The 72,089-nt window shown below is 37.0% G+C and overlaps 4 protein-coding genes and 1 non-coding gene across 9 annotated transcripts; 4 read left to right on the forward strand and 1 right to left on the reverse strand.

Annotated features, from left to right (window-relative positions):
- The first annotated feature begins 2,615 nt into the window (after positions 1–2,615).
- LOC114262145 (uncharacterized) lies at positions 2,616–8,586 on the forward strand. Of its 4 annotated transcripts, XM_082884295.1 has the most exons (3): positions 2,617–2,845; positions 6,275–8,385; positions 8,435–8,586. In XM_082884295.1, the coding sequence occupies exon 2, from the start codon at positions 6,287–6,289 to the stop codon at positions 8,375–8,377; it is 2,091 nt and encodes a 696-aa protein (XP_082740421.1). In that variant the 5' UTR covers positions 2,617–2,845; positions 6,275–6,286; the 3' UTR covers positions 8,378–8,385; positions 8,435–8,586. The 4 variants fall into 4 exon arrangements, with proteins under 4 accessions (XP_082740424.1, XP_082740423.1, XP_082740421.1 ...); XM_082884298.1 differs by having other exon boundaries at positions 2,616–2,845; positions 6,233–8,586; XM_082884297.1 differs by having other exon boundaries at positions 2,616–2,845; positions 6,253–8,586.
- A 15,851-nt stretch (positions 8,587–24,437) lies between these two features.
- On the forward strand, positions 24,438–25,080 carry LOC145798335 (putative cyclin-D6-1). The gene is made up of 3 exons (XM_082885859.1): positions 24,438–24,641; positions 24,739–24,828; positions 24,916–25,080. Exons 1-3 carry the CDS (start codon positions 24,486–24,488, stop codon positions 25,078–25,080), a joined length of 411 nt encoding a protein of 136 aa, XP_082741985.1. The 5' UTR covers positions 24,438–24,485.
- Positions 25,002–27,405, forward strand: LOC114262163 (uncharacterized). Its single transcript, XM_028202523.2, has 3 exons — positions 25,002–25,295; positions 25,519–25,649; positions 25,923–27,405. The coding sequence occupies exons 1-3, from the start codon at positions 25,133–25,135 to the stop codon at positions 27,273–27,275; spliced, it is 1,647 nt and encodes a 548-aa protein (XP_028058324.2). The 5' UTR covers positions 25,002–25,132; the 3' UTR covers positions 27,276–27,405.
- Positions 27,406–49,430: 22,025 nt separating this feature from the next.
- TRNAS-AGA (transfer RNA serine (anticodon AGA)) lies at positions 49,431–49,512 on the reverse strand. Its single transcript has one exon. It is a non-coding gene; the product is annotated as a tRNA-Ser (tRNA).
- A 3,146-nt stretch (positions 49,513–52,658) lies between these two features.
- Positions 52,659–56,469, forward strand: LOC114262146 (universal stress protein PHOS32). Of its 2 annotated transcripts, none has more exons than XM_028202508.2 (3): positions 52,659–53,563; positions 55,943–55,989; positions 56,193–56,469. In XM_028202508.2, exons 1-2 carry the CDS (start codon positions 52,861–52,863, stop codon positions 55,948–55,950), a joined length of 711 nt encoding a protein of 236 aa, XP_028058309.2. In that variant the 5' UTR covers positions 52,659–52,860; the 3' UTR covers positions 55,951–55,989; positions 56,193–56,469. The 2 variants fall into 2 exon arrangements, with proteins under 2 accessions (XP_028058309.2, XP_082740425.1); XM_082884299.1 differs by having other exon boundaries at positions 52,667–53,563; positions 56,254–56,469.
- Positions 56,470–72,089: the final 15,620 nt, after the last annotated feature.

Below are 72,089 nucleotides of genomic sequence, written 5' to 3' on the forward strand. Positions count from 1 at the left end.
GTTGGTTCGGGTCATGACAAATTCACTAATAATGACAAGGAAAGAAAGAGTGAGAGTCGATGAGATACTCATAGCAACAATATTTTAGGTAGAGAGAGAGAGAGAATCGTAGATCCAGAAACATAGTTGGAGTGTCATGCTTTTTTGTTGGTGATAATGTTTGAGAATGGCAACGCAACAACAGAATACATAAAAATGACGATCGATGAACTGATCAATTACTATTCGAATATTGACTAAATTGATAATAATGATTAGGCTTTTACTAATTGATTGGGAACTATGAATAAGTTAGGAATTAATTGGTTTAGCGTGGCTTATGAAAATTAATTAATTATTGAATCAATTATGTTTATTATATCAAGAATCCCTTCCATCAATTGTACAATCAATTGTGATATTTGAATCTCCCTTATATTCTAATGGATTGTACAATCAATTGTGATTGTTCAAAACTTGGCTACTAATCGATTGTATAATCAATTGTGGTCTTTGAATCCAATCGATTTTGCAATCAATTATGATTTTCCATTTACTCTAATATGCCATATCAATTTATTACACAATTAGTTGTGTTTGAAATTTTAAAAGTTACGATGTTTTGTTAATATTGTTATGATTTTCGAGACAAAATTACAATCAACGTGCTATGTTATGATTCATTAGTAAAAGTTATGATATTTTGTTAATGTAGTTATGATTGTGGGAAAAAAGTTACAGTCATTGTGTTATGGTTATGATTCATTAGTAAAAGTTATGATTTGTACTACTAAAAGTTATGACTTGTTTTGGTGAATCATAAATAAAAAAATGTTCAGTGTGTTTGGTTTGAGTTTTCTAGATTAAGTTTTTTGAAAACTGATTTTTTTGATTTTCGTATTTTTTTTTTTAGTGAATATTTTAAAAATTTTAAACATTTTTTTACTTTTTTAGATGCACCTTATTTAGATGTATCTAAAAAGAAAAAAAAATGTGAAAAAATATTTTAAAAAATTAAGAAATACATAAAAATACAAAAAAAAATGTACTGAATTCTTGTATTTTTTTATATTTTTGGTATTTAGTGAATTTTTAAAAGCTTTTTTTTACAATTTTTTTACTTTTTAAGTGTATTTATGTTAGGTGTGTCTACTAAAAAAATTCAATAAAAACAAAAAACACGGAAACTAAGAAAGTAGAATTTTCTGAAAACTGTTTTAGGCACCGTTTGGGAAGGTGGGTTGGAGGCTTTTTTGGCTATTTTAGCCACAAAAAACAAAATAGGCTATTTTAGTCATAACAAACAAAACATCACATCCAACCCATAATCATTACATTCTTCTCTCACAAAAAAACTCAAAAAAGCCAAAAAGCCAAAAAGCCCTTCCCAAACCAAGCTTTTAAGCCCAGGCTAAAATAGCCAAAAAAGCCAAAAAGCCAAAAAGCCAACACACTTCCCAAACGGAGGCTTAAGAAAATGGGAACCAAGCAAGATAGTTACGATTCAAATGTTACGATAATTTATTGGAAATAATTACATTTGTTATGAGTCATTGTCATATTGTTATGATTGATAGTATCTTTATTATGACACCATAATGTATATTATGACATTGTTATGATTCATTGTAGTAATTGTTATGATTTTTAAAAAAAAAGTTATGATTTTTGCATGTAACCTATTAAATGACTTGTTTAACAAGTTACTTTTTATGACGTGATACAATGTGAATCACATAATAAATGCATATCATATGCTCTTTTAGAATGTGCACATTGTAAACTTTTCTAAAAAATTATGGTAGTTTGGTTTACTTTTCAAATCATGATTTTGTTTTTCAAATTATGATTTAGATGAAATATGTTAACAAAACATATTTTTAAAATACAATTTAAAATTACTTTTAAAATTTTTTATTATTATCATTAATCAATCAATCAATTACTTTTTTTCCTCTCATCTCACACATCTTATACATCAATCAATTTAAATAAAAATTTAAAAAAATGACAAATCATCTGAAAATTATTTTTAAAAGGACCGTGCTAGGGAGCTCCCCCGAATCCCCCTAATTTCTATTTTTTTTTCAGAAGCAGAGAAGGAGAAGAGAAAGAAGGAGGATGAGGAGGAAGGAGGAAGGAGGAAGGAGGAGGAGTGGACTGGAGGGGACCATAACAGTGGGAGGAGGCGGAGGCGGGCCGGAGGCGACGGCGGAGCTGCTGCTGCGACGATCGGACCTGGGCGACGGGCTGGGCGACGGCGGCGACAGGCTGGGCGATCAGCGGCGACGGGCTGGGCGACGATCTCTTTCCCTCTTCTTCTCTCTTTCTCTTTCTCTCTCTCTCCCTCTTCTGCGTTGCAGGTCGAAAATGGAAGAAGGAAAAAAAAAAAAAAAAAAAAAAAAAAAAAAAGAATACCAAAATGACGTCGTTTTGGCCATTAGAGAGATTCAGGAGAAAGAATTTCGAGAGACAAATCATTTTCCTTTTTAAAAATCATAATAAAATAAAATAAAATAAAAAATTTAAATCATGATCTAAAAATTTAAAATGAAAAACACAACTCTCAAGGCAAATCATTATTTTAAAACTAAACACTCATGATTTTTTAGTCTTTTTTTTTATAATTATCAAATGACCTAAAAACGTTGACGTGCGTATACTAGACGAAATGACGAAAGGGGTCTCATTCAGTGAGTTGCCATTGCCAAGAACCTTCTTGTTCTCTCTCTACCACTCACTTCTAGCAGAATATAACTAACTGTGTGAGATTACACGAGGAATTCGCTAAAGCAACGAAGCAGAGAGAGACTGAGAGAAGAAAGAGGAGAGAGAGACAGAGAAGGAGAAAGAAGAGCAGAACAAGGTAATTTGATTCCCATTTCCATTTGTATGTCTCTTTCTTGATGATGAATGTGTGATTTGAGATATACACACACACACATATGATTTGAGATATACACACATATATAATTTGCATTATTGGGTTACCTAAAAGCTCGGCTGAGCAACGCCACTGATCCTTCGACGCATAAATAATAAATTCCGAGTCAATCTATCTGACTCACCCTAAGACTTTCCAAGAAACTTGGATTTATTACCGCCATTAGGGTTGGTTTGGAAGGTGAGTTGGGTTTTTGATTTTTGACTATTTTAATCTGTAGTTAAAAATATTCGAAAAAGGCTTTTTTGACTTTTTGAGATAAAAAGAGTATATAATAATGTGTTATTTTATATTATTAAATTAAAATTTTATTTATTTATTTTTTTTTTGGCTGTTAAAATAGCCCAACCCTGCTTCCCAAACAAAGCCTTATTTCTACAACTTTCTTTTCTGCTGTTTTATCGTGTAATTCTTGCATTACTTTTTACAATTTTTTTTTTACAGTTTTGATAATTGTTATATGATTGTGCACAAGGATGGATCTAAAGGTGTAGATGGGGCGACTGCACTCTAAAATTAAAAAGTATCATATATTATATTAAAAAATTTAAAATAATTAAAAATTATAAGGATTTGCTCCTGAATCCATCCCTCATTGTACATTTCTTACTCCGGCTGTTTAGTTTTTCTTCTTTTTTTATTTTTTTATTTTTATGGATAACCAAATAAAATTCTCTTTTTTCTCTTAAATTGTTGATCTATTTTTACTATTTCAAGATATCTCAAAAATTTGTTTGTATGTTTAATTTATTTATTTTTGAATAATTTTGAAGAATTTATCAATAAGAACTAATGAAGATCTTTTAATTTGTTAAAAAAAAAAAAATTTATCAAAATATATTATTTATTGACTCGATTAAATGGCATTAATGCTGAAGATGGGGTAACAATTTGGGACAAAAGGAGTACTTTTATTTTATTTTATGGATAACCAAATAATTTTTCTAATTTTACTTTTACAATTATCTATTCATTTTATTTTTCTGGGTAAAACTACACAAACATGACTGTTTAAAGTATATTACTTATTTTATTTTGGTCCCCAATCTTCAATTTGTCTCATTTGCATCCTTAATTCAATATAGTCTCATCCCTTGTTAAATTTCACAAATGCTAAATGTGAGACTGAGGTAAGCATATTAAATATATTTTTTACACAACAGTTAAGGATGGGACTACATTGAATCAATGAATGAAATATAGGGATGCAATTGATACAAATTTAGAAGTATTAGTGATATGAATGTTTTTTTAAAGTGGTGGTGGAGGTATGGAGTTGAAGATAAAGCCTTGTGGAAGGAAGTAGTTTGCAGCAAATATGGGAGATCTGGAGGTGGGTGGTGGCCTAATGTGGGGGGAGCAGGCAATGTGTCTCCCATATGGCAGGGTATTATAAGTATTGCTCAGGATTACCCTCAAATGCTTGATTTTTACTTGGATAATGCAAAATTAAAGGTTGGGAATGGGGAAAGAATTCATTTCTGGACTGATAAGTGGTGTAATAATAGTAGGCTCGGTGAGGAGTTCCCAAGACTGTTTAGTCTATCAGAGGAGGAGGGTTCTCTGTTGCAGTACAGTCAGAGCAGAGGGAGTTCAGTGGAATGGAATCCGGTGTTTAGAAGAGGGCTGCGAGCTTGGGAGGAGGAAGAGGTTAACAGATTGCATGAGTGGTTGAATGTAGTACCTATAATCAGAGGGCATATGGATGACTGCTTGAGGTGGGATTTAGATCCATCAGGGCAGTTTTCAGTGGCATCAGTATGGAGATGGTTTCAAGTAGCCATGGGACCAAATCTGTGTATTACTAAAGGGCTGTGGCAGAATATGGCACCTCAGGTTAGCTTGGAAGGGAAGAGTGAAAACCTCAGATTTTCTGCATAGAATTGGGGTGTTGGATGATAATGCTAGCACACTGTTTGTCTTTTGCAGAGGGAAAACTGAAAATGTAAACCATGTTCTCTTACATTGCCCACTGATATGGAGAGTTTGGTCTGGAATTTTGAGGTGTTGGGATATGTGTTGGGTAATTCCTGGTTCTATTGAAGCCTTGCTACAATGGTGGGCAGGTGTTTCTTTTAAGAAAAAGGAACCGAGTGTTTGGAAGATTGTGCCATTAGTATTACTGCGGTCAATTTGGAAATTGAGGAATCATATTATGTTTAATGGTGGTCATCCTAATTTTGCTGACTTGGAGGATATTGTGAAGACAAGGATAGCTTTTTGGGTTAAGAGTAGTCTAGTAGGATTGCAGTACACAGTGCATGATTTTGTTTTCAATCTTAAACAGGTCAGATTTTGTTTGGGTGGGAGTAGTTAGGTGATTGGTTTATTGTATTAGTTTTGTGTGTTTTGTATTGTTTGGTTGGTCACTCACCAACTTGGTGGTGTGCTAGCATATGATTGTTCTTGCTTGGTGGTACCAACATAGTTGGGATTGCAAAGTTTAGCTATGATGCTTTTGCTCTCACTTTCTTTATTGATGTGTATCACTTGTATTGTTCATGTTTTTTCATCAATAAAGTTCCCTTTTGCCGATCAAAAAAAAAAAATTGATACAAATTGAATATTAAGAAACAAAATTAAATAAGTAGTGTACTTTAGGAATCATTTGTGTAATTCACCTATTCCACTTCATTTTCTTTTTCTATTTTTAACTTTCACTTTCTTTTTCCTTCACAAATCTACCATCCAAACACAACAATAATGTGATTTTAAAAAATTAGTCACCCTCGCCCTACCGATGTTGGCATAAGCAACAACATCAATAGCATGGTTCTAAATAACAATATCTGTATCAGTGATACGGTTATATATCGAATAATATTGGATAACACTACATTAGCCGATGTATCGATATGATATCAATATCAAAAGTCCAAAACCTCGATTCATATCGGTTAATACAGGTACAATACGTATTTAAAACCACCTCATTTTCTTGTAATGTAGAAAACCAAATTTATGAGCATTTTCAATCTATAATACCGTGTATTCCTTTCTTCTCAACTGATACAACACGTATTTTTCTTATGAGTTCAACTCTCCCTAGGGGGAGTTGAATTAAGGGGGCAAACACTTGGTACTTTGCAAAGGGTGGGAATCTAACAACTGACAATTGACTTTTACCGATTAAAAAAAAAAAGCCTATGTTCTATACATTTATGCATTTGCATTTGTACATTCTCAATTCCAAGCAGTAACCCCATATTAGCTACAAAGGATTCTCTCTCTCTCCCTCTCCAAATCATAATTTACCTTTCATTTCTTAAGTACCTCAGGTTATGTGTATTGTGATAGAATAGTCTGCAGAATTTTTTTCCCCCATACAGCTAATCAGGATCAACTTCACAGGAACAAAGTATCATGGCTTGGCATCCATACAAATTAAAGAGGAAATGGGATGAATGGAATCTCCGTGTAACTGTTCTTGTCAGTCTCTTCTTTCAGATAGTGTTGATTTTCCGTGCACCATCACGAAAACGTACAGGAGGAAGAATTGTAACCTTGACGATCTGGGCAGCGTATCTTCTTGCGGATTGGATTGCAGCCTTTGCTGTTGGACTCATCTCCAATGGCCAAGGTAATGGCTGTGACGTGCATCCCTTAAACGAAGACCTTGCTGCCTTTTGGGCTCCGTTTCTTTTGCTTCACCTTGGTGGCCCGGATACAATCACCGCCTTCTCACTTGAAGATAATGAGCTTTGGATTCGACACTTGCTTGGCCTTCTCATCCAGCTTGCTGCAGTAGCTTATGTCTTCTCACAATCAATCCCTAATAAACTTTGGATCCCGACAGTCCTCATGATTTTCGCTGGATTGGTTAAGTATGTTGAGCGCACACGTGCTTTATATATGGCCTGCTTGGGTAATTTTAAGGCTTCTATGCTTCCACCGCCTGACGCTGGACCAAACTATGCTCAACTCATGGAGGAATACTCATCAAATAAAGAGGCCCAGGTCCCAGTTAGGATTGTAATCACAAAAGAACCCGAGAAAGGATCCAGGAACACAGATGAAGAGAAAAACTTGCAGACTGAAAAGATCGAGGAGATTGACGTGGTGAAAGAGGGGTACAATTTCTTTAACACTTTCAAGGGGCTCATTGTTGACCACATGTTTAGCTTCCACGAGCGCCGTGTGAGTCGAAAGTTCTTTTTTGAAAGGAATCCGATAGATGCTTTCAGTGTAATGGAGGTGGAGCTCAATTTCATGTATGATGTGCTCTTCACTAAGACTGGCGCGGTGCATGGTAAGATAGGGTACTCTTTTCGCGTCATTTGCTCTGTTTTGATAGTGGTTTCCTTTTGCCTCTTTGCATCATTTCATAAACATGGATTCCACCAGTTTGACATCGCTGTCACCTACACTCTGCTTGTTGGTGCTGTTGTCTTGGACCTCATAGCACACGTCAAGCTCATCTTCTCCGACTGGACTGTGGTTAAGCTTAATAATTCCATTAAGCTCAAGTGTTCCAAGGCGGCCACAAAAATTGTTTATGCAATCCGGAAAGGACTTTCATTTGATAAAAAATGGCGGTGGTCTAAATCTGTCTCGCAGCTCAGTTTGATAAATTACTGCCTGAACAAACGGTTCAAATGGATTGACACAGCAGCTGACCATATCGGACTCAAAGATTTCCTTGATGAGTTGCGATACAAAGAATACAAATCTGTGGAGAAGGATAAACTAAGAGAAATCATTTTTGAGCAGTTGAAGGACAAGGCTGCCAAAGCAGAAGATTCAAAAATTGCCAAGGAGATATTTTCAGCAAGGGGTAATTGGGTTCTCTCGCAACACTTGTGTCCTCACGCCGAAATCTTAGCGAGTGTGAGTGAGGAAGTTGAATATGATGAAAGCCTTTTGCTGTGGCATGTTGCTACTGAACTCTGCTATTTTACTGGAGAGACTGACCCAAATTGCGATGAAGATACTAAAAATAAGCGTGAAATTTGTAAGATCCTCTCAGAATATATGTTGTATCTTCTGGTGATGAGGCCCACAATGATGTCAGCAGTATTGGGTATAGGACAAATCAGATTTCAGGACACTTGTGCGGAAGCCAAAAAGTTCTTTCAAAAGGGGCAATCGAGTACCTCATTATTAAAGCGAAGAGGGAAAGAAGTGTGTGATGCGTTACTTGGGGTAGATACTGTTGTTAAACCCATTAAAGTGAAGGGGGATAGAAGCAAATCATTGTTATTTGATGCTTGCATGCTTGCAAAGGATTTGAACAAGTTGAAATTTGAGAACAGGTGGAAGATAATGAGTGAAGTGTGGGTGGAATTGTTGTCCTATGCCGCGAGTCATATCAGACCAAATGGTCATGCCCAGCAGCTCAGCAAAGGTGGGGAGCTTATTACTTTTGTTTGGTTACTGATGGCACATTTTGGTTTGGGAGATCAGTTCCGGATTGAGGCTGGACATGCTAGAGCCAAACTTATTGTGAACAAGTGATTGAGAAAGTTTAAAAAAAAAAAAAAAAAAACTGAGCAATAATGATAAATTTCATAGGTTATTTGTATGATTTTCATATTCTCTGATCTTTTTCAGTGTGTTTAAGTTGAATAGTAACTGTATTCTCATTGAGAAGTGAATTTATTTTGTAATTGTTAAGCATATTACTATCGATCTTGTTAAAATAAAAAGTCTATTGTTGTAAGGTATCTTTTACTTTTTACTGTACACTCAGATTTACTATAAGAGACCTATTATGGAGGTGGAGGGCTGAGCTCGTTTGGCCAAGTTTTGGAGCCGGAGATTTGGAAGTGTTTATTATATTATTCAGCTACAGTTGTGGTGTGAGAGTCTGATAGTGTTATGAAGTGATTGAGTTGGGAAGTTCAAAGCTCTATGATGCTTTATTATGCATAGTCTATTTGTTTTCCTTCTTTTTGTAGACCCCCCATATATCTTTATGTTATTTGTGTTTAATTTATTTCTCTTTATTGTTTTTGGTGATTAGAATCATTCAATTTCAATATAACACTAACATTGCTCATTTAACTTGGCTAATTTTAAAAAGTTATATATTATTATAAAAATGTATGTTGTAAAAAATATAAAACAATTTTCAACTTTGGTAACTAATCATTAACAGAAACACTTCTATTATTACCAATGGAAAGAAAACCCACCCAAAAATGCCTCCAGATAAGAAATGGATACTAATCTCAGATAGGGGTCGTGTTCTTTAACGTCTTCCTTTTGTGACTAACGACCTAACCGCAAGAAATAACTACTAGATACCCGCTTCTTAGAGAGAGAACCAAGTCGAGACTTTTAGAGAGAGAACAGACTTCCCCCATGTCCCTCTCCATATATATACACTACCTGAGACGCTTGTAGTTCTCTGTTACTCCAAATCTTTCGAAGAATAAAATGGAATATGATCCGAATCACCGATCAGAGCAACGAAATGATCGAGCTTTCCAGAAGCTCTTCAATGACAAATCGCAATTCATGGCTGCTCAAGGTTACTTTGACGATGCCGACAAGGCCAGACTCAGAGGTGTTCTTGTTACTATCATCGACAAGGTATGTATATACCACCGCAAAATCTATCTCCATATTCATATGTTTTTTTGTTGAATCATCGATCTTTGATGCATTTGCTTCATCGATCTTTGCATGAAATATATTAATTTTTAGTGCACCAAATATATGTTGGAGGTCACCCCATGTGAAAGGGGTGATCCTTATTTCTTCTTCTAGATAGTTCAACAATGAAGGCTGGCTCAAGTCAAGGAGCAGGCAAAAATGAAGAAAGAATGAGCTTCCTCTTGCCATTTCTGACTTCCACCTGGTGGAAGTCTTGGTGGGTTTGTCCTTCTCTCTTTCTCATCCTTGTGTATAAATAGAGACGGGAGGGAAATGATGTATTGTATCAGAAATTTGAGAGAGAGAGCTGTGAGTTGAGTGAGAGTTTTATCTTCTCCTCTGTTTTTGTATTGTGCTCCATTTTAGTGAAACTCTCATTTCTGTCCGTGGCCGTAAGCATTGGGCCGAACCACGTAAATATTGTATTCTCTGTGTGTGAGATTATTTTCTAGGTGTGTTTGATCCTAACAATATATTCTTCAGTCCTCCCCCTACATGGAAAAGAGTGGTCTTGGGAATTTTTTTTAAAAAACGTATATATTTGTACCTGCTTTCTGTTTTTATTTCATAGCATAATGTTGTGAAATTTATTTCAGGTCATGTACGAAGTACAGGTTGAGGCATCGATATCCTCGTGGAGAATCTTATCTGGATGTAATCCAAAGGTGAAGTCTTACTTTTAAATAAATAATAATAAGGTATCAATTTGTTTCTAACTATTCCAGTAAAATTAACTGTATTACTAATTGTAAGCTAGAGCCTGTTATCATTGAGCCTGAACGACAGCGTGCCCCTGTTGTGGTGATATCTCACCAGGTCATGCATAATGTCACGTTGCTTCTCTTTTTTATTAGGACATGAGGTCAGGATATGTGAACTAATTTTGTTGTTTCCTTTCATTTTTTGTTATTTTTGTAGGCGGTATTGAGAGCATTATATTCTTATTTTGCTGATAGGCCTTTGAAAGAAGTTCCACATAATGAGGTAACTCCGGAATATTAGAGAACTAAAGAATTTTCTTGAATATCTATTATTTAGCTGCATTTTTCTCCACACTTTTATGAGGATATTTTAGTTCCATTTCCAATTACACCATTGAGCAAATTGCTTGGGATTTGGATTTTGAGTTGTTGATTGGGCAATTAAATATATTAATTCTTACTAAATTAGTGATGCAATATTCAGATGCCACTTCACACAATTATAGAGATACAAATGGGGCTTACTGGTGTCCAAGAGAAAAGATGCAAACTCGTGGATTGAGCTTTTCTTTGGACTGTAAGTTGCAAACTCAAATTGCCATGACAATGCTCCTTTGTTTTTATATAACTTCAATAACAAGGTGTAACAATGACAGGTATGTGTAACTTGTATGGAGCTTCGGATACTGAATGCTCTAGAATGGAAAATGCGATCCTTGAATGCGATATGCTTCATCGATTACTTCTACCCTTTCTTTAAACTTGGACATCCACAACCAATTCAGGGCTTCACTCGTCCACACATTGCACAGGCCATTATCACAGTTCAACGGGATAAATTTACTATGATTACTATTTTATTCAAGTTAGTTGATAATTTGTTTGGTTTCCAAGAAAAGCAAAGACATTGAAAATTATGATGGATATATATTTGGGTTCAACTAAACAAGAATTGTGAAATCAAAAATTTAAAATTTTCCTTTTCATTTTCTTGCCAACTAATCAATGATTTGTTCTCTGTAATTTGATTACAGATATCAGTTTCACAAGCCTCAAGCGGTCAATAATTACAGCATCGTTAATTCTGAGTGCTTCATTGCAGGCTTTTCCCGCGCAATTCCTTCAACGAACAAAAGCGGTCCTCCATTGCCACTACATCGATAAGGTAATAGAGTAATCGACAATATAAATTCTATTGCCACTACAAAAGCGGTCGTCACTTGCCACTTGTTTGGCTGATGAGAAAACAAAGAGCGGAAGAAAGAAAATAAAATTTAAAAAAAAAACTGTGAATTTTGTTGTAATGTATACCAATTAATTTAACAAACACAGAATTCTCTTAAGAACTCATGATTTATAAATTTAATTTTCCTTGGGTTTCTCAGCAGCCAATCAGATAAATTAAAATACGATTTTTTTTTTTTTGAAACGTCTAAATTGCATATTAATTGTGGGTATTGTGGTGGTTAGGATGCCTTGTTGCTGATCATTCTCTCTCTAAAATGCGAGGCTCTCTACCCTAGGGCAGCTTTCTTGGGTTTATCCCAGATTTTCTTCCTTTTCAAGACTTTTCTTCGGCCCTAGAAATCTCCTTTTCCCTTTTCTTGAAGACTCCCCCTCCTTCCAGTTTTATTTCCTTTCTTGTGTATCTTGTCTCTAAGCTGCTTACTCCTTTTCACCTCTCTCTTTCCTCATATTTCTTTCTGCTCTGGGTGCTCGGGGATGGACGGAATGTCACAAAACCACCACGGTTTGGATTCGATTTCTCTTGCAGATAGTGATGAAATCAGTGAAGCAGTGTCTCATCGGTGTTTAATCGGAAAGATCCTAGCTCCTAAGCAACTCAACAAGCAAGCTGTCTTAACCATCATTCATGGTGCTTGGAAGGCGAGAGCCCCTTTTTCGGTTTCACCATGGAACGACAACTTATTCCTGTTCCATTTTGATGATGTTGAGGACCGTAGATGGGTTTTACAAGAGGCACCATGGTCCATTATGGGAAACCTAATGATTTTACAGCCCCTGTAGAAGGGCACACCGGCGACAGATATGGAATTCAAATGGAGCCCTTTCTGGGTTCAGATTCATAGCCTTCCGCTGGAGAAAATGACAAAAACTAATGGTGAGATTATTGGGAGAAGGATTGGTCGACTTCTCAGAGTTGAAGCTCATTGTGAGGGTCTGCTATTGTACAGAAGTTTTCTTCGCGTCAGGGTGGAAATCGATGTTACCCAGCCTCTTCCCCGAGGGTTTCGGCTACACCACGACTACCCTGACCAAGCAAATACTCCTGAGACTTGGATAAATTTTATGTTTGAGAAATTATCAAACTATTGTTTTGACTGTGGGCGAATAGGCCATGACAGACGAGTGTGCAAATTTGTAACCAAAGAGGTAGGATCTACATCTGGCTATGGCTCAGAGTTGCGCACTGGAATAGCTCGGAGCACAGGGCTGCCAGCGGAACATTACCGTAAACAAGTCGATAATATGGAGGCCAGAATCCAGCCGTTGCTAAATCGTTCCAAAGAGCTCCCTCTACAGACGGCAACTATGGCGGTGTGTGAGATAGGGCGGGTGAAAAATGTTGGGAAAACAACAAACATTTCAGCACAAGGTACGACTGAACAGTTGGCAGAACATGCCCCTAAGGGTGTAGCGGCGATCGTGGGGGTATTGAAGGCCACAAAGGATAAGGAGGATATTCTTCCTCTCTCTCCAAGTTGTAGTCAGTTTGTTGAGCTGGGTCCTCTTAAGGCTTTGGTTTTAGGGCCAGGAATTGGGAGTACGACGGTTGGGGAGGGGGAGGTTAATTCACTTGGCCCCCAGGCTTCTGCTGGGCCCCACTATTTCATAACTGAGCCGCAAGAAAATTCAGTGAACTCAGCCCTTGGGCCAAAGTTAGCTTCTCACGTTCCTAGCCCACTTGGTATTAAAGAGTTAAGCCCCTTCTCTAGCCCACCTCGCTTGGACCTTAAGAATTTAGTTTTGGATGAGTGCATGTCCACTGTTTTTAACAATCTGTCTTTGAAACGCAAGGCCTATCAGGATGTTGTTTTAGGTAGATAGACTAAATTGCTCAAAGGGACTAAGATTCAAAACACACCAGGTAACGCTGCGACCTCCACTATGACACCACCTCGCAAATCCCATACAACTCGTAATTCCACTAGCAGAGGTAGAGGTAAAAAGGGAGAAGGCAAGGGAAAACCAGTTGAGGTTAGTGACTTATTTGATGTTACAGTAGTTATAGATCCTACATTTCTGGATGGGACAGAGGGAAGGTCTGTGCTGGGATTTTCTGCTTTGGAGATTGATGATATTTGCACACAAGTACCTAGCACGTATCCATCTGAAACTGTTAATACAGAAGTTGAATGGGCTTTGGTGGCTAGCCCCAAACAGCCACTTTCGCCATGCTGATTATAAGCTAGAACTGTCAGGGGTTGGGGCGACCTCTGATAGTTCAGATCCTCAGAGGGTTGGTTGCAACCCATCGTCCCAAAGTGGTGTTCCTCATGGAGACGAAAAATAAATCGGTATTCTTGAATCGGATACGCAGACGACTTCAGTTTACCCACAAGTTTTATGTAGAACCAGAGGGCCTTTCAGGGGGATTATCTCTATAGTGGATGGCAGACTTGCAACTGGATGTAAGATTCAAATCGAGTCATATGATCAAGGCAATCATTTCTTCGTCCACATTTTCTACTAGTTGGGCTGCTACTTTTCTGTATGCTCCTCCTAACCGTGCTCACCGTCGGGTTTTTTGGGAACAATTTCAGTGCATAGCAGGACAAAATGAGTATCCTTGGGTTTGTATCGGCGATTTCAACGAAATTAGGCTGATAGAAGAAAAAGAGGGTGGGGCTGAATGTCGCATGAGTTAGCTTCAGTTTTTTTCAAAATTACTGTCTGACTGTGCCTTAATGGATTTGGAGTTCAAAGGGGCACCCTTTACTTGGACAAATAATCAAAGAGGGGAAGGTAATGTCCGGGAACGTCTGGATAGGGCAGTTGCTACTGTTGATTGGAGGGCCTTATTTCCATATGCTCAAGTCTTTCATGAAATTCAATTCGGATCTGATCATTGTCCTTTGGTTCTAAATTGTTGTGTTCCTCTAAAGAAAATCCCCAGGATGTTTAAATTTGAATCAATGTGGTCCACCAGTCCCTCCTGTGTGGATGTGATAAATCTGAAATGGGGCGTCAGCCAGGGTGGTTCTCCTATGTTTCAATTAGTCAAAAAACCTCAAGCTTGTCGGGATGGGCTCAGAGTTTGGAGCAAGGAACATTTTGGGAATAATAAAATTCAGATCACCCGTCTCTAGTCGGAGTTGGCTGCTCTTCAAATCCTACCTGTTTCCAATGATATTTTGAATATTCAGAGTATAATTAAATCTGATTTGGAACTGTTGCTAGCTTGGGAAGAAATGTATTTACATCAACGGTCGCATGTTCGATGGCTAAATTATGGGGATAAGAACTCCAGTTTTTTCCACGCGTCCATGATTCAACGGAGGCAAAGAAATCAAATTCTTCAGCTTCAATCCGAGGATGGGTCTTGGTTAAATAATGATATGGAGATTGATCATCATATGCAGGATTACTTCACACACCTCTTTACCAGTGTTGGGAATCGGAACATGGGGGAAGCTTTATTAGTGGTTGAGCCGTTAGTCACAGCAGATATGAACCGTGTTTTGATAGCTCCGGTGTGTGATGCCGAAATTCGAACAGCAGTGTTTCAATTGGGTGCACTCAAAGCTCCTGGGCCTGATGGATTTCCAGGTTTTTTCTACCAAACTTATTGGCAGGAAGTTGGTGAGCATGTTTGTTTAGCCGTGAAGAGCTTTTTCCTGGGAGGTCATTTGCTAAAAGAATTAAACCAGACAAATCTGGTTCTAATCCCAAAAGTGGCCCACCCAGTCAATATCACGCAATTTCGGCCCATTAGTCTTTGTAATTTCAGTATAAAAATCATGACCAAGATTCTTGCAAATCGATTGAAGAATATTCTTAAGGACCTCATCTCTCCAAATCAATCTGTCTTTGTTCCCGGGCGCTTGATTCAAGATAATATCCTTGTGGCTCATGAGGCCTTTCATTCTTTGAAGCTTAAGAAGAGTGGAAAGTTGGGAAATATGGCAATCAAACTCGATTTCAACAAAGCCTATGACCGCATCGAGTGGGACTTTTTATATGAAGTTTTACAGAAATTGGGTTTCCATCCTACTTGGATCCAATGGATTATGGAATGTGTGACTACGGTAACTTTCTCTATTGTTGTAAATGGTGAAAAAAGAGCCTCCTTCATTCCAACACGTGGGCTACGACAAGGGGACCCCCTGTCCCCTTATTTATTTATTTTGGTTGCGGATGTGTTCTCCAATCTCATTTCTCGCAGTCTCTGGGCCCAACAGATTACCGGCTTGAAGATCACACGACATTGCCCCACTCTCTCCCACTTATTTTTTGCCGATGATATTCTCATTTTTCTAAAAGCGGAGACCTCAGAATGTTAGCATGTGCTGAATCTTATTCGGATTTATTGCGAAGCATCGGGACAAGTGGTTAATTTCGATAAGTCAAGTATGCAATTCTCTTCTAATACTCCTCCAGCCATTTGTAGTTCAATTTGTAACCTTTCAAGTCTCAAAAGGTCTCAACCTGATGCAAGATATCTTGGTTTGCCTTCCTTTTGGGGGCGATCAAAAGCGGAAGCTTTTGAGTATATCCTTGAAAAGGTTTTCTCTAAATTGCATTGTTGGAAGCAAAAATTGTGGTCCAAGCTATCCCTGCTTATGCAATGGCTTGTTTTGCCTTTCCAAAGAAGTTTTGTGCTAAATTAAATTCCTACGTCAGCAATTTCTGGTGGGGGGGAGATCCAGAGGGAAAAGGGGTCCATTGGATTGGCTAGGGAATCATGGGTATGTCAAAACTAGATGGTGGGCTGGGTTTCCGAGATCTCAATACTTTTAATCTGGCTCTTTTGGCTCGGCAATGGTGGCGCTTGATGAAATATCCTCACTGATTTTGTGCGCGAATTTTGAACGGCATCTATTTCCCCCACTCAAATTTTATGCAAGCTACAAAAGGTCGTCGGGTGTCATGGGCTTGGGAAAGTATTCTTCAAGGTCGGAACATTCTACAGCAAGGTGTTCGTTGGCAAGTGAATAGTGGTTTTGATGTCCAATTTTGGGAAGACAGATGGATTCCTTCAATTCCAGGTTTTAAAGTGACCTCCCCAAAACCTGAAAGCACTGATATTCAGAAGGTATTGGATGCTATAGATCCCCTATCCAAGAGATGGAAGGAAAGCTCTCTTCGGTGTTGTATTTCTGAAGCAGAAATTGAGGCCATAAGCTCCATTCCTATCACCTTAGAAGCAAAAGCAAATTCTCTTATTTGGCATTTTGAACTGAACGACAAATATTTGGTGAAGTCGGGTTATAATGTGGCAAGGCCAGAGGCGTGTAGTAAGTGTAGACACCCCATTTTTGACCGACCTTAAGACTCAGACGTCACCAGTTGAGCACTCGGTGATTTTGCATATCGTGCTCGTTCAGAAGTTGCAGAGTCCTGGCTGCGAGCCCTGCCTCCGGACTTCCGAACCCTCTTCTGTGCCTTGCCTCGGTTTGCGAACCAGACTCGGTTTTCTCTGTTTCTTTTCCTGAGGGGAGGGAGAGGTCCTGTAGACCATCTCTTAGTGGCCGTGGGCTACATTTTGTGGCCGCGGGCCATTTTGCCCATTTCGGAGTCCGGTTCCCGATTTTCGGAGCCGTCAGGCCGTGTGCCTCGGTTCGGGACCGCTTAACCATCTCCTATCACTCCAATTTTTGGCATGCCTCCTATTTACTCCCTTCTGAGGGACACTGGGGTCTGAGAAACCCACTTCGTGGCCGAATGCCACTTTCAGTGCTTAACAGCCCATTTTCGGGACCCCGAACTGCGTGTTTTGGCCCCCGAGCATTCGTTTTGCATCGGTTTTTGTTCATTTTTGGCAGGTACCTCTGTTTTATCACCACGAAGGCCGTAGAAGGGTGGGAGGCCAGCAATTATCTTGGCAACCAGTTACGTTCCATTTCCGCCCTCCGACACCCGTTTTTCGCACTTCCGGGCCAATGTTGAACACCTTGGAGCCATTTTCTTCAAACCCAAACCACATATTTGTGATGTACACACATGGGAGGACCCTAAAAGTTCATGGCTGGCCACTAATGTTTCTTGACCCTTTTGAACCCCTCTTTCCGAGCCAATGTTGAACACCCTTGGGCCACTTTCTTGAACTTTGAACCACATATTTGTGTTGTACACACATGGGAGGAACCTAAAAGTTCATGGCCGGCCATTAATTCTATTTGAACCTTTTGAACCCCTCCTCAAAATGGCTTGTTCTCTCTCCTGTTTTAGAGTTTCCAAATTCGAACCACAGGATTGTGAAGAGGGGACCTGGGAGGCCACCAATATGTGGTGGCCGGCCACTAAAGTCACTTGGCCTTTTTGACCCCTAGCCGGCCGGCTAGGGGTGGTGGCCGGCCGGCCACCTGCAACAAAAATACCTGGCCGGCCTGCTTCCTCACTGTGTGTACTTTACAGCTGTACAGCTGTTTTCCCCAGAAAATATCTATATCCGGGGGATATTTTGTGGGGGAACAAGAGCCTCAATTCCCTCCACTTTGGCCTAAGGTTTTCTCTCCCTCTCTTGCATAGATTGCTGGCCTTCCAACTCAAGCAAGAGGGTTAGAAGGATTGGTTGGAGCATATACATACATATCACCCCATTTCCTTCAAGTTTTGGGCTCCATTTCTTCATCATCTTCAAGCTCTACCACCACCCCTCCATTCCAGCAGCAAGGGGAGGAATTCCAGCAGCTTAAAGTCATCAAAGTTGGTCCAAGAAGCAACAAAAGCATTGGTCTTCAAGGGTGAGTAGCATTTCCCCCTTTTTGGTCCATTTCTTGCACCTTTTGTAAGCCATACATGCTTATTGATTTGAGCTCCAACAAAAACTGAAAAGGTCATTTTTTTGAGCTCATTTTCTTGTTTCATTAAGGGCTCAACCCGGTTTGAGCCCTCCATATTGCACTTGCTTCAATATCCTCCTTGAATGCCATTTTCTTGCATGCTTTGGCAGCCTATCATGCTTCTGTTTTTGGTCTTTTTACAGGCCTAGAAATAGTCTTATTTTGACCTTCTTGACATGTTTCATTAAGGGTCTTTGGCCGTTTGTGGAATATTTTGTATACTTTGTGTTATAGCCTCTTTTGAGCCTCATTTTGCATTGCATTTCTAGCATGTTTGTATACTGTTTTGGAGTTTTTACAGTTCTGTAAATAGTCATATTTTTGGTCCCTCTTCAATGTTCTAGAAGGGAATTTTTCAGTTTGGGCTTTGCATATACCACTTGCCTCTTTGGCCACCTTTTGGCCCTTTTTCTTGCATGGGAGTGCAGCCATACCTGTGTTTGTTTTTGGGGTTTTTACAGTTCTGGGAAACATCATATTTTGGGCCCCTCTTCAACTTTGTTGAAGGGCCCTAACCTATTTGGAGTTAGCAGCTATGAGTTGCTTCATAATCTCATGTTTAGGGCCATTTTTGCATGCCATTGTTGCCCTATCCTTGCTTGCTGTTTAGCCATGATTTGTACTGGTAAAATGCTTATCTTGGGGCTGCCTTGCTTCTGTCTTTTCATTCCATGTACGAATTATGCATGCTTTGTATAGCTGTAGTTCATTCTATGTGCCTAATTTTGCATTTCGGGAGAGATTCCACGCATCGGGTGTGTTTTCGCCTCATTTCGGGACTGTTTTCCCCCACTTTTCATTGCTGAAATCCATTAACATGTTTGCATGCCATTTTAGTCATATTGCATTGCATATGCCATTGCCTCGGTTTGCGTGCCCATGTGCACGCATTTCGAGGCACTTCATTTTCATCCATCGGCCTCTTATGTGAGTGCGGCTGAGGCTCTCTCATGTTAGTATAAGTCCATGTTGCATTCTATATGCCATTTTAGTCATATTGCATTGCATATGCCATTGCCTCGGTTTGCGTGCCCGTGTGCACGCATTTCGAGGCACTTCATTTTCATCCATCGGCCTCTTATGTGAGTGCGGCTGAGGTTCTCTCATGTTAGTATAAGTCCATGTTGCATTCTATATGCCATTTTAGTCATATTGCATTGCATATGCCATTGCCTCGGTTTGCGTGCCCGTGTGCACGCATTTTGAGGCACTTCATTTTCATCTATCGGCCTCTTATGTGAGTGCGGCTGAGGCTCTCTCATGTTAGTATAAGTCCATGTTGCATTCTATATGCCATTTTAGTCATATTGCATTGCATATGCCATTGCCTCGTGTGCACGCATTTCGAGGCACTTCATTTTCATCTATCGGCCTCTTATGTGAGTGCAGCTGAGACTCTCTCATGTTAGTATAAGTCCATGTTGCATTCTATATGCCATTTTTGCCATATTGCATTGCATATTCCATTGCCTCGGTTTGTGTGCCCGTGTGCACGCATTTCGAGGCACTTCTTTTTCATCATCCGGCCTCTTATATGAGTGTGGCTGAGGCTCTCTCATATTGGTGTAAGCCCATTATTGCATTGCATATGCCATTGCCTCGATTTGCGTGCCCGTGTGCACGCGTTTCGAGGCACTTCATTTTCATCCATCGGCCTCTTATGTGAGTGTGGCTGAGGCTCTCTCATGTTAGTGTAAGCCCATATCATATTTCCATGTCATTTGCATTGCGTATGTCATTTTCTCGGTTTGCGTGCCGGTGTGCACGCATTTCGAGGCATCTCATTTTTACAGCATAGTGCATACTAGGTTGTATCTTAGATCGCATTCAGTCATTTTTCTCGGTTTGCGTGCCCGTGTGCACGCATTTCGAGATATCTCATTTTCATAGCATTGTGCATGCTAGGCTGCATCTTAGTTGCATTCATGCATATCATGCATATTGCATCGTGTTCGGGATAGGAGTTAGCCCGGGCACGGGAAACGAGGTATGTTCCGTACTCCGAGTAACGGAACGTATCTCAATTCCCCAGTCACCGACACTCCGGATCATCCATGATGGAGTTAGGTCTTGTTGTGTTTTCATGTGCATTCATCACATATTAAATTGTGCAATTCGACTCCTCTGCCATCATGCATCGATATGCGTGATTGGTGGCACGAGGATCGAGGCATGCATATATCTGTGAAAATACATTGCTATGCCCCTTTCCTGCTATCTGTTGCAGCAAAATGAAGAATCAGCAACTTCCGGAGTTTGGCACGCTTTCCAAGAATAACTGCTAAACAGAGGCTGATTGGGGCATCCCGGTGATTTCCGCGCAAGGCAGCCCAAATGTACATCATCCATCAGAAGCAAGGCAGTCCCTGGCTTGCATGCCAGTTTTACAGTTTTCTTAGTTAATTTGTTAATTAATTAGGAATTTGTATATTATTCGGACTGTAATATTTGGACTGTAATATTCTTTTATTTGGGACTGTATTATTTATTCGGACCCTCTGCGCGAGGGCATAATTGTAATAAGTGTGCGTGAGTGTGATGTATGTCTTCCAACCCCACGTCTTTCTTCCCTTTTATTTATCTGCTTATGATGGTTAGATTAGGGCATATTTCAATTAGCATACAGTATGACAGCATGTTTGCATCATTCATCTGTATTGCATGCACCGGGCTCGGCGCATCATACTAACTGCATTGTACTTTCAATTCCAAATTGAATACATGATAGTTGTAGCATTTCATATGCCATCTTAGAATAGCCGAGCTTGCTATAGTTTGCATTTTTGCATGTGTTGCATTAGGCATTTCTGTATACTTAGGGTCATGCATGATTTCTAATGTAGTCTCTTTTTTGGCTTGGAGTACCCGGTGAGCTTTATGCTTTAGCATCCTTGCATGCGTGTGAGTGAATGCCATAATAGCATGCTTACCATGAGGCTATTTGCTTGTGTGATATAACTGCCTGAATGCCTGTGGGTGAAGGTTGGGTTGTTTAAATTGGAACAAATCATTGACTGTGAGTTTTAAGCCCACTAGATAGTGGCAAAACCATCTTTTCTAAGCCCACCCAAGGGTGGCAAAATCTGTATTTTAAGCCTACTTGCGAGTAGCAAACCATCTTTCAAAAACAAACATGAAATGTTTTGTTTCAATTCGGGCGACCCAGTCTATACTTATATGCTGTGTGCATCACATAGTAACCTAGGCTAATAACCGGAATAAGGACACACAAAGTTTTCAAAAATTGATATCATGGTTAGTAGAGGCCGATCTTTGATCGGGCGAGCGGGGGTGCTCACGAAGTGACCTTCCCCAATGGTACCCAAGTTCCCGAGCCGAGGCAACTTTGGTGATGACGGACACGTGGCCTTTGGCACCGAGTCAGGGTTTCCTAAATTTCCCATTAAAAAAAAAACATTTAGGTGGCGACTCTGTATCTGGCAAAGCAGTCCATGTTTGGCACTTCTTTCAAAAAATCTGTTTTTCTCAAAACGATTTGCCGAATTTGGACTCTTTGGTTCAGACTTAGAACCGTGACAAATTTGAGAGTCCTGAGCTGTAGTGACCCCAATATGAACAGAACGGGAGCTCGTTCCTCCCGGGGCGTTCGGGGACGTCTACAGTAAGCTCTCTCAACCTCCTCAGTCTTCTTTTCACCCTTCAAGAAAGTTGTGGAAATTGATTTGGGCCCTCAAAATCCCTCCAAAGCTAAGACACTTTTGGTGGCGTGTGTGCAAGAATGTGCTCACAACAAAGGAGAATCTTTTTCGCAGGAAATATGCGGGGACTTGGCTTTGCCTAATCTGTCAAAAATACCCTGAGACAATTGAACATCTTTTATTCGGTTGTGAATGGGTTAGAGCTGTCCGGTTTGGCAGTGACCTAAAATTTAATATTGAAGGTGGTCCAAACCTCTCGGTCCTCAAATGGTCGAGTGATTTGTTGGACAATTTTGAGTCATCAAAGGAGTGGAACAGTTTTTTCAGTCTAATTGTTTGGATCGGGTGGTTTATTTGGAAAGACCGAAACAATTTTGTTTTCAAACATATTGAGATAGCGCCCTTCTCGACTTTGTTTAGAGCTCGAACGGCAAAATTGGAGTTCGATAAGGCAGCTTGTAGAGATGATATGCCAATTCAAAATGAGGGGGGCTCTTTGCAGAGAAATATAATTTGGCAAGCCCCAAATCCGGGGACTTACAAGATCAACTATGATGTGGCAATTAAAAAAGGCTCTTCAGAAGCTTCTGTTGCTATTCTGTTGAGAGATTCAGGAGGTAGATTGATAGATGGTCTTACTCAATCTTGGAGAGTTTCATCTTCCCTTCAAGGAGAAGCTTTAGCTTGCAAGTGTGCTTGTCAATTGGCACAAGCCCGCAACCTGAATATGGTGGAGATCGAAGGGGATAACAAGATTGTAATCTTCTTGTGTGTTTCTGAAACTGATCCGCCTTGGAATTGTAATGTGATAATCGGTGACATCAAGAGCTTGGCTGCGCATGGAAATTTGGCCTTCAGTTGGAAGCCTCGAACAGCAAATCAAGCAGCTCATTGGGTGGCCCAAGCTTCTCTTCACGGAGTACTTCCACTTGATTGGGTTCCAAATCCACTTTATGCTCTAGCTTTGCTGCTGCAAGAGCATTGAGTTTTGTTGCTTTCTGCTTGTTTGTCTTTGTTTATCTATTTTCCTAGTTCAAAAAAAAAAAGGATGCCTTGTTGCTGTGCATGGAAGCGATTGGAATTGAGGTCCTTGAAGATGTTAAGGAAATGAAGGAATTGAAATGAAGGAATTGACTAAAATTGAGGAAGCAATAAAATAAGAGGAATCAAAGAAAATCGACCTATCAAACAAAACGGAGAAAGGGGAGGAAATTAAGAACAAATCAAAGGTTAAAGAAAATGAGGAACCTGAACTGAAGAAGCCAGAAGCACAGGAGAGTAGGAAAGCAGCGAGCGAAGAAGACGATGAGATCAACAAAGAAGAGGAGGATGAGATTATTGTGATGAATTTTGAACTCAACTGGCCAGTTGCTCAACTTGAGGGAGACCTGATCATCCCCGACCCGAAACCCAACCCGAGAACTACTTGCTAATTGGATTTTATGCAATGTGTGACCTCCCTTTTGATCTTTTCATATGTAAGCTAAAAACTACTTTCCTTTAATGTAGCAGTTGATCAGTAATGCATGAAATAAAAGAATTTTTTTATATGATATTTCATAAAATTTTATTAATTAGTAATTAACTTGTAATTGGACATAAGATAAAGTTAAATCATTATAATAATTGAAGTACTAAAAATGGTAGTTTTTTTAATAGCGCCAAATGAGGTAATTTGGCTAAAACTAATGTCAAAAAAAAAAAAATCAATTGAGCTGACTAATACTATTTATGGAATTATGATTTTCTCTATTATATTTCTATAATGAAGAATTTTGATTTTATCATTCAACGGTGAATATAATAATATTTTTTCAAACAAAACACGAAATTTGAAAACTTGCCCAAAACGAACTCCCGCATGAAATCAAAAATCACACTTTAATAATTTTGTTTTAAGAGTTTTGTTAATAAATGAACAAAGTTAACAACACACTTTAAATTGAATGGTCCGATCAACTCTTTTTTTTTTTTTTTTCTACATGAATAATATACTCAACGACAACTCTTATAAAATGGACAGTCTGAATTATCGAGATAGACCTAAAATGAGCTCACGGAAGACAAATTACACTATAAATAGAGTAGACAAAAGTCTTTCTTTTAAAATTGTCATTGCCATATCATTTAACTTTTCAAATATAAAATTATGAATAGATTTTCTATTATATATATATATATATATATATATATATCCCTTATAAATTTTACTATTAACTAATAACAAGACACTTCTGCTATCACAATTTATAGAAAGAAAACACACCCAAATGCATCCAGATAGGAAAAAAGGAAGGATATTATTAACAACTAATGAATAACCATATATCGGGTACGGGTACGGGTCGGGTTATTTGAAATATGGAATAGAGTCAACTCGCTTGACCAACGCCACGCCATACATCACGTAACAGCTAGAGAGCAAAGAGCTTCATCATCCAATCACCGACTTCCTTTATGATTAACGGCCTAACCGTAACAACTCATATATATAAATAATATAAATAAACCCTGAGAGACCCCTATAGTTCTCTTCAGTTTCTATCTCTCTCACTCCAAAGCCTCTGGAAAAAAAAAAATGGATTACGATCCAACGCACCCATTTCTTCAACGAAATGATGAAGCTTTCAAGAAGTTCTTCAATGTCGAATCTGAATTCATGGCTGCTCAAGGTTACTCTGATAACGCGGAAAAGGCCATTACCCGAAGCATCGTCCTTACTCTCATCGAAATGGTACTCTATATATATATATATATATCTCTCTCTTTACATTCATATGCTTTTTTGTTAAATCATCGATTGTTGATGCATTTCTTGGTATGAATTACAGCTCTCAAAAGGTACCGATTATGATGCATTTGTTCCCTACCTCGCTGTGAATTACCTTGATCGATTCTTGTCGAGGAAAAGCCATTTACCAGTTAAAATCTATGACTTCAATCTTTTTGATTTGATTTTTGATATGTTTTTCGATTAATTTTGAATCGATTTTCAATTCTTGGTCTAGGCTCTAGAAAGAAATCCTCGCAAGAACACAAAGCTCTTTGCAATTTGTTGTTTTACACTTGCTTCGAAGATGAGGAACAGGGACTTCTCTGTTCCTAATTTCTTGGTAAATACTAAATTTCTCTCTCTCTCTTTCTCTCTGTCTCTAATGTTAGGTTTATGTTGAATAGGCTAAACGCAAACTTACGACCAGTGTCAATCCGCTCTTGTTTTTGGTGATGGAGCTTCGTATACTCACCACACTGGAATGGCGAATGCGATCCTTGACTGCGATAAACTTCATGGTATACTTCTATCCTTTCTTCAAACTGAGGCATCCGCAGCCAATTCGAGGCTTCACTCGTCGAGACATTTCACAGTCCATTTTGAGCGTTCAAGGGGGTAAATTTACCTACAAGACTATTTTCTACTTATAATTTGTTTGGTTACCAAGAAAATAAATTAAAGCAAAGATAGTCATATATTTTGGCTCGATTACGGTAGAACCATGATACTAGAATTTTTACATTTTACATTTTCCTTTTTCAATTTCTTTCTTTTTCTTGACAACTAAACAGAGTTTCAAACAACAACTAATCAGTTCTTCTTTGTAATTTGATTGTAGATATTAAATTCACACAGTTCAAGCCATCAATAATCGCCGCATCAGCAGTTCTCAGTGCTTCATTTGAGGCGTTTCCAGCGCAAATCCTTCAACGTGCAGAGGCATTCCTCCGTTGCCAGTACATTGATAAGGTAATAGAATAGTCGGCAGCAGAATTCTATCACTCGCCATGTGCTTGGCTGATGAGAAAACAGAGGAAATGAAAAGAAAAAAAACTCCAACTTGTGTATTTTGTTACAGAATATAGTAAAGAATTTATAGTTCTTAATTTTAATTTTCTTTCTTTGCATTCATTTTCCATCAGTTTCTCTGCAGCCAATTGGTGAAATTAAAATATGAAGTTATGTTTTTTTTCGGTTGTATGTGTCTGAATTGAATTTTATTTTTGGGTAATGTGGTTGTAGGATGCCTTGTTGCTGTGCATGGAAGCGATGGGAATTGAGGTCCAGGCTATGGAGGGACTCAAGGAAGCAGTAAAACTTGATGAAGCAAACAAAATTGAAGAAGAGGAAGCAAGTAAAATGAGGGAAGCAAAAAGAATGGAGGAAATCAAGGCACTTAGGGAACAAGGGAAAAAATTTGCAGAAGATATGAAAATTGTGGAAGCCAAGAAAAAAGAGGAAGCAAGGAAAAAAGAGGAAGCCAAGAAGGAAAAGAAAGAGGAGGATAAGAACATGGGGAAGAGAGTAGAGTATGCGAAAAAAATTGTGGAAGACAGGAAAGCAGACAAAGCGAAGGGTGTTAAAGAAGACACAGGCACGGCGAAGAGATTTATTGAAGATTTATTAATTAAGGAAGCACATAAAATGGTGAAAGCTGCAAAAATAGAAGAAGAAAGGAAAATTGAGGAAGCCAAGAAAGAAGAGGAAGCAAAGAAAATTGAGGAAGCCAGGAAAAGAGAAGAAGCAAAGAAAATTGAAGAAGCAATCAAGAAAAGAGATGAAGCAAGGAAAATTGAGGAAGCCAAGTTGAAGAGAGCAGGAGTAACAATACTTTCGCAAGGAAGGAAAATAGACGAAGCCAAGAAAAGTGAGGAAGAAGCAAGTGTGGGAGGGACAAAAATGGAGGAAGCAAAGAAAAGTGAGGAAGCAGTCAAGAAAAGTGATGAAGCAAGGAAAATTGAGGAAGCCATTGTGGGAGGCATAAAATTTGAGGAAGGACAGAAAATGGAGGAAGCCCAGAACAGTGAGGAAGTGAAGGATATTAAAGACAAAGGGAAGAAAGTTTTGAGAGGGATAAAAATTGAGGAAGGAAAGAAAACTGCAGAAATGAAGAAAGTCGAGGAAGCAAAGGATTTTAAGAACAAAGGGAAGGGTAAAGTAGACGAGGGACCTGACTCGGAGGAGCTTGAATTGAGGAAGAGTAGGAAAGCAGCAAAGTGGCACAGAAAGCGGAATAAAGGAAGAAGTAAGGTACAGGGATTACACACAATTGAAGAATGGCAGAGATTAGAGGTAGAAGATGACAAGAGTAGCGAAGAAGAGGAGTTTGTGATGAATTTTGAACTTAAATGGCCAGTTGCTGAGCTTGAGGGGGACATGAATTTCCCCGAGCCTATACCTTTACCTATACCTATACCCATACCTGAGGGTAGTAGGGATCGTAGGGGGCGTCGGGCCATCACACGTCAACCCACACCTGCTACCGCTGCTGCTGCACATCAGGCCATGGCTGCTGCTGCTGCTGCACCTCAACCCACGGCTGCTGGTGCTTCTGCACCTGGTGCTGGTCAACCCAAGTGCTGCTCCGTTCTGTAGAGAGAGAGAGACATCCATGGTACATTTTTGTTGAACTTTTTAGTATGATAGTGGCAAAACATAAGTATGAAGTTTGAGACTGGAATTTGGATTGAAATTGATTAAATAGGCATTCATTTGCGTTTCTCTTTGATGTTTGATTTTGAGTATGCATTGCCTAATATCACTAAATCTGTTTTAGATTATGCTTATTTGTGCTAGTTCAATGTTGATTGGCATACGTGATGCATAAGATGGAGATTGGTGGAGGACATTGTAGTTTTAGCTAAAATAGCTAGTTAAGAATTACATTTCCTATTTTAACTAGGCATTTCTTCATACAGATATCCTGCAATGCTCTATTTTATCTTTAATCCTTCAAATTTGTTTTCCTCCTCCATCCCACAATACCATCAAGATCATCTAACAATGACAATGATATCACTGATTTCTGTATATATAGAGCCTTCATATGAACATTATGAACAAACCCAGCAAGAAAATCTGCTTCAATTCTTAAACTGAAACTGCTACTATGATCAAACATCCCCAATTGGCATGCCTCAACTTCAACAAATCTGAGAAGTGAAAACTCTACATAGTTCAAGAGCTTCCAATAACTTAGACAATCCGAAAACCACAAGCAAAGAACTCCTTAGATCTTACCTTCACTAAAGCCATAGAATCAAAAAAAGCTAAGAAACTACCTAATTTTGACATTAAACAGCACTGCAAATGATTTTAATAGAAAAGGCCTAGATTGTCAAAAAAGAAATTCACAAAAATTCATGTTATGAATTAACCCCATGGCCATGGACTGCATCTTGAATCGTTCCTAAGAGTAAATAACATTAAAGGATACATTATTAGGTTGTTAATCAACAACTCACAAGCAAGTATTTTAGTTATCGGATAAGGGGAAAGATTAGAACACAAGATCTATTTGTTTGGATACCATATTATACTGTTAATCACTAATCCACCTAAAACTTTAAACTACTTAACAGAGAAGCAACTTTATCTTCAACATACATTTCAATATTAAATAGATGCTAATATTATTTTTTTCCTTTTTTGTTCACAAGACTTGTGAATTATTGATAAAAGGCGGTCAAAATATTATGTGAAATAAAATCTTAAATGAGCTCAATGTAACTATGTCAAACTTATGGGGCTTGATGTATTTTCTTCAAACTCAAAGAGGTTAATGTAATAGAGAAGTTTCTCTCCAGTTCGCGATCAAACTTGAGGGTGTTGTCCCATTTCGATTATTCAAATTATTCAATTTGTAGAGTCCATTGAGTACATCATCTTTGCAAAAAATGACATTGATTCAATATTAACATCCACTTGATCGGGTTATATTTGTGTCAATGGTAAGTATGATTTTTAAAAATAGGTTGTTAGCACAAATATAATGTTTGATGCAAACTAGAGAGAAGCCTCTCCCTAAATGTGATTCATTCAAACATTAACATAAATGCAATGAATTTACCTTAGATAAGATGTAATTATGTCAAACTTTTGAGACTTAATGTATTTTCATCAAAATTTTAAAAAGTTTAATGTAATTTATCCAAATATTAACACAAATGTGATGAATTTCACTTGTAAGTCAATCACATTCAAAGAAGATATCACCTTAATTAGGGAGCTGCTACGATACATTACTAAACAAGGTATCCTTGTATTCACGCTAATACAACATACTTAAAATGCTAACCGTAAACTTTTTATTTTATCATAGTTATTTTTTGAAAAATAGATGATAAGCACATTTTTAAAAATAAATCATCCATTTAATTTTTTTTTGTTTTTTGAGTCAAACACTCTAAAATGAGAAAAAGTTCTAATTATCAGATTAATTTAATTTTTTTATATATGATATACAAGAAACGATTCGAATTATCGAAACGAAATACAGAATTAGCCATGTGAATTTCTCAAGCGGAAGTTAATTTTTTCCTTAAATAACATATAAAGAAGGTCAATCGAACACTCAAAACATCAAATCCAGACCGGTTCTTAAAGAGAAGCTCAACCCAAAATGGAATATATAGTGGTTGTTGTTAGGTCTGGGCATAGGGTTATCCGACCCGCATAACCCGTCCTACCCGTCTCTACCCGCACACGTATGGGCAGTTTTGCAAATACAATAGGATAGGGTGTGGTTTGAAATAATATAATTTTGCAGTTTGCGGGCGGGTTGCGGGTGCCACAACCGCCCGCACTATATATATGTATTTGGAAAAACCTGGCCGTTTATTTACTTGGAAGAATTTATAACTTCCATTATATGTTCTGTATTTGTTTTACTTAATTGACTTCTAGTCTTACATAAGTTGCACTTTGGTTAATGATTTAAATGATTCATAGTACTTTTTTTTAACTTATTTATCCAAAAAAAAAAAACTGGTTTTTATGTTTGATCAACACAATGCTCTCATATTACAAAATATAAACTGTGCAAATCATGGATGTTAAACTGATGGTTGACATAAGTGACAATTCCATTCAATCTATAGGCAGTCTCAGTGCTAGGTTTTAGATGTGTGAAGTTAAAATTAAACAATATCTATGTCAATTTTTTTTAAAAAAAATTCAAACCGCAAACTATCCGCAAACGTCCGCACATCCGCAAACCCTATCCGCACAAACCACAAACCGCAAATCGCACTGTGGGCGGTTATGGTTTGACTTTTTCCCAAACTATATAGATGCGGGCAGGTCAAAATCGAACCGCAAACCACGTAATTTCGATTCGCGAACACCCCTAGTTGTTGCCCATTCGGATCTCCATAATCTTGATATGGGTCGGACCGAAGACATACAAAGTGTACGGCATATGTTCCGAGTTCACAGAGTCGGGTCACTTGGATCCTGTGATTTGAATTCTCGCGCGCTTTTGGCAATGTTTCTGCAACTGCCAAATCTTCCAGCTCAGCATGAAGGGCCCACCAAAACAGCTAACTCACGAATAAGTGCGTAGAGAGAGAAAATGTTTTAGATAGAGATGGTTCTAAAGAGAGAATGGAGCTTATAGATTCTTTTTAAGAAAACAATTATAAATTGCGGATCAAATTTTGAATACATGTGTCATTATTATTATATTGGATTAACTAACATTCCGATTGTGACTCATTATGTGATAATAATACATTAAGGATAATGTTTGGGGGCCCGAATCCGCTTGCCCCGAATGGCCCGAATGCCCAAAACGACGTCGTTTTGGGCATTCCTTTTTTTTTTTTTTTTTTTTTTTCTTTTTTCCGCCATTTTCAACCTCTGGTGCAGAGGAAGAGGGAGAGAAAGAGAGGGAGAGGGAGAGGGAGAGAAAGAGAGAGAGAGGTCGCGTCGCCTGCGCCGTGCGCCGATCGCGGCCGATCGCGTCGCCTCCGCCGATCGCGTCGCCTCCGCCGATCGCGTCGCCTGCTCCGATCGCGTCGGCCACCGCCGATCGCGTCTGCCTCGCCTCAGCCCCTCCTCCTCCATTTGTTAGGCCCCCTCCATTCCATCCTCCCCCTCCCCCTCCCCCTCCTTCCCTTCTTCGTCTTCCTCCTCCTTTCCCCTGCTGAAAAGAAAAAAAAAAAAAAAAAATTAGAAAATTTTTTTTTGAGCCATTCGAGCCGCGCGCATTCGGGCTCTGTAGCATCACCGATACATTAATGACACATAATTCAACATCTAAAATTTTACATCAAATTTATGGATATTATTACACAAATTAATAAAAAATTATTTTTTTTATACACAAACGTAGGGGTGCAACTCGGGCGGGTTCGGTCGGGTTGGGGGTCTGCCCAAGTCCGACCCGAATTGTATTTGGCAGTGCCCAAGCCCGCCCAAGCCCGACCATGAACCCGAGCATTGCTGCTCAAGCCCGGCCCGAGCTTTGTATTTTGAACTCGGGTTAGCCCGAATTGCCCGAATTGTCCGAGTCCAGAAACCTGTAGGTAGATCTAAGGGTAGGCATAAAAGATGCTAATCTAATGGTAGAAGACTAACCAAAAAAAGATAAGATTAACTCTTTTACTTAATAGAAGACTAACCAAAAAAAAAATAAAAATTAAGACTAACTATTTTACTTAATTTATATATATTATATAATTTATTAAATTATATATATTTTATATATAATTTATTATATAATTTATATAATATATTAAATTCAATTCGGGTTCGGGTTGCTCAGGTTGGCCATTGGTTCTGCCCAAGCCCGGCCCGAATTGCAATTCGGGCATCAAAAATTTGCCCAAGCCCGTCCAGATTACAAGATATAGTTGCCCAAGCCCTAAAAAAACTCGGGCTGGACTCGGGTTGCTCGAGTTGAGCCCGCCCGAGTTGCACCCCTACACAAACGTGACAGTTGAGTTGATTCTATAATATTAAAATATTCTATTCATACAAAACACACAAAGAAAAAATATCAAAATGATGTAACAACATTATTTATTTTGTTTTAAAGTGAAAATTTGACAATTAATTCATATAATTCTATATAAAAATTTATATTTTTTTTTTATTTGTATGTTATTACTCTTATTATATTATTCTAAAAAATCAAGTTTTAAATATTGAAGTCTCATTACTACATAAAAATTATAAAATTTATTTGTTTGTAAAGTATTTTCTAACGCTATATTTGGTTGGAGATTTGGAAAACGAAAGGAAACATGTATGTAAAATTAGGTAAAATATAGGTATATTTTATTTACATTTCATCTATATTTTTTCTTTTATTTTTTAAATTCTTTCTCAAATCCCTCAACCAAACACAGTGTAAAAAAGGAGGATTCATTGCCGTCCAAAATATGGACTGAATGAGCTATTTGGTCCTGCGGGGCTTATCACAGGCTCCATTTTAATGATCCGAATAGTTTATTTTGTCGGATATTTTGTACATTTCATACCCAAAAAAAAAATAGGCTGATCCCATTACTACAACTTGTTCAATTTATTATTTTTGTTATCAAAAAAATATATGGTTCATTTTTAAAAACATAATCATTGTTCATTTTTTTAGTAAAAAATATAATAAATTGGACATGTTACATTTATTAGATTAACTTAATTTCTTTTGTAAATAAAATACATAAAATATTCAACAAAATATACTGATAATCAAAATGGGCCCATAATCAACCTCACAAGCCCAAAAATAACCCTCCAATTCATATTTTAGACAGGAGGAAATCCTCCTCATTTTCTAAAATGTATTGATGACAGCGTGACACTAAAATATGGTGATGGTATAGCATTTAGTAGTCATTTCCTTCTCTCACAACGCAACGCAAAGCAAGCCTCTGAAGTCTGAACTGCAAACAAACAAAACAAAGAAGACGGCGAAGAATGGAGTACAATCCGTACGATCCACTTCTGCAAGAAGATGAAATTCGGCCATTTCGCAAACTCTTCACAATCGAATCGTCATTTATGGCCTGTGAAGGCTACTTCCAGAACGAGAGGACCATCAGTTTCCGTCGGTACGCTGTGTCTTACATCGAAGAGGTAAAAACGATCTTCAATTCTAACGCCTAAAATTAATTTATGATTTTCGTTTCATCGTTTCTGTTACCTGTATTGATTTCTGAAATTCAGTCTGTATCTTGCTTTTTTATAGAACTCGAAGTGTGAGGATTTCGATGCCTTTGTGCCGTATCTTGCTATGAACTATTTCGACCGCTTCATTTCAATGCACAAGTTGCCGGTAAATTAAGCAGAGAAAATAATAGATCGATTCCGTTTGTGTGCTGAGAAAATGGAGGAAAATATTATATAACATTATAACAAAAACTTATGGATCACTTCTCTTACGTTTTTTACGAATTTCATTTGTATCAAGTAGCGAAGCCAAAAGAGACGTACTCAAAAAGTATAAATTTTCTTTTCTTTTCCTGCATATTCTCGGCAACCAAACAGATCCTTCAGGATTTGTTAGTTTTAATTGATTATGCAATATTTATGTGCCGTGAACTGAACTCGTTGATCCAGGAAGTTATCTCGTCAAATAAAGAAGAAAACGCAATACTTCTTGTGATCTGTTGCCTCACAATTGCTTGGAAGATGAGAATTAAGTCCTTCAATGTCGAACTATTTCTGGTAATCGAAACTGCTATATTCTTTGTCTGATTGATTCTGATGATCTGTTAGTGTTATTGTTTCAATGAATTTGATCATGCACATGGCTTTGTGGTTTTAAATTTTTTAAACAGACTGAAAGAAACTTGCAATTCAATCGGAATCATGTTAAGGAAATGGAGCTTCATATACTCAATTCACTTCGATGGCGTATGCGATCCTTGACTCCGATATGCTTTGTTGGATACTTCATTCCACTCCTGAGGCTACCACGATCAAACCAACAGCTCAATCGTCGACCTGTTTATCAGATCATCGTCAGAGCTCAAGCCGGTCAAATCCTTGAACATCACGACTAAGAAATCTAATCTTCCTTCTAAGTGTCTTGACTGTGCTCCGTTTGCTTGCTAAGAAAGAAAACTATGAGAAAATCTTAGAAACTTAGGTTTTACACATTTGATATCTTGAATTTGAAATTTGATTTTCTTTCAATATCCTCTGTTTTCCTTGCAACCAAACGGTACATATGAGAATACTGAAACTGAATTATGTACGGTAAACTAATCTCTTTTGTTTTGAAATCGCAGATATCGGATTTACTCAGTTCAAGCCATCAATAATCGCAGCCTCTGCTATTCTCACTGCTTCATCAAAGCTGTTTCCCGCGCAATTTGAGGAGTTCAAAGCAGTCCTTTCATCTTCCGAATTTGTCAGCGCGGTACTAAATCTCAATATTAGAAAACAGAGCTATCAATTTCATTAATTTCCTTTCTTGCAGTTGTTTGTATTATCTGGTAATGATAAAAATTAAGGTTCCATTTGTATTTAGATATTTAAAATTCTTTGATTTGATTTTAATTATTCAAAGAAAATAGCTCAACTTTAAATGTGATAGTTTATTTGAATTTTAAAATTGAATTAAATAGATATATTAGGATGGAATTAAAATAATTACTTAAAATTGTACTAAGAATTCTCTTTTTAAGATCCTACTAAATAGATAGTTTGTATCTTGACTTATTTTCTGCTAGAGTTATGTTAGGAATTCCAAATAAATTACTAAATTTTATAGCAAACCTCTCACATCATATGGATGTAGAATTCATACACATGTAATTTGTGTGGGTCCTACATCCATGAAAAAACTTTGGTAGAAAATTAGTAATTTATTTAGGATTTATAACATTTTCCTTTCCTTTTGTCATATTTGGCAATAAAAAATTAAAGTCCCATTTGTATTTAGAGATTTTGAATTCTTAGATTTGATATTAATGATTCAAAGAGAATAGTCCAAATTTAAATTCGATAACTTATTTAAATTTTAAGGTTGAATTAAATATTTTTATTATGATAGATTTAAACTAAGTATACAAAAGTAATTATTTGAAATCATCTTAAGAATTCTTTTTTAACCTACCTACGAATACATATTTTTTATCTTGACTTATATTTTTCTATCTATTTATAATAATTAATTCTTCAATATTTTTACAAAATTAAACTTTAAATTCTTTGATTTGAATTATTTTAAAAAGTTTTTGATGTATGATTTGGTAATTGGTAATGTCGTTGTAGGAGGAGCTAATGCAATGCATGGAGGCGATGGAGAGCAAGTACAAAGACGACGTGGCCTTGAAAACGCCAACTGGACAAAGGACTGGTGAAGAATCCAGTTCGCGAGTTAGAAGAACCAGTGAACCAATTGATATAGTGCCTGTTGGTGGAGCATCTCGAGTGGGTACTGTCGAGGTGTCAAGCGCACTACTACGAGCCGCTCTGCCACCTGGAGCTATAGCCGATGAGGAGTTGATCTCACACCGATCAGGCAAAGAGCTAGTAGGAGAAGAGGGAGTGGAGATACAGCCGGCGGCAACTGAGATAGTAGACAAACAGGCGGCGGCGAGTCATGACGACGACCCTTTCATGAATTTCGAGCTTCACTGGACCGACCCGAATGAACCCAAGGTAACCATCGCTTCTGTTCTTCCGGATCTTTCGGAGAGTGGGCCTTCTGGGCCAACTTCTCCTTGCTCCTGGTTTGGGGGATTCTGTAACTGCTGCCCCATCTTCGATCGGGGCTGATTAGTGAGTCGACAGTACTTAGAGCAAATGAGACGATAAAAGTACAGGTTGACGTGACGTTTACTACCTTGGACCAAGTCACTGAAAATATACTAGTATTCAAATTCTTACTACCATTACCACCTTCTTTGTGGTTAAAAACCAAATAGGATTGAACTAATAAAACTCTCATGACTGAAACTAGTTGAAATTGATTGAAAATGCGTTGCTTTTACTATCTTTTTGGGTTAAGTTTGTGATATTGGGTGGAAATTGATTGAAAATTGCTTTTACTCTCTTTTTTGATTAAGTTTATGATATGTTATGTGAAGTTATTTGGTTTGTTGATTATCAAAAAAAAAAAAAAATATGTACATATTAATTCATGTCACATTTATAAAATAAAATTATATTTTTTGCAATAAGATTATTATAATGATTATATTTTGGACCTAGATCATTACTTAAATTATCATTGTAAAATTATCGTAAGATTTATTATATTAAGAATTTTATTTCTCAAAAAAAAAAAAATTAGAACAATAATAACATGTCATCAATGACTTAGTAATATTACCATTCAATAACATATTGCTATCAATACATATAAATGTGATAACTAGTAAATTAATATGAAAAAGGGAAATATTAAAAGTGAGATTTAATATCTATACATATGTAGTTACATTATTGGTTCAATAATGACATGGCCTGGCTCAGTTTTAGCAGGAACTAGGTTAGTCTTGGGTCGGCGAGGCCGAGCCCTTTCCGAAAACGGGCCAGTCCATTTTAAACCCGGTATACAATTTACTTCAAATCCCCCAGATTTAGGTAGGAAAAAATATATAAATATATTAAGAAATAATTACTAGTAAGCTTCATTTCATTGATGAATATATTTACTCATCAAGTGTTAAGCATATTTTTTTTTAAAATTTATTTTTTGCACATTTGCTCCTCATTTTAATAATATATTTTTTTAAAACTTTTAAAATATATTTTTTGTTTATAGAATAATAATTTTTGACTAGTAATAATATTAGGGGTTATTTGGGGTGTCCTAAATAAGTGCACTATTCATCTTTTTAGACTAAAAAGTTGAGGAAAAAAAGATAGATGTGTTTGGGTTAACTTTTTTTTCTTTTTACGAAAAAATGTGTAATAAAAAATTGTATAAATAAATGCATAGGAGAAGTAAAATGTAATAGGCTGTACGACACCTTTTCTGGGCAGAGTGTTGGAGATAAGGAAATAATTGCCTTCTTCGCAGGCAACCATTTGGACTGTGCTGTTCGGCCCGTGGAGCCCACCACGAGTCCTATTTTGATAATCTAAACCGTTCAATATGTAGCACTCGTCGAGTACTATATGCTTGTAAAAAATCACATTGATTGGATATTGAAATCACATTGATTAGATTAGTTTTTGTTCACCACTTAACTATGACACCATCCCTTTTTTCCATACAAAACTGATTTGATCATATAGTTGACGATATCCGATCAAAGTGATTTTTTTTAAGCATATAATACTCAACGAGTTCTACATATTGAACGGTTCAGATTATCTAAGTGTGACCCGTGGTGGCCCCCACGGGCCGAACAATATAGTCTAAATAGTTGCCCGCGAAGAAAGCAACCATTTCTAGACCAGTACCACGCGCGGACAGCCCATTACTTCACCAAAAAGTTGAGTTGTATTTTTTTATATATAAATTTATTTTTTTGTATTTTTTTTGTAAATAGTGATAATTTTTTAAGTTTTTAAGTAATTTTTTGATTTTTTATCTTTTTCAAGAGATATCAAACCACGCCTTAATAAATTTATCAAAGTCATAAAAAATTAAAATATTTTAATTATTTATAAATTTTGATTTATTTTTTAATTTATCTATTTTAATTTATATTAAAATATTGTGTAAGGAATATAAATAGTTGAATCTATCGTGTTTGCCCAAAACAATCTCACACAAAACATAGGAAAATGATCAAAGATCCTGAAACACCTTACACGCGTCAATGCACCACATGCAGCATCTCACACGTGTCAGTTACTCTCTTAGACATTGACAATAAACTACAGTAAATAAATTAATAAAACAAAATATCACATATAATTTATAATTATTTCATTTTTTATTTTATAAAAATTAAAAAAAATAATAAGTAAATAAATTAATAAAACAAAATATCACATATAATTTATAATTATTTCATTTTTTATTTTATAAAAATTAAAAAAAATGAGCTAAGCAAACTTTTTAATCTCATCATTTTTTCTTTTATAAAAATTGAAAAAAAAAAATTAAGCCAAGCAAACCTTTTAATCTCGAACGAAAAAAAACAATGCTCCATATCTCCAAAAAAACATAACTCCCACAACCTTCACTCACATGTAATTGGTCTAGGGAAGAAAGAAAAATAAATAAATAAATAAAAGCACATGAGTGGTTTACATCATTTTGAGAGTCATGAAAGTCTCTAATTTTGAAAATCCCAAACATTTTTGCTAAAAAAATCTCAATTCAATAAAATCAACTTAAAAAAATCATAGTCATATCACAACTTAAGGGTGTTTTGAGAAGTTGGATAAAACCCGATTTTTTAATTTTTTTATAAAAATATATAAAAGAATAAAAAAAATAATATAATTTAAAAAAAATCAAAAAATCAAATGACAAACTTTGAACTAACTTGTCAAAATGACTCTTATTAATAAACCTTTCGCTATTACCCAGCCGCCTTTGTAACAACTCCACACAATACAGTACAATCACTCAAAACCAAACCTGCATGGAGTAATTTTCTCGTACAAAAGAAAGAAAGAAAGAGGATCCACAACACAATGTGGACCCACTAGCACCAAGATAGCACCGTAGTAGGGTGGTCCTCACAGCGTAATAACCTTTCAGATTCTCTTTTCCCATTTTCCATATCAAAACGAAACGTCGTACGTCGTCGTTGTCCCTCTCTTCTCTCTCTGTCTCAGTGTGCAAATTTGTTGCATCGAGCCGGATATTTCCTTGGTTAGCAAGAAATCTAGAAAGGGGCAAGGATACAAAAATGGTAAAAGTGTTGTAGTCTCCTCCCACATAGCTCTTGCATGGCAGTTCGTTATTGGTCGTAGCTTCACCTTCTTCATATGCCCAATGATGGTGTGTGTTTTGTAAAAGTACCGAAGACGGCGGCCTTACCCCTACTACACCCCATCCTACCCTACTACCCTCTCTCTCTCTCTCGCTCTCTCTCTCTCTCTCTCTAAAATGTTTGGTAGATAATGGGAAGATCTTTCTTGAGGGTACTGCTTCTGCTTCTGCTTCTTCACCCAAATTGTATCGACAAGCTGTTTGGTGGGTCACGCTGGTTGGGTTCTCTTCTCTCCTCTCCTCTCTCCCCAAACCCTTCAAAGGCTTGACCACGACAAAAACATATCAAATTGGCCTCCATGTGATTCAACAGAATTTTTTTTATTTTTTTATTTTTTTTGAAATTATTTGTTTTAAGAAATGCTGGTAGATTCTCAAAACATAATTCACTTTAATATTGTGATTGTGGGCTTATTTGGTGCAATTTCAAAAGTTTTTTTTTTTTTTGAACGAAATTCAAAAGTTCATAATCAAAAAATATAAATTAAATGTATCTCTTTTCCAATTTCAAGATTATTCAGCTTGCTTAGTTTCATTTTTCTAAAAACACTTTTCATAAAATTATACTTTCTTATTTTCCGTATTTTTTTGTTTTTACTGAATTTTTTTTAATATTTTAAGAATTTTTTTTTAACTTTTTAGACATACCTAACATAAATATATCTAAAAAGTAAACAAAAATTGTGAAAAAAACCTTTAAAAAATTCACTAAATGCCAAAAATACAAAAAAAAATATAAGAATTCAGAACATTTTTTTTGTATTTTTATGTATTTATTAATTTTTAAAAATATTTTTTCATAAATTTTTTACTTTTTAGATACATCTAAGTAAGGTGCATTTAAAAAAGTAAAAAAAAAATGTTTAAAATTTTAAAAATATTCACTAAAAACAAAAAAATACGAAAATCAAAAAACTCAGTTTTCAAAAAACTTAATCCAAAAAACTCAAACTAAACACACTGATTAATTTTTAAAAAATTATAAATAAAAATTAAACTAAACAATTTGGCACAAAAATTTTAAAATAAAAATATTTATAAACAAGTCAAATAAATTGCACCAAACAGTTGAATCTTATGTTATTAGTTTTTAAACTAATAAATAATTGACACGTAGTAATTCACATCATCGTGCATAAATTTATTTTGAAGTCCTAAATTTTTTAAAAAAAATTATTTTCCATCTAAAAAAACTTTTAATTCATTTTTAATTTGGGTTTAAAGAGTGCCTTAAGAATAGAAATTTGACTATTGTTATCAAACTTATTTCATTGTTCTATTTTTTTAATATACGTATCCATTCAATATATATATGTATATATTTATGTATGAGTTGTAATATTTAAAAAATCACAATGAAAAGTTTTGATAAAATATTCTAAGATAAATTACAGCCTTGAAGTTAAGAATACTAATTCTATCATTACATCCATACAAATATGCTCTAAGAAGAAAAAGTCATTTAAAAAATTTAGGGAGGCATTTGTAATCATCCTAAGTTTTTGGAGAAATTCGTGTAATTTACTAATGAAAAAAAAAACTAAACAAGAGCTAGTGATTTGTTTCTACTTTAACTAACGAGGGGTGATGTATCCCTAATATGTCACTTCAATTTTAACTTCAAATAAAGTGGAAGAAAAAATAATAAAGAGAAGTATAGATTCCCTTCACATGATCAATTCTATACCATTAGGTCTTGTTTGGCAAGTTAATATTTTAGTTAAAAAGTCAAAAAGTTATTAAAAAAATCAAAAAACCTATAACTTATATCAAAAAGACAAAAATTCTCTTTTCTCTTTACTTTTTGTACATCTTTTCGTCAAAAGTTAAAAAATCACCCCAAACATACTAATTTTTTTATCTCATATTTTATCTAAAAGGTAAAAAATTACTAAAATAACTTGTTCCCAAACAAGAGCTAAAAATAAATTAAGACCTCGTTTCGGAATAGGGTAATTTAGTAACTTTTTGGTTATTTGACTAAAATATGAGCTAAAAAAATTAGTATGTTTAGGATAACTTTTTACGAAAAGATGTGTAAAAAATAGAAAAAAAAGAGAATGTTTAATTTTTTGATATAAATTATTAATTTTTTAACTAATTTAATAACTTTTTTAACTTTTAACTAAGAAAGAAGGTTCCCACGATGCCCAGGGTTCAACTCAAATATTTTTCTTAACTAACACATGGCTACAACGAGTCCAGATCCCCTCCTTGAGTCCCCTCCTTAATTCCCTCCTTGCAGGGGCCTTCGGGTCTACTTTGAGGCCCAGTTTTGATAATCCGAACCGTTCATATTTTTAGATTTATTCAGTATATTATACCTGTAAAAAATCAAGTTGATCGGATATCAGAAAGTATGCGTTCAGAAAATTGGGACTACAAACTATTTTTTAATAAACAATTTTCCGAACACATACTTTATGATATTCGATCAATTTGATTTTTTACAGGTATGATATACTGAATAAATCTAAAAATATTAACGGTTCAGATTATCAAAACTGGGCTTCAAAGTGGACCCGAAGGCCCCTGCAAGGAGGGAATTAAGGAGGGAACTCAAGGGGAGGATCCCAATTCACAACGCATGGGCGTACTTGTTTGGTTGGCAGCTTTGGAGTTCGGACCCGGAACACCTTGGGCGGTAATTTATTTAGAAATTACTAGATGTTTTTAAAAATTAAATATAAATTCATAAAAAAATTGGGAAAATTATTGTCGAGCATGGCTTCTGTCCAGTCTTTAATTAGATTAGATTATACTTTAGGCCCATGAAGGCCTACCATGGGTCCCGTTTTAATAATCTGAACCGTTTAATGTGTAGAACTCGTCGAGCACTATATGCTTATAAAAAATAACGTTAGTCTGATATCGATAGCTATGTGATCAAATCAGTTTTGTATAAAAAAAAAAATGGACGGTGAATAAATTAACGGTTGACAAAAAACTGTTTTGATCACATAGCTATCGATATTCGATCAACGTGATTTTTTACAAGCATATAGTATTCGACGAGTTTTACATATTGAACGGTTCAGATTATCAAAACGGGACCCATGGTGGGCTTCCACGAGCCCAATAGCACGGTCCAATTCGATTAAGAACTGGACAAAAGCCATTCCCATTATTATCTTATTTAGAAGGCTTATTTAATGTGAATTTTTATAAATACCTTTTAGATTTTGAAGTCATATTTAAATATGAATGTGTTTTTATAAATTCCTATGAGTTGTAAATGAATGATATTAGTGTATTATTATATTCCTAAGTTGTTTCCATATTTTATCTTATTTTCTCATTCATCATAATACGTTTAGAAAGATTTTTAGAAAAATAAGTTTATAGGCAATGACTGTGTGAGTTTTTTTTTCAAAATATTGCTTAAATAGATATGAATATGGTCGATGATATGATAAAGTTTGAAGATTGTGTGTTGATTATTTCAACAGATTTCGACTCCAATTGGTTGAAGGGAAGAGTTTTTTTTTTTTTTAAAGTGTGTTGCTATTTGTTGAAGTGCGATTGTTCATCTTTAATAGGACATTAGCAATCTTGCACTCATTGATAGGCACACTTTAGCCAATTTGCTGATAAAATATGTGTATTTGATATTGTGAGAGTTGATGTGTTTTGATATGTTCGACGTGTGAGGTGGTGTGTATGGGTTTAAGGGTTGGGTTGGGGATATTTGGTTTTGGTTGTTAGTTGGATGTCAAATGTGAACCACGTCGTAGAATGACAATTGTACATTGGGACCTGGATGATCGTGTTACGATACATGTTACATTTGTGTATAACGTTAATCCACATACACCATGTAGTAGATGACATCAATTTGTGTGTTTGTTTGGTTGTATATGTGTTTGAATGTGTATCGTGTCTTTATTGTAATTAATGTTTACATACATGTCACAGTACGTTGTACAAAATTATTAGAGATTTGGGTTTATAATTGAATGTGGATTGAATCTCATCGCTTGATGTTGAAGTTACATTGGGTTGGAGTTTATAGTGGTTCAATACATGGGTTACGTTGGGATGTTACATGTTACATTTAGGAAGTTACATTATTCATAATTCAACAGTAGAATATTGGAATGTCACGTTGGGTTTGAGATGAGAAGCATATGGAAATGTTACGGTAGGCTTGGCATGTTAGATTTTACATTTACGATGGGTTTGGGATGAGAAGCATATAAGAATGTCATGCTGGGTTTAGGAATGTTACATTGGGTTTGTGATGTTACATATTACATTTATGTTTTGAATTCCAAATTTCTAACCATATAGATATGATCACAAACTATAATAATATTGGATTTTCCATATATGGGATTGTCACGTTGGATTTGAGATGTTATATATTATATTTACGTTTTGAATTTCAAATTTTCAACCATATACGTATACACCAAGGATTCTCTAGAGTATTTTTTTCCTAAAGTTTCATAAAGTGGTATATTGTGTGGTTGAGATTTAATGCTGAAAAATTGATGTGACTTGTCATTAAATCTCAACCACACAATGCACCACTCTAGGAAACTTTAGGGAAAAAAAAACTCTAGAGGATCCTTGCTCATAGGTATAATCACAATCTATGATAACACTGGATTTCTCATATATGATATTGCCATTAATTATGTTATTTTAAATTTTTAATTTCTAATCATATAAATATAATCACAATCTATGGTAATATTAGATTTTTCATATATAATATTACAATTAATTAGGTTATTTTGAATTTCAAATTTCTAACCATATAGATATGATCACAATTTATGGTAAGACTAGATTTTCCGTATTTGGTATTATTAGTAATCATGTTATTAATTAACTTAGATTGGGGTTAGATGTGTTTACAAAAAAACCACAGAACTTATTAGGTTATAAGTTTTTTCTAGGGCTGAGCAAGGAATCCGTAAAATCTGTAATCCGATCCAGTCCAATCTAATCTGATAGGTTTGGATTAATTTTTTGAATCCGTGGTTCTGTTCCGGATTGAAGAATTAAAAATCCGTAATCTACGGATTGGTTTCGGATTGAACCCCATGATTCCGGATTGGAATTAATCCAAACCGTATACAAATAGTCTATATTTTTATTATAGACCCTCCCGCATAGTATCTTTGCTTATTCCATATATAACCTAAACACAAATCTAAATCCACATAGTATCTTTTTTTTATTACTTTTGTTTGTTAGTTTTTAGTTTTTAGTTTTTAGTTTTGATTTGTAATGATCTAAATACTTATGGTGGAACTAGTTTTCTTATCGTTGTTTACATTCTAAAATAGTATATCGCTATTATAGAAAGACATGTTACTATTGTGGAACTAATATAATGTTATATTTATATTTTTATGAAATTAAAATGTTATATATATATATATATATATATATATATTATTTAATTATGTGAATCCGTGGTCCTAAACCGATCCAATCCGTGTTTAAATAGATTGGTTCATATTGGTTCCACGATTTCAACGGATTGGATTGGTTCTAATTTTTCAGGAACCGTAGATAACGGATTGGTCCTGGTTTTACTCCAATCCGGCCTAATATGGACCATGCTCACCCTTAGTTTTTTCATAGGATCCTATCTTGTATAAGTCTTCCAAATAAGACTTATAAATAATTTACCCAAAAAAATTTATAATTTTACATATTAATATTTATAATGAATATTACTGATTAAAAAATATTTTTGAAAATATATACTTCAGTGATGTTTTTTCAAAATTATTTAATGTTTACTGTAACGACAAGTCGTGTGCAATTTATTTTTGAGATTGGCTTTGCTCCAGTTCAATCCACTCTGTAATCAGATTAGAGGGTATTGTTGAGTTTGTGGAGGACTACCGTAGGTCTCATTTCAATAACCCGAACCATTCAATATGTAGAACTCGTCAAGTACTATATGCCTGTAAAAAATCAAGTTGATCGGATATCAATAGCTATTTCATCAAATCAGATTTTTGTCAACCGTTATTTTTTCACCGTCTATTTTTTTTTTATACAAAACTGATTTAATCACATAGCTATCGATACAGATTATCAAAACGGGACACATGGTGAGCCAAACCCTTTATTTTTTTATTGGTTTGAAAAGTCACACTCACCAATTTTATTGGCAAAGGATCATTTTTTTTTTTTTTTGGTGAATAGGCAAAGGATCATTTGTGACCAAAGAATAACAAAAATTGAGGCCGATTCCCTAGTATTCGACAATAAAACTTCATATTCATATCATTCCCTAATTCTTTAGCAATTGTGATATTCTAAAATTCTCATTAGTGAAAAATTCACCTTACTCTTTTTAACCGTTACATTTTTGTTATTTTACTTGCTATGTATTCTCAAATTCAACAAGTATTCTTAAATCATTGACATTAGTTATTAAACTCAAATCATTGACATTAGTTATTAAACTCAAAATTGATAGTAATAAAATTGATAATTTTTCAAATATCACACAATTTAGAGACAAATAAAGATTTTTTATTTTTATTTTTATAAATAACGTGCAATAAAACACAATTAATTATTTTAAAAAATACAATTAAAATGTCTAAGTCACTAACATTACAGATAGAAAAATAGTATATATTATGAATTTACGTCCTGAACTCTTTTTTTTTTTTTTTTTTCCCCTTCAAAATGAGGTGGATAGTGTAATTTTAAGTTGGTAGGATATGGCCACATTTAAAATGATTATAGTATATATATATATATTTTCTTGGATAATTTTTTGTGTGATTTTCTAATATTATTGTTTCAGATATTGTTGTGTATAAACTAAACTACATGGAATCAAAACCAAGAAGCACAGGCACAGTCCATGTCCTTCCTTCCGTATGTCTCAGTGGTGGTGGTTTTGGTTGGTTCTCTTGTCCACATAAACGCAGCACCTTCTCTCTCTCTCTCTCTCTCTCTCAAAAGACTCATTTTAAAACGAAAGGAAACCCTCTCTATCAGTTTCAAATGGCTACCTCAGTTCTAATGGCTTCAGACGACGACGCCAGAGAAGGAGAGAAAAACTATGGTGGGTTCGAAGAGTTAATAAGGCCAGAGAATCCGAGACAGAATAGAAGAAGAAAGTCAAAATCAAACGATCTGGGACAGAAGAAGAAACAGCCACAGAGAGGCATGGGTGTGGCTCAGCTCGAACTCGAACGGCTCAGATTGCAAGAGAAGTGGAAGAAGATGAACCATCCCAACCCACTTCAATCTCTCAATCTCCACAACCACAACTACTACCTTCTTCCCACTTCATTCCCTGATCCCATCTCGGCCCCTACTGTGAATGGGTTGTGTGGCCTCAACCAGGCTTTGTTGCTTCCGAGTTTTGGAAATGGTGGATCTTTCTCTGGACATGTGGGTGGTTCTGGTGTTGGAGTGCTTTCTGATCAGTTTCTGGCAAATCCCTATGGCATTGGAAGTTCTGGGAATGTGGCCGAGACATCGAAAGAGCTCACTTCAATGCCAAACATCAAGTGTCACTCTGGTAGATGTGGTCAATGCCATAAGGTAAAAATTTAGTTTTCTTATGTTATGCTGATTTTTTATTTGCCTTGAAAATAAAGTAAAACATTGTTTGTTTTTTTGTTGGATTAGAAAATGAATATGTATTAGTAATGAATTAATAAATATGGAAGATTTTTTAGTCTTCATAACCCATTTTGTTGATTGTATTTAGAGTTTTTAGTGATTCTGCTTTTGTTGTTTCTTGCAGAAGATGCGCCTCAATGGTGAAAACTTAGGTTGTAGTTTCCTCGAATTCAATCTCGGAAACAACCAAAATATCGACGGACAGAACCAGGATTTCAGCGGTAGCAGCGGTATCAATGTCGATCAGGTGAACCCTAAAAACCTCATTGTCAAATGCAAGAAATTTCAAAGGAAGTTGTGTGTGCACATTTACTATTTGAGTTGGACTTATAATATGCATATTGTTAAAAGGGAAAAGTTAGGGATCATGAAAATTTTGTCATGAAAATGATCATGAAAAATTTATGATCCTTGGATTATCTTGATTAGTGTGTAGTGTTTTATTCTAAGTGTAATCCAATGGTCACAAAGCTTTCATGATTATTTTCATGACAAAATTTTCATGATACCTAGCATTAATGTTGTTAAAAACCCGTTGATATTGACTCATTACATAAACAAACAAAATCTTTTTAACAATTAAAACTCGTGAAGTTATTAAAGGCAAGTTTTAACAATATACTACTCATTTGATTTGGTTTTATGTAGTACAAAAATCAAGTCACTCAATCTCAACTCGTTATCAATTTGAAGTGCATTAAACTAAAAACATATTTTAAAACTCATTAAATTATCAAATCAAATTTTAACACCTTGCTACTTGGCTAAATTCAATTTATTTATAGCCCAATGTGCATTTAGTTTTGTTTTTAATGGGTTATGTTTGAAACTTTGATGGGTGTTGTAGGATGTGGAGGTTTTGGCTGTTCATAGGATGGGAAATCCATGGGGTGGAGGTGTATTCGTGGAGTATGAGTTCTTTCCTAAGGGGAAAGGTGGCAGAGGCACTTCTTCCAATGAGTTTGACACTGGCTTTGGCTCAACAGAAGCTTCCGTTGCAGAGTGTGGTGATCAAAGTTCTTATTATGTTTCTACCACAACAACTTCTACTGGTTTTGATTCCTCTAATTCCATTGATTTGTCTCTCAAGCTTTCTTATTAGCAGCAACGGAATGGGTCTGTTTTTTTGCTACCTTTGTCTTTTTCACGTTTGTGTGTAATGCATGAGATCGAAGAACAAAAACACTGCTTTTCCTTTACCCTTTTTGTTGTCAGCACTTCCAAAATAGAGCAATACATGATCTGATTCTTGGCACCTCTCTCTCTCTCTCTCAATGGTTGTGTCAGTGAATTGCTTTAATTTCACTTAGCTCAGCTTGTGTGATCTTACTATTGGTTCTCATTTGATCTTCATTGTTTTAAAGGATTTGTTGTGTGGGTGTGGTATTAAGTGTATTAAATGATCAATTCAGAACTTGTTTTATTATCTTATGGTGCTAAATCTAGATGCCACAAATTAACATGTCTATATTCAGTAATGTCACATGGTATTGCATAAATAGTGCACTAAATCAATGCAAAAATTATATGAGTGGGATTTATTGATTCACCTTTTGTTAAATAGTTGAGAGATCAAAAAAATAAAATAAATAAATAATCGTTCACTTTCATTAATAAAAAAATATTACATAAACAATGGCACACTAACTAACAGTATATATTTTGTTGCTTAAGAGGGTGTTGAGAACTTTATTCCGACTAATATCTAAGCATTTGCCGTTTTACATATATTAATTTTCTTAATTACTTATATGACTAAATCTTGAAAGTGGCCTAAGGGATAATATAAGGAATAAATTTTTGAGCCAATCCAATAATCAGTCACTTGATATTTGAATTCATGTTTCATGTAAAAATCATAAAACCTAATCAACTCTAAAAAAGAAAAATCTACACATATAAATACAAGTTATTATATGATCTTATATTTATTTAGTATTAGTCTTTTTGAGAAAATGAAGATTACTAAAATTTTGAAGATATAGGAAAAAAAAATATTTGGAAGATCTGGTATACATTGTTGGATAGTAGGAGCTAGCTTTACCTGCAACCCTCGAACCAAAACTCTAGCCTAAACACACACTCTCTCTCTCTCAATTGCCTCCTTGCTATGAAAGCAGCAGTAGATAGAGAGGACTTGCCGTTAATGAGCCAGTTTTCTTATTTATGTACTGCAACACAAGAAATGCCTTTTTGCACTTTCTGTTTATGTGGATTCATGAAACCCTTTTCGGACTGCTTTAAAAAAACGTGAAAAGGGTACCCAATAAAAAAGCAAAAAAGAAATATATATATATATATATATAGATTCTATTAAATAAATGACGTCACTTTTTATTTGTTTTTTCAAAAACTCATAAAATTGGCAAGTGTTAAAACTTGCCTCCCATATTATTAAACAGTTTCTAAATTTAATTCTCATTTGTTAAATCGTTTAAAAGTTTATACGTAAAACTACAAATTCACAAACAAATAAATAGATGCAAAAACCTGGTTCCAAAACAAAAAATTTAAAAGATGAGAAATGAAAGTGTGTTCATTGATCAGTAACAGCAATACTGGGATTACCAACACCACCACACAGACCTGTTCTCAGCTAGCAGACAGCTTCAGTACAAACTCTGTATTAAGTAGGCAGCATATATTATAGGTAGAAGAAGACTGGTAGTATATGTAGTGTCTGTAGTGGTAGAGCTACAGCTGTGGAAGCTTTTTCAACTCCGTTTTGATTGGGTGCTCAGTCACTCCAGTCCCACTTCTGATGATCCTCAGCTTTTTATTTACAAAAAAAAATTGTATTAACCATGAAAATTTACATTCTTAATATTAACTCCAAAATGTGATGTAAATTTAAAATTAATAGAATATAGACAACACTCTCACGATTACCATAGCAAATTGACACTCTGATCTGATTTTAGATTTTTGGCTCATCCATTGATAGGGAAATCACTTTCTAATTCATCTAAATTTTTTTTTTTATCTATCTATCTATATAACAAAAATTTCGTTTTATTTTCGAAATCCATCTTTTCTTGTTCTGAAAATAAAGAAAATCTTTTCAAATTCAAATTTGACTTAACTTCACTGATTAAAAAATATGTGATTTTGAGTCTCATTGGATTCTAATATTTAAAACAGTTTTTTTTTTTTTTTTTTTTTAAAGCAAAATCTTTAAAACAGATTGAAATACAAAATGATTCCTCATAAAAAAGTTGGACTCATAAAGGAATTTTTATTATGATCAGAGAAATAGTTAGTGAATCGAAGATAAAAAGCGTGAACGGCAGGATTCGAACCTGCGCGGGCAGAGCCCACATGATTTCTAGTCATGCCCGATAACCACTCCGGCACGTCCACTTCGATGTGCAAGTCCATCCAAGACTTTCATTTTCGATGGACAATCATAGATGTATTTGTTCCTTCATGCTTATTTTATTATTACAGTTATGGATTTAAGTATTCTGCTACTAGTGCAAATTTTTTTTGTCTTCCAATTTTATTTTTAAACTTTACAAATTGGTAAGTAAGCCACAATTAGGCCAAGTTTGGGATGTTGGAAATAATTCATCTTTTTATCTTTTTTTTATCACATCACCTCTCTACTTTTCTGCACATCTTTTCGTAAAAAGACAAAAAGTGCACTTATTTAGATCATCCCAAACAACCCTTTAGTATGTCTAATTAACAGCAATTGGGGTTTTGTATTAACATAATCACAAAAAAAGTAGACATAGATTAAATTAATGTAGCTTATGGTCAATACATAACTTAAAAGTAACCCAACTAGCATGGCAAATTAATCATAATTTAAAACATAGCTGACTTTGAGAAACTTATAACATCACTGTTTGTTGCTTATAACACAAAAGTTGATAATAGAAGTATAATTTCCTTATGATAGCTACATTTTTTTAAATAAACATTTTATTTAAATAAGTTGTTAACATGAGTTGCAACAAATATTCTAACATATCATTTTATAAGCAGTCCATTTAAATTGGTGTCTTATAGACAGGGTTTATACAGGGAAAAGTAGACACAATACCAATTGTTAGGCTATATTTTTTTGGACAGATTGAACTAGCTGAAATTAGTATTTAAAATTATTAATTTTGAAATTATATTATTTTAGATTGTGTATTCTATTTTTTATTTAAATTGATTCGAAATTATAAAAGAGTGTTGATAAATTCTTATTTTAAACGTAGCCAAAGAATAAGAAAAAAGCGTTCGATGACCACCCCCCCCCCCAAAATAAGAATTAAGGCCTTGTTTGGGAACTTTCTATTTTAGTCAAAAAGTTACTAAATTAGTCAAAAAACCAACAACCTATACCAAAAAGCCAAAGATTCTTTTTTCTCTCTACTTTTTGCACATCTTTTCATAAAAAGCCAAAAAGTCACCATAAACATACTAATTTTTTTTAGCTCATATTTTAACCAAATAACTAAAAAATTACTAAATTAATCTGTTCCCAAACAAGGTTTAAAGATTCTAGTCACCCTTCCAGACCAATTATTAGTATAACAACAAAACCACTCCTCCTCACATTAATATTTATTTTGTATTTTAGTCCTCTCTTAAAATTCAATAGTTTTGTATATAGAGATAACATGTCCAGCTAAATGATTAATCCAAATTAATTTTTTTTAAGCTGAATGTAAAATTTTATATTTCCCTGAATTATTAGTCCAAATCAACCAATATTATAAATAAAATAAGGGTAAATTACTCATAAATCATTTTTAAAAAGTGTGTATTCTATTTCATTCCAAAACCTTTTAGATAGAGCCAAAAGTCTCATACCCATTTATCTTCTCATTTTTCCTTGCACCTTGTTTCTTTTCTGTATCTCTTTTTCTCTGATATTGGCGATGACCACGACCACGCCTTTTCTTTTTTTTTTCTTTCTCTTTCTAATCTACAGTCATCGGTGACCAACGACCGATGACCACCATTGATTGGGGTTTACGGACAACCACAGAGTACCGACTCTTTGCTTCGTGCTCACCGTGGCGAAATAGATGAGTTTTTGACGAAGAAGATGAGTAGATCTACATTAGATCCGACTAAATCTAAACAAAAAAATAATTGTCGAAGTACAAGTATCTCTCTATATCTGTTCCTTTCCTTCGATCTCTAATTTTTAATACTTTTTTTGTACTATACACTTTTATTTTCCTGTTATAATGGAGAAATTTTTTTAATTTTGAACAAATTGTTTTCGAGTTTTTATTATAGGCGGTGAAAATTGTAAAATTTTATAGTTTCAATTTTTTTGGTGCTGAATTGAATCATTCTTTAGAATTTTAATATTTTATAATTTCATAATTTTCTTTAGAACTGTAAAATTTTATAATTTTATAACATATTTTTCTGTTTGATTAATAAAGATAAATATTTAATAAAATCATACTTTGAAACTACAACATTTTACAGTTTTAAAACTTACTTTTTAGTTTGATCAATATTGCAAATTTACTTAAACCCTACAAAAATTAAAAATAACATATATTTTTTTTCATTGTTATGTTTGTTGTTCTCAGTTTTTTTTTTTTCTTCTTCTTCTTTTTCTTTTTTTAATTTATTAATATTTAACACATTGTGCTATATTTTTTCACTTTAATTTTGCAGTTTATTCTTCTTCTTTTTTCTGACAATATTCTAGATATTCTAGTTAGTCTCCGATGATATTTTTTATGTCCATCGAATATTCTAGACATTTCGACGACTTCCGGTGATGTTTAGAACATTCCGGCGATACTCCGGCGAATTTTTGATGATATTCCGACGACTTCTGGTGATGTTAAATATTCCGATGAGACTCCAATAACCGTCTGACCGAAGTCCAATAGTAGCGAGGTCTATAAGTGTTTTTAATATTTTTTTTTAAAAAAAATAGAATTTTTTAATAATAATTAAAAATATATAACACTAATTAGTACAAATATTTTATTTTGAGATTAAATAGATTTAAAATTTTATGTATACGACTTATGAGTAAGTTTTCATAAAATAACTTTAATGTAATGGGCTTTAGTAATGTTCTATTCTATATTGACCCAATACATTGTATCTTAGCCCATCCAAAGATCTTGTAGAGACGAGCCCACTGGAATAAATTTATTATACAGGAAAAATTACAAACAAACGAAATTTACTTAAATTATAAATTATTCTTAATAATTTTAGAAATTATATTATATTTTTTTCAAATTTTTAATTTCATAATAAATAGGTCATTTTATTAATAAATCATCAAGTTAATTAACTGTATTTAATAATATTAAAATTTTATTTTAATTAATAATTTAAATAATTTTATTATTATATTAGTGAATAGTTAAAAATTTTACTTTTTCACTTAATTCTGTTAAATAAAAAATTCTGATAAAGAGATATTTATAATTTTTCAAATTATAAAAAATAATTCGTATTTTAAATAAATCATAAAGATATATTTATAATTTATTCTTATTATACAATAAACAAACCGACCGACCAGCCAACCAATCAGAGATTCACAGATAGTATAGTCCTAAACCTTCTCTCATTTATCTCCGTCCTCCAATCTCTATCCATCGCTCAGGGGCAAAGTCAAGAAAGAAGGCAAATTCCGCGAACTCCCCCACAGTCAAACGATCGGACGGTGATTATTAAACCCTAATTTTTCATCCAATCCAAACCAAACCAAACCAAACCACCATGGAGCCGCCGCACCAAACCCCAGCGGAATCTGACCTACCACCGCTCGCCGCCATAAAAGTGAGGTCCTCCACCCCACGCTTCCCCCCTCCCACCACCCCCTCCGCCACCAACACACCCACCGCCGGGGCCCAGCGCAAAATCGGAATCGCCGTCGACCTCAGTGACGAGAGCGCCTTCGCCGTCAAATGGGCTGTCCACCACTACCTCCGCCCCGGCGACGCCGTGATCCTCGTCCACGTCCGCCCCACCTCCGTCCTCTACGGCGCCGATTGGGGATCCGTAGACCTCTCCATCGTCGATACTAACGAAGAGTCTCAGCAAAAGCTCGAAGACGACTTCGATACCTTCACCACCACCAAGGCTAGCGATCTCGCTCAGCCGCTTGTCGAGGCTCAGATACCGTTCAAGATCCACATCGTGAAGGACCACGACATGAAGGAGAGGCTGTGCTTGGAAGTCGAGAGGCTAGGGTTGAGTGCAGTGATTATGGGGAGCCGAGGGTTTGGTGCGATCAAGAGAGGTAACAATGGAAGGCTCGGGAGTGTTAGCGATTACTGTGTTCGTCACTGTGTTTGTCCTGTGGTGGTTGTGAGGTATCCGGATGAGAAGGATGGTGGTAATGCGCCTCAAGTGTCTGTGGCGTCTGCCGCGGAGGATGAGGACGAGCCGGAGTTCCATGATGCCTCGGATGATCGGAAAGGTTAGGGTTTTTCATATCTGCTTGGCTGTTCTTTGAAATTATTGTTATTTCACTTTGTTTTTGTGGTGGATTTGATTTGAATTGTGGTTACTTAGTTGTGAATTGTGTATTTTTGTTTAATTGCTTTGATTGAGGGCTGATAAGGATTTTGAGTTTTGCTATTTATGTTCTCTACAACAGTTTTATTGAAAGTATGGACGCTGCTATGTTTATTTAAGGGTTCTATATGTAATTGCACAATGATATCATAACTCTATAGTGCTTGAGTAAGAAAATCTTAAATTGATCATTGCTGAATCTAGAAGTTAAAATTAAACAGAAATTGTGTAGAAGGTCTTGTTTGTGCCTTGAGGGGGTGAATATGTGAAACTATAAAGTAAGCTTACCATATTAGAACTCAATTGTAATTCGTTGTTATTTGATTTGTGAATTGTGAACACGCAGTCAGTCAACTACACACAAATTGCAAAAATAACAAGGGAAAATGCAATTTTCAACATGAAAAACCTTGAAGAAAACTCTTTACAAGGGGAAAAATTATGAGTACACCCAACCCAAACAAATCAAACCCACTGTATTGAAAGAGTACAAGACGTGAAACGAGAGATTTACAACCGAAACTTAATAAACACATGACACAAAGAGACTCAAGGAAATAACTTTTGAACTGAAATTGTGCATCTAAATTGGAGTGGACTTCTAGGTCTCTGGTGGTGTTATTATGAAGTACAGCGGTTGGATACATATAAAGAGAAACAATTTCTCTAGCATGATCCAAATCAACCTGAGGATAAGATTGCAACCAAGCTATAGGCATTACATTTATACTTGACGCAAAGCATTTGTTGTCTTGTTGTTAGGTCAATTTGCGTTGAATTTGCATGAAAGCTAAATCTTTGATGGTAAAGATGTAGATTCTATCTCAAGGACTCCTTTTTGACAAAGGGAAGAACACACTCAATAACTTTAAAACTATTTGTTTTTGTGACATGTTTGACCTTGATAAGCTTGGTCATGGGCAATATCTGTCCTTCTCATTGAGGGAAGTTGGGTGGCATGGCCATTTGTAATAAGCATAGAACTTAAATCCAAAAGTTGTTTGTTTGCTTGTATCTTACTACTTTTGGAAGTTCTACACTTTAGATTTGAGTGAAAAGGTCAACTCATTTTGGTGTATTTCCGTATTCAGAAAATTATGCTAGTCCAAAGAATAAAGAGGTCTAATTGTTCACCATGATGAGAAATTTTGCTAACAGCATCACCAATCAATGTAGGCTGCATATGGTTAGACATAGTGAATCGTGAGAAACATGGTTATATTTGCAATATTACGAAGATAACTATATGCTGACGAATACCAGTTGGATCAAACAAACTAAGTTCGTAGAGTGGCTATAAATGCTGGACTAAAGATTTTGATGAAGTCTTGACCCTTTTTTGCTATATCAAACAAGCTTTGCACCTTCAAATGCTCTTGCTGGTCTGAGGGTTCAAAGTTCTAATTGAAACTCATTATGCTATTAGAAAGTTTTCAGAAAATATATGATGAGCATGTAGTATGTACTGTCAATGTTGAGGGTTCAATTTTCCTTTCATAGTAGCTTCAAAATGAGCATGCATTTGGCTTGAGCCTAGTTGTTAGGTTTTGAGTCTAATTGGTAAAACATCATGGAAAGTACATTTTGAGTTTTAAAACGCCATTGTTAGTGCGTACTATGATTTGATGCAAGTGATATCACCTGTGAAGTTCGAATAAGGTATTTGCATGGGAGGGCAGTATCATTTTGAATCTCTTGTATCATATACATATTTTTTTTGTTTGGTTAAAATGCATAAACAAAGCAAGGCGTGAATCTTGTTGGTAGGTTATTTGTTGACAAAACTTTAGGGAGTGCACATTAGTGGTTATGGATCAAGATAGGGGAGCAACATTACTAAGGCATTTAAGGGCTCTGCTTGCCAAAATATTTAAATGCGTGAGGGTTTCCTGTAAATGTTTCATTTAATGTTTCTGGAGCCACCCCTGTTTTGGAACCAGCGGGTTCTGAATGATCTCCCTCACACATCATCCTTGGGTTTGGAAAGTGCCCATTCTAGAGCAATCTTGGTGGTATGTAACATGAAAATCGTTACGGTAAGACTTAATGAAATTGTATCAAATTACATTGAATAAAGATTTATAACTACTTGCAATGTACAGATTCTGATGTATCCTTCATACAGATATTCATTTTGATGTTGGTTTGATGGTTCTTAGTTTGAGAAATTGGTTTGATGGACATCAACATTTGCCTAACATGATGTTTTGATGTCATCTCATGGTTTCAGCTGATTATAAACATGCTGATTTGTTAAATAAGTGGCATGTTTTTGTGACAGATACCTAGCTGGAATTCGGAGTCGGTGCTGGATTCCCTCAACTGCAGGTATACTTCCCTTTGTTTTAGTGAGTACATTCAATTATGCATTTTTTGTCACAAATTTCTGCTTCTTGGTGAGCCCGCCTGTGGGGTGCTTGTAATTGACTGCTCCCAACATTTATGACATTCACACATGCCTATGCACATAGATAATATACATGTAATAGCCCTTTATTGTTCTTTTTTGATACTTGCTATCTATGCTGCAGTTGTTTCTGATATGTCATTGAACGCTTGACATTGCTTCTGGGTTTTGTTTTGGTGCCATAGAAAGTGTAGAAGGCGATCGAGTTACGAAACTTAGGGGAGTTGTCTCAGAATTAATTGGATGCTATTGATATTGTGGATCATAAGACATGTAAAGAACAGTGGTTGTTCACTCCATGGTTTGATGAGTTTGTTTTTAGAACTCCAATAGAGAATGCTATATCTTGCACTCTCTGATGTATAAAATTGAGCTTTTGGTTGTGCTTGTTGGAACTGAAATTCGGACCATAACTGCCTTCAGTAACTGTTGTGCCCTTGTGATGATTTTGCATAGCACCGATGCTGTTTGGCTTGTGTTCCTTGATGTGTTACCGCAGGTCTGCACCAAAGGCCTGTTCTCAAGCTGTGGTTGGATTAAGGTTTTGTAGAGGGAAAGTTTAAACGAAGGGAAAAGTGGGAAAAAAAAAAATTATGGTTGTGTTTGGTGTGTGTTTCTAATCAAGTTTCCATCCTCATATTTGAATGTTATGTTTGGTTTGAGTTTTCAAATTATAATTCTAAATCAATTTCAAAACATATTTTGAAAACATGTTTGGTAAATCAGATAATTTTTGAAATTTTAGTCTAACGGTTGTTCGCTTGGATGTCTTGCTGGTTGACTGAAATAGTGCTTTTTTTTTTTTTTTTTTTTGACAATTGCCCATCGCACCTGTTATTTGGAGAGAAAAAATTATATTTGTTTTTAATAATTTTTAAATAAACAAATTATATTTTTAGACTAAATTGATAAATTATTTTTTTGAATTGAATTTTCAAAAGAGTTTGGTTATGAGTTTTGAAAAGAATTTTCAATTGAGATGTTTTGGGAAGATGATTAAAAGTTGATTTTTAATTTTAAATTAAGTTTTTTGACTTTTTTAAAAACTAATTTGGGAAGTTAGTATTGTTTTTGGCTTTTTTTGGTTAATATTTATTTATAATAGAAAAATAATTTAGACTTCTAAAAATAGACTACTAATTTGTCTTTTTTTTTCTATTTTTTATCTTTTACTTCATTGTTTTTTTTTTTAATGGGTGGGCAGCTCATTAGAGCTGCACTGTAGCAGCTCTAATTAGAGCTCTACAGCATGACTGTTTATAATATCATATCACAATTAAATGATCAAAATATCCCTATCCAATTTAGAAAATTTACATTTTTATCCATGTGTAACCTAAAAAATATAAAGGATATAATTGTAATTTCATAGCTTGTTTTTTTTGGACTTTTCAAATCACTTCTTGCTAAAAAAGTCAAGCTAACTTTTTTATTTCCAAGTTGCAAACGCAGCTTTTAACTTGTGTTCCCAAAAGTGCACTTTGTGTTTAATTATACGTTTTTGAATTAAGTTTTGAATTTTTTTTTCAAAATTCATAATCAAATAACTTTTTTCATTTTATATGTTATATCAAAAATTCAAAACTCATAGCTAAGGGTGTGTTTGGTAACGTTTACATTTTCAGTTTATATTTACAAAAATTTTATAAATTAGTTTTTTTTTTATTTTTAGAAAAACATAAACTACAAACGCGTTTGGTAATTAACAAAATGTTTAAAAAAATTAAAAAATATAAAAAAGAGTGAGAAATGGCAAGTGGTGGCAAGTGGCAAAGGAAGACGATGGTGAAAAGTGGTGACGGTGGGTGGTGGGTAGCTGGTGGTGGTGGGTGGTGGCGGGTGGGTAGGTAACAGGGGCGGGTGGTGGGTGATAGCGAGTGGGTGGTAGTGGTGGTGGTGGCGGGTGGTGGTTGTGGATGGGTGGGTGACAGTAGCGGGTGGTGGGTGATGGGTGGTAGCGGGTGGTGGGTGATGGGTGGTAGCGAGTGGGTGGTGGTGGTGGTGGTGGTGGCGGTGGCGGGTGGTAGGTAGTGGTGGCAGGTGGGTGGCTGATGGCGGGTGGGTGGTGGTGGGTGGGTGACGGTTGCGGGTGGTAGCGAGTGGGTGGTGGCGGCGGATGGTGGGTGGTGGTGGCAGGTGGGTGGTGGATGGATGGCGGGTGGTGGTGGTGGTGGTGGTGGGTGGGTGGGTGATGGTGGCGGGCGGTAGATGGTAGCGAGTGGGTGGTGGTGGTGGTGGTGGGTGGTGGTCGCAGGTGGGTGGCGGGTGGTGGTGGTGGATGGCAGGTGGTGGATAGTGGTGGTGAGTAGTGATGGCAAGTAGGTGGCTGCTGGTGGTGGTGGTGAATGGTAGTGGCGGGTGGTAGGTGGTGGCGGATGGATGGCAGGTGAGTGGTGGGTGGTGGTGGTGGCGAGCGGTGGGTGGTGGTGGTGGCGGCGAGTGGCTGGTGGGTGGCGGGTGGTGGTTGGTGGTGGCAGGTGGTGGTGGGGGGTGGGTGGTGGCGGCGGAAGACGGTGGTGGAAAATGGTAGCGGGTGGTGGCTAGTGTTGGGTAGTAAAAAAAAAAAAAACTGAAAACTCAAAATGGAAACACATTTTTTGTGTTTTCATTTTTTGGCCAAATTTATAAACTGAGACCACTGATTTATAAATCAAAAATTTTACCAAACAAATTTTTATTTGAGTTTTTTAAATTTTTGTATATATAAACAAAAAACTGAAAACGTAAGTGTTACCAAACGACACCTAAACAATTTTTTTTATTCAATCATAATTTTAAAACTCACAAACTTAAAATATAATTTTATTCTCAAATCATAATTTTAAAACTCAACGCAACCTATGTACATTTTTATATAATTCTTATTTTATCCACTTTCCGTTTTTTATTCTCCACAAATGTCCGCCCCAATTATTGATTTCCAACACGAGGATAAAATCATTTCTATATCTCTCAATATTCTTTTTATGGATTTTAATTTGGATATGAACTAATGATATGAACGGTCAATTTCGTAGGTTTTGCAATAAAGGCTGTCCATGCAAAAAATTAGTCTCATGGGACAATTATAAACATGAAAATAAATTACATTTTATTTTATAAAATAAAATAGATGGTTTAAATTTATTTATATTTATTATTTATTTTATAAAATAAAATATGATTTATTTTTCTATTTATAATTTTTTGTATAGGTGACTTTTATTATGGGATCCTAAGAGATAGATGGTTTAGATCATTAATGCAAGTTCGATTGAAACTTACAAAAAGAATTTGAAGAGGTATGGAGAGAGAGATACTGAGGCAAACTTACAGAAATTTGTTGCTTTGCTGCTTTTATTTTTTTAGCAATGATTTGAGTCTTTTATTTGGGGAATGCGGAGGCCTTTTGTCTTCATTACTTCTTGCCAATATGGGCATGATCAAGGCCTTTTATTATTATTATTATTATTATTATTATTATTATTATTATTAATAATTTCCATTCACAAAATCTAATTACAAGTAACCAAATTAAATGGTCTGTGTGCTAAGTGAGGAGAATGGAAGCAAAAAATGACGAAAAATATATGAGCGCAAAATAATCTTCTCGTATAATCCTGTTGATCAAGTTTGTGCTTCCTCCGAACGTCGTCGCTTTACTCGTTGAAAACACAAATGTGAGCTAGCCGGCGGGTGTGTGCCGGATACCTCTCTGATGCCTAAGTTAGAAAAATAGGCAAAAAACTCTGTGTATTCGAGAATCGAAGTTGTGATACCTGTACAGAAGTCCTGCTATGAGCTTTTATAAATTCCGCTTGGCAAACTCCTAGTAGGATTCCAACTCTTCCTCATAAGAATTCTCCTAGGAATCACTCACCCTACTCACTACTAACCAAGTGAGATGGTTTGCACAATCCTAGTGGGACTTTACTCTCCTTAGCAGAGTCATCCTAGGAATTAGAAAGGTAATGCTCATCTTTCTACACTCTTCCCACTGTTTACTCAAGGGAGATGGTTATACCGCGGTAAAACCTCAGTACGACCAAACTAACCCAAAACTTCGACATACATAGCTCGGTGCTTCTATGTGCAACGCTTAGCTCGGTACCTATACCTCGGTTGGTTACCACCGAGACCGAGCTAATTTGCAACTACCTCTGACCGGGATAACAGAAGTGGGGTCCAAGTCACAGAACCCATTCACATCGGCCCACAGCCCGACTAATTCTTATACTTTGGACCTTGCTCGGTCCATCACTATTCCTGGACCCAGTTTGGCTCCGACTCACAAAATCTCCCTCTCAATTGCCCATTAATTCCATCTGCAGCGCATGATTTGGGATTACTCTTCTCTAGCCCAGCTAAAAGCATTCAAGCCAACCGAGGTCACCCCCTACCGGGCTACCGATTAGTCCGGTTCATAAACGTCCTTTCACTCTGTACATCTGAATCATTTCCTATTCGTATGGACACATGGCTAGCTCCCACTGGTCAAGTACAACTGTTGCTGCTACCCTCGTACTCCGAAAATTTGAACAGTCCCGCCCATTTCATATGCTTTATACAAAAGAAATCCCATTTTTGAAAAACACTCCTATTGTTCATCTTCTTTCCTTTGCCCTCTGAGAACTTGTGCATTCGAAGCTCCATACTCACGCCTTCATCTCCATTGGCTACTGTACCTTCGTGACTTCACACTCATAAGTTTGCTAACACTTCTTTATGCTATTCTTTTTCAACTATTTCTTCATTTTTGATATTCAATCCCCACATACATGTGTTTATATACGCTAGATATCCACCATAGTACTGAGCAAATGCTATAAACCCCAAACCTTAGGCTCGAGCTCAAGAACACAACATCTGGATTCAGAAAACATGAAGTTTGAATCTAGAATCGTGCTGTAACCGAGCTAAAAACCTGTTTATGCAACTCTAGGCTTAAACACAACCGAACTAGGGAACTCCACTCAATAACCGGACTAAAATTTTCACGCCTCGCCTTATGTTACAACTGGTCTAAGAACCTTCTTTCACATTTAGCCGAGCTAAAGACTTTTGCTCCAACTGGACTAAGAACGGGTCGCATCCCACGTAGTCGAACTAGGGTTATATTTATTTTGCCTTTATACTTAGCACGGTCCAACGATCTGGGCTTAACACTTTTCATCTCTACTTTGCAGACTCTGACTAGGTTGGCCAGGCACACCTTTGCACGCTCAAGCGAGATACTCAACGTCATCTCAACACCGAGCTAGTACTCCGAGCTAATTTATACATAATTTAAGTCCACATGGGCAAATATTGATTTTTAGTAAACTCTCCCGGGGCCGAGTTCCGAAAGGATTACCAAATTCCAGACAATGTCCATCTTTCCCTAGCCGAACTAAATACCACGCCCTGGGGAAAACAAGGTTTCGTTCCATATACCGTACTATCCATTGTTGAAGCCAGTCTCTGATTCCCAGTCCAGCCACTCCTTTGTGAATTCCTCAGGCAAACAAGACTCTGCCCACTCGGCTCTCCACAAATAAATGGTATCGCCGAGCTAAACCGCCGGCTTGGGCTCAACCTCGGTTTAGTCAAGCCATTTCATCAATACTCACTAGGCCAAAATGAAGACGGCTGGGTATATTATTTAAGAATAAGAAGATGTTAAGAGAAAATAATTAAAAACACACCGGACAAAGACGTGAATGACGACGACTTTTTCTAAATTTTTGGTAATTTTGAAAACCAGGAAGCCTTAATACCGGGATATGTAATTAACTGGAATGAAGGAGTAACCGATATAAATACCTCGGCTTAGTTTGTGCGTTCTTTACTCTTACTGTTTATAAGTTTTGCACCGTGCTAACCGTTTCCTTTTTCTTTATGCATACTTGAACCAACTAAAGTCGCAGTACCAATACCCCAATCTAGACGCACTCCGCACCGTGCTTCGGTGTCGCGGTCGAGGGTGAGCTGAGCTACTCAATTTTGAACCAACATACAGATACAACAGTAGGAGGAAGACCAGGGTGACTGATTTCCTTCTGGAACCTTCACCAGAACCAGATCCAACATTACCCCAAATCAATCTCACTCCACTAATTGAAGAACAAGAGATGGCCAAACGCCGAGCTGTCTGAGCATTAATTACCGAGACGACTCAAGCCGAGGTACCACAAGCCGACCAAACAAGTGAGGCAGTGGTGGCCCTTCCAACGGCCCGAGCCTCCTCATCCCGGCCGAGCAAGTGCGCTCGCACATCTGTAACCAAGCCACAACACCTCGTTGATGAAGATAATACCGTGCGTCCTTAATCCGCCCAGTCGAGCCCAGAACCAGTGCGTTCTGACCGGGCTAGCTGTCACGACCCAAACCCGCCCCTAAGGGTTTAGCATCGTAACGGGCCAGTAATCCGTGATTACCGAAGTCCTGAATAACAGTTATAACAGTAATACAATATGAAAGGGGCTGACAGAAGCTAAACAGTAATAACAAGGTGTCTAATGAGCTGTGAAAACCTGAATGGGAAAAAGCTTTTATGGACTAATCCACATTCATAACCATAAACATATATACATATCAGATACACATAACATGCAGATTAGGGATCCAATCCCTTCACCATAACTGTACAACCAAGTCTTAAACATTCGACACATAACAGAGACAAAATGGTGAATCTGAAACACCCCAAAAACAGCCTTGGCTCGAGCAGACTCGAAATCTCGAAGTAAGGCACAACGGTTGGCTGGACAAAACATGAGCTTAACTCGACGCTTCTAGCTTTGGTCTGATGCCTGGCCAATGGCCACCTACATATAAATATAAACAGTAAGCTAAAACTCAGTGAATAATAAATGCGTAAAGGGGTTAAGAATGAATGTCCTTTCAGTAATAAAAACAGTCACTTGCATCAGTAGATCAGTTATTCAATCAGTGATTTATATTTCATGCCATATCAGTCATTTAGAAATCATAGCAGTCATACGTGGTACATCCAATAGCAGAACAGTACAGTAGGTCTTAATAGACCGAACAGTCAGTTGATGGCCATCAAAACAGTAAACAGTAGTAGTTCCAAACATTGGAACCGACAGAGATCTCTGTAACAATAGCAGTAACAGTAACAGTCAATTGCTATGGATGCCACGGTTACAGTTTATAAAATAGGACAAACATTCATTCAGTAAACAATGTTATTTCAGAAAGCAGTACAGTCAATTGTTCAGAAAATAATTATATTTGAACATATCTTTACAACATTGTTACTCACAGATTACTGGGCTATAGGCAGGCTAATCAGCGTCCTCGGGTGCTAACCCTACACAGTTGCAGAATGAACACACACTAAATTACACACTCGGGATTAATAACTTAGCACCTAACTTGATTTGGTGTGGTTTAGAACATTATCCTCATTATGATGCCTTAAACATGGCCTAGGAATGCCTAGGATGGAATAAGGATGCAAAAATGTACTTAACAATATTTTTCAAAACTTGCTGAAAATAAGGGTCTTGCTCGAGCGTAGATTCCCTCGCTCGAGCGATCTGCAAAAATCTTAAAAGTACTGGTTATTGAAATTTTTCGCTCGATGCTCGCTCGATGCTTGCTCGAGCGTGAGACACAGCTCCTCGCTCGAGCGTAGGTCTCATCGCTCGAGCGTGCGTCTGCACACGTAAAAACCTTAGAGCTTGCAATTTACACTCGAGCCAGCATTCCGTCGCTCGAGCGAAATTCTGAAAACAAAGGTGGTCGCTCGAGCATGGAATCCTTCGCTCAAGCGAGGAAGCCAAATTATAGGTTTTCCAGATTTGCTCCCAAAGCTCAAACCATGGATCAAACATTTCAAAACTGATCCTTTTGGGCCAATTTTCTGGAAAACATTTAGAAACTCATAATATAACATGATTTAAAGACCATTTCGTAAAATCAAAGCCCAAAAGTATGCCAATTGAACCAAATTCAATTAAAACTTTATGAACATCACAAGAACATTACATGCATGAGTTCTCATGAACTCTAAAACTCCAAAGCATGATCAAATGCAATATTCAACTCAAGAACATGATGAATTCTTGGATCACAACTCAAATATGAACATGCATGAGTGAATTCCATGAAAACAACTTCAAAATTTCTTGATATGATCATGCATGCATGAATTGACTCTCAAATCAACACTTTAGGCTATTTCTTGACTCTAATCTCCAATTTTTCTATGAACCACGCATGAAACAACTTAAATTCATAAATAAGTGGATAAATTCCTACCGTAAGCCTTGAATTTTCAAGTGTAGAAGCCTAATCTCTCAAATCCTCTTCAATTTCCTTTAAGTTTCAAACGATTCTCTTGTTGAATTCAATCTTCCTTCCAATTCTCTCTCTCTCTCTCTCTCTCTCTCTCTCTCTCTCTCTCTCTCTCTCTCATTGTGCACAAGGAGATGGTAAAATGATAGTGCCAAACATGAAATCAAACAAATGGCCTTGAAAAGACCCACTAATGGCAAAAGTGTAATAAACTCAAGCTAAAGTAATTTAACATTATTTATTCTAATTTAATCATTCCAAATCGAATTTTAATTAAACCTATCATAAAATCATATAATTCCTAATTAGCATATAACACAAGTCAATTTCTAAATCAGTCGCCGATAAGACTTTCAATTCACAATTCGAAATTAAAACATGAACAGATCGTTCTGTAACAAACAGATAGAAATACAATTAAAACAACACACTCATGTAATCAATTTAGAATTTCATCTTAATCAATTACTTAACATGCTTAATCACAAATTAACGCTAATCAGAGGTGAGGGTTATTACACTAGCCCTTCAGAGTGGGCACCAAGAGTGACTTATAAGAATCAAGCCATAACAAGCACAGATTCAGTGGTCGCTGAAAAAAACCACTCGCTCGCCTTCAACCTCGCCAAGAGTGTGTGCTTATCAGCCGACATGGAGCATCATGATCATCTGACCGAGCTGAAGGCCATCCACTCAGCGACAAAGTCGATGGTGCTGGTAAGTTTCTCTGCTCGTCTTTCCAATTTGTACATCTGTCTGCACAGTTTTAACCATAATTACTATATCTCCTTTTGCAGGCCATGCAGAAGAATCACGTTGCTCACAAGCGCGTGTTGGAGCTACGTAAGACCACACGGCTGGTCGTGGTAGAAGCCAATGCTAAGACGGCCGAACTAGAGGAATCCAAACAAAGAACGGTCGAGCTACAGACCAAAATAGCCCGACTTACCAGACTAGTTAACTCGGCTGAAGCAGATAAGCAGAAGGCTTTGGCCGAGCGGAAAGATAAATACCTGCGCGAGCTGGCCAAGCTCGAGAAAAAGAAGGATGCAAAGATCACCGAGCTGAAGAAGAACCCGGACGAGGCTGAAGACTACGGCTACAAGGAAGGGAAGACCACCTACATCCTACAATGTGAGGCTGCAAAAGACATATTCTTCAAATGCGGATGGAAGGCGGCTTTGTCATAGCTCGGTTATGGCCACAAAACCGAGGTCTTCCAGAACCCTCCTCTCCACTTTATTCCGAGCTATATGGCGGACTACGCCAATGCCATTCAACAGAAATTGCTCCAAGTGGGGGAGGAAAATGAGGCAACTCCTAAACCAAACAATGCCCCGGCTGCCAACAATGATCGCGGTCTCCAAACTGCTCAATCAGCTCAGGTGGAGCCACCGGTGCCCAGTACGGTTAAAAATGTGACCGAGCTACCTGCTGAAACCGGGCTACCAAGTGGTGTAACTCGAGTTGACTTGGATACAGATCTGGATGATCTATTTACTTGATCTTGTATTTTTCTTCTTTTGATGCTAACTTTTGAAAGCATTTGTAACCGAGCTGAAGCCCTACTTCTTGTAACTTTGTTTTGAATTTTAAATGAAATCTATGTCTTTTTGCTCGGTTTATTCCATACCTACATTTATTTTTCAACTATGATTTGCATGAAGTTTAGCATTTTCTAGCCGAGATACTTATCTCCGTCTTGGAACCTTGTAATCTGTTTGGTCATACATGTCAACTCTTTTTAGTCTAGATCCTTGTCTCGGCTGAAAAGAGATGAAAGTTGGTCATTCCGACCAACCTCTCTGCAGCCTAGATCCTTATCTCGGCTGGAGAGAACTCAAAGTTGGTTTTCTGCCAACCTCTCTGCAGCCTAGATCCTTATTTCGACTGAAAAGAACTCAAAGTTAGTTATTCCTGCCAACCTCTCTTCAGCTTAAATCCTTATCTCGGCTGAAGAGTACTCAAAGTTGGTTATTACTGCCAACCTCTCTTCAGTCTAGATCCTTATCTCGGCTGAAGAGTACTCAAGGTTAGTCATTCCAACCAATCTCTTTTCAGCCTAGATCCTTATTTCGGCTGAAGAGTACTCAAAGTTGGTTATTCCAGCCAACCTCTCTTCAGCCTAGATCCTTATCCTGGCTGAAGAGTCTTCAGCACTCAAAGTTGGTTTTTCCAGCCAACCTCTTTTTCAGCCTAGATCCTTATCCTGGCTGAAGAGTACTCAAAGTTGGTTATTCCTGCCAACCTCTCTTCAGCCTAAATCCTTATCTCTGCTGAAGAGTACTCAAAGTTGGTTTTTCCAGCCAACCTCTCTTCAACCTAAATCCTTATCCTGGCTGAAGAGTACTCAAAGTTAGTTATTTCTGCCAACCTCTCTTCTGTTGTCCTTAGTTGACAATGACTGAGAATAACTTTTACAAAAAGAAGACTTTATGCTAAAAAAGTAAACTACTTGTATTATTTGAAAAAAGGAATAACTACATTTATTCTAAGGAAAAAGCTAAAAATAAAATAGTTTGAGATTGGTAGTGTTCCATGGCCTGGGAATGGCCTTGCTGTCTCCATCTTCCAAGTGATATGCCCATTTTCCTACTAATCCAACCACTTTGTATGGTCCTTCCCAGTTGGGTCCCAACTTGCCATCTCCGGGTACCAAAGTGTTGCCCATTACTTTGCGTAATACCCAATCCCCAATCTTGAATTGCCTTGGATGTACCGTTTTGTTATATTTTCTAGATAACTCCTGCTGGTATGAGACAATGTGAACTAAAGCTTTTTCTCTTCTTTTTTCTGCAAGGTCGAGTTCCAAGGCTATGGATTCTCCGTTCAAGTCTGGGTCAAAATTTTCACTTCTAATTGTGGGGAGGCCGACTTCTAGTGGAATTACTGCCTCCATGCCATAGGCTAAGGAAAAAGGCGTTTCTCCAGTTGACCACCGATGTGTGGTATGGTAAGCCCATAAAACATGAGAAAGCTCCTCAACCCACTTGTCTTTTGCTTTCTCTAACATTTTCTTTAATCCATCTAAGACGACTTTGTTTGATGCTTCTGCCTGGCCATTTGCTTGGGGGTATGCTGGTGTAGAGTTGTAAAATTCTATTTTGTATTCTTCACAAAAGTCTCTAAAGATTTTTCCATCGAACTGAGTGCCATTGTCAGATATCAGAGCCTTTGGTATGCCGAATCGGGTTATAATATTCTGCCAGACGAACTTCTTAACATCTTTCTCCTTTATTAATGCGAGTGCTTCAGCATCTACCCACTTCGTGAAGTAATCCGTTGCTGCGAGAAAGAACTTTCTGTTGCCGGGTGTTGTTGGAAATGGCCCTATTATGTCCAAGCCCTATATCGCAAAGGGCCAAGGGCCAAGGGCTAGTTAATGGTAGAAGCTCTCTGGCTGGTTAATGTATTTGGTGTGCGAACTTCTGACATTTCTCGCACTTCTTGACATATTTCTCTGAATCTGCTTGCATGTAAGGCCACCAATATTCTTGTGAAATTGCTCTGTAGGCCAATGATCTTCCCCCCCTGTGGCTTCCGCATACGCCTTCATGTATCTCGAACAAGAATGCATCGACCTTGCTAGGATGGACATATTTCAAGTAAGGTCCTGTGAAGGAATTTTTGTGTAACGCCAATGACGGAGAGAGCCAAAATCGCTGTGACTTTACTCTGATCTTGTTGGCCTCTTTCTTCTGTTCAGGTAAGATGCCGTCTTTTAAGAATACAATAATGAGATCCATCCATGAAGGGCCTAGTTCGGCACAACATACCTCTGTTACTTCGGGTTCTTCAATACTTGGTCTTGGTAAGAAGTCAATCAGTAATGGATGTAGGATAGATGTGTCTGCCATGGAGGCATAACCTGCTAGTTCGTTTGCTCTGTTGTTTTTGTCTCAGCCGATTTGCTCTATTCGTACTACTTCGAACTTCATGATCTCCTTTCTGACTAACTCTTAGTACTTAGCCATCCTCTCATCTTTTGCCTCGTAGTCACTTAAAATCTAGTTTACTACCAGCTGGAAGTCACTGTAAACCATTAGCTCGGTGGCCTTCATGAAAAGTTCTGATTTTAGGCCTGCTAGAAGTGCTTCGTACTCTGCCTCATTGTTTGATGCTGGGAAGCCAAGGTTGACTGCTTGTTCCACTATCAGGCCGTCTAGTGAGATGAGGACTATGCCAAGTCCTGTACCGTGCCTATTGGATGCTTCATCCACGAAGAGCTTCCACATCTCTCCAACGAATAGCTTCCAGCAAGTGGAGGGGTCGGGTGATGTCTTGGGGTCATGAGTGCTGCTGATGTTTTCTTCCAAGTCCATGTCTACTGTTGGGGTTTGCTTTTCACTATCTGACTGTACCAAGTTTTTACTTATTGATGAGTCTTTACCGGGTATAGCACGGTTTACCTCTTCCTCCCTTTCTTCAATCCAGTATGCCTTGGGATGTGGTTGGGCATCTTGTTTTGGGGGCTGTGCAATTCCTGCGGCACTTTCCATCCCCTTTTCGGTTGTATCAGTTAAGTCAACTGGGCAGATGTGATGGCTTCCTAGTGTGAACTAAGCCACAAAGTTTACCAGAGCTTAGGCTTTTATTGCGGTTGTGGATTAAAACTTGATGTCGAACTGTCCTAATTCCACCGCCCATTTCAAGATTCATCCAGAAAAGTCTGCCATCTCAAACAAAGCTTTTAAGGGAAAAGCTGTCAGGACGGTTATGGTGTGGGCGTGGAAATAATGTGATAACTTCCTTGAGGCCATTATCAAAGCTAAGGCCAGCTTTTCCAATGGTAGGTACCTGGTTTCTGCCCCCAGTAAGGTCTTGCTAATATAAAAGATAGGCAGGTGTTGGATTCCTTCCGCTCTGACCAACACTGCGCTGACTGTATGTTGTGAAACTGCTAAGCACAAAAAGAGTTCTTCTCTAGGTAATGGGGTTGCTAGCAATGGAGGAGAAGTCATGTAGTCTTTCAGGCTCTCTAGGGCGCGATCACATTCTTCATCCCACTCAAATTTGGCCTTAAACGCTTAGAATAATGGTCGACATCTGTCTGATGACCGACTTATGAACCGGTTGAGAGCGACAGCTAGGCCAGTGAGATGCTGCACCTCTTTTACTATGTCGGGCCTCTCTAGATCCTGGATTGCTTTGATCTGAGAGGGGTCTGCTTGTATACCTCGGTTGGTCACCAGGAAGCCTAGGAATTTGTCTGATCCTACGCCGAACGCACACTTAGATGCATTTAGACGCAACTTGTTCTTCTTTAGGATTTGGAACATTTCATCTAGGTCCCTAAGATGGTCTTTCCCATCCTTGCTTTTGACCACCATGTCATCTATGTAAGCCTCCATTGTTTTGCCTAACAATGGTTCAAACATTTTGGTGACCATCTGTTGGAATGTGGCCCCTGCATTTTTTAGGCCAAAGGGCATGACCTTGTAACAATACAATCCTCTGGGCGTTGTAAAAGATATGACCTCCTGGTCTGGCTCATACATAGCGATCTAATGGTAACCTCTATACGCATCAAGGAATCTAAGTCGATTGTGCCCTGCCGTCGAGTCTACCAGTTGGTCTATCCTGGGTAAGGGAAGGCTATCCTTTGGACATGCCTTGTTGACTATTTTGTAGTCCACGCAAACACGTCATTTTCCATTCTTCTTTGGCACTACTACTGTATTGGATATCCATCTGGGATAGTGTACTTCTTTGATGGCTTCTGCCTCCAGCAAGTTTCTCACTTCCTCCGCCACTATCTCTGTGTGGCGGAGTGCTGATCTGCAAATACACTGTATAATTAGTCTAGCAGTCGGGTGGACATTCAGTTGGTGACAGATGAAGTTTGAGTCAATGTCAGGTATGTCGTATGGTGTCCATGCAAACACTTCGATGTTAGAGGTTAAGAATTCTATGATCTCTATTCACTCAGTGTTGGACAAAGACGAGCCGAGCAAAAAGAACTTTTCTGGGTTCTTTTCATCTATCTTTACCTCTACCAAGTCTTCCACTGCCTTCTGTTCTGCTGCCTTGCCAACATCCGCAAATAGTTCATTGCTTTCTGGCTCTTCTACCATCTGTACATATCCTTTTGCAGCCTGGCTGCCATTTACTGTGACGAAGCACTGTTTTGACATGATTTGGTCTTCTAAGACCTCTTCAATTACTCCGGCTTCGTTGGGGAACCGCAGTGCTTGATGGTAGGTTGACGCTACCGATCGCATGGCGTGCAGCCATGTTCTTCCCAGGATTATGTTGTAAGTGGAAAGGACCTTCAATACCCAGAATTCCACTTGTTTAGTCATAGTCCCAGCTTTGACTGGGAGCATTATCTTGCCTACTGGCCATTCTGGCATTGAGTTAAAGCCAACTAGAGGGGATGTTGCAGGGGCCAAGTCTTTGTCCTCTAGTTTCAGCTGTTTGAAGGTTTCATAATATATTATCTCGCACGAACTTCCTTGGTCAATCAGGATTCACTTGATGTCGAAGTTCTTGACGCGCAAAGTTACCACCAGTGCGTCATTGTGAGGACAATGTAACCTTGCTAGGTCCTTGTCTGAGAAGGATATGACGTTCGTAGCCTCTGTTTTGCCCTTTTTTATGGCGGGTTGTGTACTTAGTACCTCATTCAGGTGCTCTGCCTTCTTTATCATCCTCCTGAGTTCACATACCCGCTCACGTTCAATGATTCCATGAATAACATTGATTTTGCCTTGGTGTGGTCCGTCCACCGGCATCTCGTTTGGCCCGTTGAGGTCCTGGGGGGCTGGCTGTGTTTCTCCTTCAATATACTAGTCTAGGTGACCAGCAACTACTAATTCTTCCAGATGTTGCCTCAGGGGTGTGCAGTTTTCAGTTAAGTGCCCCTTTTCATCATGGAAGGTGCAACGGGACCTCTCGTCGTAGCCCTTTTGTGCTACTCCCAACTTGGTTGGCCGCCGAACGAAGGGTTCATTCTTTATCTCGCCGAGAATTCGGTAGATAGGTTTATTGAACACGGTGGTGATGGCAGTGCGAACTCTTAACCTCATTTTTTCTGGGTCCTCCCTGTTGGCTCGCCTGCCTCGCCCATTCCTGTTTGGTTGTTCTACTGTGCTGACTTTTGCTGCAGTCTTTTTGCTTGACATTACTGTTGAGCCAGATTTTGCTTTAGCCCGAGCGCTATCTTCCTCTACGCGGATATGTTGGTGCACTCTCTCCATTAGGGCCTCCATCGTGAGGGGTGGCATCATAATAATTGAGTCCCTCAACTTGTTTTCGACTGATAGACCCCTTTTGTATTACGCAATGGCGAGATTTGTGGAGCAATCTCTTATCTGGTTGAAAGTCTCCCAATATCGACCGTTGTAGGATCTCAACGTCTCATTATCGCCCATGTCAATGGAGAGTAGCTGATCGATCTCCACTGGTGTCTTGGTGTTCGTTCTAAACCTAGTCACGAACGCTTCTGTCAATTGTGCCCAGGAGGCGATGCTGCCTTCTGGTAGCCTTTCGAACCAGGTTAGACCTAGGTCGCCAAGGCTGGATGGGAACAGGATGCACATTCGGGCCTCATTTCGCCGGTATACTGCCATAACCTAGCGAAAGTGGCTCAAGTGCATGTAGGGTCCGTCTTCCCCTAATAAGTGGTGAATTTGGGCTGGTGGAAGCCCGAAGGTAGTGGTGCATCCTCTATCGCCGGAACGAACGGTGAGCTCTGCAACCTCGCTAATACCTTATCCGCTGGTTCGAAAGCAAGGCG

The sequence above is a fragment of the Camellia sinensis genome, chromosome 8 (assembly GCF_055761805.1).
Source record: "Camellia sinensis isolate YWXY chromosome 8, ASM5576180v1, whole genome shotgun sequence".
Classification (NCBI taxonomy): Eukaryota; Viridiplantae; Streptophyta; class Magnoliopsida; order Ericales; family Theaceae; genus Camellia; species Camellia sinensis.

What these genes read in the sequence shown, in the direction of transcription:
- LOC114262145 (XM_082884298.1), top strand. Translation starts at nt 6,287, where the DNA reads ATGGCTTGGCATCCATACAAATTAAAGAGGAAATGGGATGAATGGAAT.
- LOC145798335 (XM_082885859.1), top strand. Translation starts at nt 24,486, where the DNA reads ATGGATTACGATCCAACGCACCCATTTCTTCAACGAAATGATGAAGCT. An exon ending in TCCTTACTCTCATCGAAATG is followed by an intron (nt 24,642 to 24,738) that starts GTACTCTATATA and finishes TATGAATTACAG; the next exon opens with CTCTCAAAAGGTACCGATTA. An exon ending in CGAGGAAAAGCCATTTACCA is followed by an intron (nt 24,829 to 24,915) that starts GTTAAAATCTAT and finishes TTCTTGGTCTAG; the next exon opens with GCTCTAGAAAGAAATCCTCG.
- LOC114262163 (XM_028202523.2), top strand. Translation starts at nt 25,133, where the DNA reads ATGGAGCTTCGTATACTCACCACACTGGAATGGCGAATGCGATCCTTG. An exon ending in CATTTTGAGCGTTCAAGGGG is followed by an intron (nt 25,296 to 25,518) that starts GTAAATTTACCT and finishes ATTTGATTGTAG; the next exon opens with ATATTAAATTCACACAGTTC. An exon ending in GTTGCCAGTACATTGATAAG is followed by an intron (nt 25,650 to 25,922) that starts GTAATAGAATAG and finishes ATGTGGTTGTAG; the next exon opens with GATGCCTTGTTGCTGTGCAT.
- LOC114262146 (XM_028202508.2), top strand. Translation starts at nt 52,861, where the DNA reads ATGGAGCCGCCGCACCAAACCCCAGCGGAATCTGACCTACCACCGCTC.